We start from the raw sequence: 72,089 nt of genomic DNA on the forward strand, positions 1-72,089 counted from the left end.
GGAAACGACCCAACGTATCGAATTTTTTTTCTTAAAAATTATTTCTCTGCATTGTCTACCCTGTAAACAACTTACAAGCTTTACAGTCTGTTTCTCACCACACTGTTTATGTTATGTAAGGTGCTTTGCCTGAAATTGAGTATGGACTATTGTCAGTTTAACGTCAGTAGTTGATTGCTAGCGTCATCTCAAATTGTGGAGTCGAAAGTAAATGCCTTGAGAGTTGCCTTTTATCTATATTTTTCGAGATAAATCGGAATTTTATATAATAAGTATTTAAAGAGTTACAGGAACTGCATTGCCTGTTTCGTTATTTATTTGAGCGATATGGCAGGTACATAATCTGTTCTCTACAGTAATGCTCATTGGCTGAACGAGAACCATTGTTAAAGAACCCTTCTACGGCATTTTTTGCTGACTCAGTTAAATTCATCGAACAATAAATTTCTCTACCGATGTGACCTGCTTTGCGTTTACCAGCGATATTCTGACTTGTTGACCCCTGCCATCTATGAGCAAAACGAATAATCTTTGTTGTAATACTTATGCACTGATTTCATTTCTGAAGAGTGGCAGTGGTGTTTAATATTAAAACAATTTTTAGTTTATTCTGAAGTCGATGTAACACCGTAAAGATCTGTAGAAGGTTTTCCACGTGTTGTAAGCGAATGGCCAGGTAATGTACGAGTACTGCTGACGTTTTAGGGAAGGTATTTCTGATATTTAATTATGTGATTGTTTGAGCACGTCAGAAACTAAAAAAGTATGAGGCGTGGAGAATTTGTAGACATACTTGACCAAATGCAATACAATCAATTAGATTGAAAACTAAGCTCATTACGGTAACACCAGTGAAAGGGTGCCAATGTCTGGAGTTCCTACAAAAAATTTGGGATTGATCTGCTCGAATAAAAAGGCGAGGGTTGACAGCAGAGTTTGCTGCCACGACACGACACCCGGTGTGTGTAATGCTTGCCCCATTGAACTTGAGATGCTTCAAAAAAAGCCAATACACCTCGTTATAAACTCAAAGTATTTACTGGGTATTTATTAGTATCATTGTCATTGTCTTCCATTTTGTTTGATTATTTAAAAGTTAGTGCTTTATCCATCTTCAGCAAGCGTAATTGTGTTAATTGAAAAAATTAGCAACCGGTTGATCATAACAATGGTTTTTCGCGTATCGGTTTCGGTTACCGGTTGCCCTTCTTCAGAAAGTTAGAATTATCGCATTATTAACGTGATTAAAAAATAAGCAGGTGTATGCGGTAATATGCTGAATACTCAAGCTTATTTATGACGCTCGCTAATAATGCGTTAATTCTAATCTTCTGAAGAAGGGCACTATTTACCTGGAACCAGAAAAGAAATAAAATCTTGTTATTGCGACTGGGTGCTGATTTTTTCAACTAATTATTTAAAAGTAAAATAGCTATCCCCGACACCAGGGTAATCTACCGCTTATGGAATTTTATTCAACAAAACTTGTGTTTTGGTTCAAATGGTTCAAATGTCTCTGAGCACTATGGGACTTAACATCTGAGGTCATCAGTCCCCTAGAGCTTAGAACTACTTAACCCTAACTAACCTAAGGACAGCACACACATCCGTGCCCGAGGCAGGATTCGAACCTGCGACCGTAGTTGTCGCGCGGTTCCAGACTAAAGCGCCTAGAACCGCTCGGCCATGCGGCCGGCAAAACTTGTGTTTTCATTGCACTGAGGCTACGCAGGTAATTTCACAATGTGTATTGTTTATTAACACACGCAGACACACACTACCCAAGTGTAACATTACTGCCTATCTTGCCACATACACTTTAGTTTGCTGTTCGATTTGTATTTGAACATGATATGGATGAGCTGAAACAAATGCGAGTATGAATGAGTTGTAAAGCATTTTCTGATTTCTCCTGCTACGAGTTCGAATCAGCGTTTTCGCAGTTGTACGTTGCCAATACAGTGTTATTAATATTTATAAGATATCCTGAACGCCATTCGTAGTCATCATTTGCATAATTTCCCATTAAAACCAGTAAAGTGTTTTCTGTTTGGTACTTTGCCGATTTACATTTTTCCTTATGCATTTCCGGTAATAATATCTGGAGCGAAATCAATGTCGCCGTCCACGGTGACCGAGCGGTTCTTGGCGCTACAGTCTGGAACCGCGCGACCGCTACGGTCGCAGGTTCGAATCCTGCCTCGGGCATGGATGTGTATCATGTCCTTAGGTTAGTTAGGTTTAAGTAGTTCTAAGTTCTAGGGGACTGATGACCTTAGAAGTTAAGTCCCATACTGCTCATAGCCATTTGAACCATTTTCTTAATCAGTGTCCCATTAGGCCACACCATTGCTAGTGGTAACTGCTCTGAGTAAAGATAGTAAGCCATGGCAGTTTTTTGGCCTATTATTTATAAAATCAAAAATTAATCCGAGCCGCTGCGTTGCGCTATGAAGGCAAACAGACACGCTAGTGGCGAGAACTGCTACCGATGCGCCGACTGCATTACGAGGTGCTTTAGAAAGTGACACACATGGTTGCAATAGGTACACTGCCTGACAAGGAAAGTAAGCACCCCGAAGAGCAGGAATGGAACTGAAACTTCTCTGGTTGAAATGGTATGGGACGCGACTGCAGTGATTACAAACTCGAGTCAAATTTACAAAGAACTTGACAGTCTACTTATTAATATGACGTTGCGCCCTCTCTGACCTGGATGCATGCACCGATTAGGTTGGGAAGGATCTGATAAAGGAATGGAACCCTCTTCGGAGCAGGATGGGGCACAGGTGACGCAACTGGTCCATGATGTACTTGATACGGGCGCCAGAACATAGTTGGCTGATGACGTTAGCAGTTAAGTCCCATAAGATTTCACACACATTTCAACATTTAAAATATTTCGTGTAAATCTCTGCTGAAGACCTCATACTAAAGAATAACAACCTTAGGACTTAAGGGCAAGACCAGGATTATTAATTTTTAATTGAATATCAATTAAAGCTCGGCAGAGTCAGTCGAAGTTTTGAATAATATTGGTAGGTAGGTCATCACAGAGCAGACCCACTGTAGTCCTGGTGGAGAGTATGGTATTGGTGGGCCACCAGAGGTGCAGACCCACCGCCAGTCCTTGTAGAAATAATGGTATTGGTCGGTCGCCATATGAAACGTCCCCTTAGAACAATTATACATGACTGTGCTTAAACTGACACACAATATTTTTAGCGCAACGCAATATGACTTTGATAAATCCCTACAAAAGAATGGCCCTGACTAACATTAACCTATACGTTTCACAAATCACTTACCTCACAAAAATCTTGGTTACTCGAACTACTGCAATACAGCGAGAGCCACTACTGCCAGCTAAATAAAAGATTCAAACTACGGAAGGCACTAACTACTGATAGGCATAGTTAGCAAATGAAAGATTTTAATAGAGAACAAACAATGAATTCACCGTAATAGTCATCAAAAGTCATTATATATATAGCATTTCATGACATCCTGTTTTACAAATTTCAAAATTCCGCCATTTCTCTCCCCACATCCACCACTGCTGGCGGCTCACCTCCAACTGCTCAACGCTACGCGCTGTTCACATCCATCTGCCCAACACTACAATGGCAGACAACAATGCAAACTAGCCACAGACTGCACACAGCACAGCCAGTGATTTTTCATACAGAGCGCTACGTGGCGTTACCAATAAGAAAACCTAAACAGCCTACTTACAACCTAACTAACCTTAGGACATCACACACATCCATGCCCGAGGCAGGATTCGAATGTGCGACAGTAGCGATCGCACGGTTCCAGACTGAAGGGCCAAGAACCGCTCGGTCACCGCGGCCGGCTGCTGCAATACTAGCCGACTTCAATGCACACATGTTGTTGCTCACGAGAATCTCCCCAAAAGTGAGAACCACGATCGAATGAAGAGATGTGATGGCAGTTGGGGCTTAATAGTAGGTTAAGTGAGCACTCAAATTTAGTGTCCAGGATCGGTGGGCAACGAACTTCATAACCCTCGGAAGAAGCGCCTCACAACTGCAACCGCGCGTGTATGCCACCGGCGGCTCTGACCTGACAACGTGCCATAGAGACTTCCTCGCTGCTCTGCCCCAACCGACCGACTCCCCATCAACCGGAAACGGCCAAAAGATCAAATACACGTCGGCGGTGAGATGACCAACCGAACTACCAACCAACGGTCGTTGCCGCTCCAGTCTCCTTCAGTCGGACAGTACATGTGTGTCGCCAGCGGTCGCCAAGTACACTTCACTGGCGCTCCGTGGCCGACGCTCCTTCGTCCCTGACTCCTGCTCCGTGTCCTACTGCACTGCTGGTCCGTCTCCAACTGACCTCCCGACACACGACGACACGTAAATCCTATCGGTTGCTCTAGAGATGGTACGACAGTGCATTATAGATACGCGCTGCTGCTGCCACTCATGGTCAAGTAATGCAGGAAGTTAGTGACGCCAGTAAATGGAATAAGAAAACGAGGCGGCAGTACCGTAATCCAAGATGACAAACAAAAAATGGCATAAACACGAGCTCCGCACGGCTCACATATCTTATGGAAAACAATGACCAGGAGGGCAGTTGTTTCTTAATTTTTGTGACAATTATTTTATATCAGTTGGTGTGCCTCATTTATTGTTATATCCAAATGGTTTATAAACGTTAATCTACATTCAGATCCGATGATGGCACCTTTAGTGTGTTGAAACCGATTATCCAGTAAACAGTATGTAAGGGGCTCCGGAACGCCCTATACTTGCAATGTTAAAATAACGCTTATAAATTACATCTTTCCTCACAAAGTTTTTGAGATAGGAGGTTGAACTTTTTACAGATTATTTATTGGAATATGGGCTACAACTTAACACAGGGATTTTACAAAATTTTAGTTCAGTTATTAAAGATGATTTTTTTTTCAATTGTAATTAAAATTCACAACATTTTTTTGGCAATTTTTTATTTATATATTCAAAAATATATAGTTTTTTGGAAAAAGGCTGTGTTAAATTATGCAGAAGGTACTGTGTAACATTTACTGAAAGTTAGAAACAAATATGTCTGGAAGATCCTTAGAAAACATGTAATTAGTATGAGAAAATAAAAGTTTTGGGAATCGAGCGACAAAGATTGGATTAACTTTTTAGTGCATTCCAGGTCCATAGGATGGATTATCTTCATCCTCTGTAAAATCCTCCTCCAGCTTCCTCTTGTTCCTCCTCCTGTTTACTCTTGCTTGTATTTCTAGACTCTTTACAGCCCTGCCTGCAGCCCGAAGGCGTTCCTTGTCTAAAGCAAGCATCGCTCGTACCATGTTAGAACCTATCTTCATTCCCATATTTCTAAATACACTCCTGGAAATTGAAATAAGAACACCGTGAATTCATTGTCCCAGGAAGGGGAAACTTTATTGACACATTCCTGGAGTCAGATACATCACATGATCACACTGACAGAACCACAGGCACATAGACACAGGCAACAGAGCATGCACAATGTCGGCACTACTACAGTGTATATCCACCTTTCGCAGCAATGCAGGCTGCTATTCTCCCATGGAGACGATCGTAGAGATGTTGGATGTAGTCCTGTGGAACGGCTTGCCATGCCATTTCCACCTGGCGCCTCAGTTGGACCAGCGTTCGTGCTGGACGTGCAGACCGCGTGAGACGACGCTTCATCCAGTCCCAAACATGCTCAATGGGGGACAGATCCGGAGATCTTGCTGGCCAGGGTAGTTGACTTACACCTTCTAGAGCACGTTGGGTGGCACGGGATACATGCGGACGTGCATTGTCCCGTTGGAACAGCAAGTTCCCTTGCCGGTCTAGGAATGGTAGAACGATGGGTTCGATGACGGTTTGGATGTACCGTGCACTATTCAGTGTCCCCTCGACGATCACCAGTGGTGTACGGCCAGTGTAGGAGATCGCTCCCCACACCATGATGCCGGGTGTTGGCCCTGTGTGCCTCGGTCGTATGCAGTCCTGATTGTGGCGCTCACCTGCACGGCGCCAAACACGCATACGACCATCATTGGCACCAAGGCAGAAGCGACTCTCATCGCTGAAGACGACACGTCTCCATTCGTCCCTCCATTCACGCCTGTCGCGACACCACTGGAGGCGGGCTGCACGATGTTGGGGCGTGAGCGGAAGACGGCCTAACGGTGTGCGGGACCGTAGCCCAGCATCATGGAGACGGTTACGAATGGTCCTCGCCGATACCCCAGGAGAAAGAGTGTCCCTAATTTGCTGGGAAGTGGCGGTGCGGTCCCCTACGGCACTGCGTAGGATCCTACGGTCTTGGTGTGCATCCGTGCGTCGCTGCGGTCCGGTCCCAGGTCGACGGGCACGTGCACCTTCCGCCGACCACTGGCGACAACATCGATGTACTGTGAAGACCTCACGCCCCACGTGTTGAGCAATTCGGCGGTATGTCCACCCGGCCTCCCGCATGCCCACTATACGCCCTCGCTCAAAGTCCGTCAACTGCACATACGGTTCACGTCCACGCTGTCGCGGCATGCTACCAGTATTAAAGACTGCGATGGAGCTCCGTATGCCACGGCAAACTGGCTGACACTGACGGCGGCGGTGCACAAATGCTGCGCAGCTAGCGCCATTCGACGGCCAACACCGCGGTTCCTGGTGTGTCCGCTGTACCGTGCGTGCTTGTACAGCCCTCTCGCAGTGTCCGGAGCAAGTATGGTGGGTCTGACACACCGGTGTCAATGTGTTCTTTTTTCCATTTCCAGGAGTGTACCTTGCACCTTACAATGTTGCCATCATTGAAAGTCGCAACAGCATCATACACACCAAAGTGAAGTGTTTCTATTCCAACAAATATAGTCTTGGGGATTCTCGACCGTATAACACTATTTACACTTTCATTGGGGTTTTGAGTTTTTCCGTGGATACACTTTTTCAACAGTTCAGGTGCTGCTAAGTCTCTGAAAAGGCAGACTATGCTTATGTGTGTACACTTCACCAGTTAGCAATCCTTTGTTATATTTACACCAACTGTCTTCTTCTTTGGGACACAAGCTATGTTGGGGATTTTCGTCGGTTGAAAAGAGCCCAAACAGCCTTCTTCATTTCGTCGACACTTTGTGTATTTCTAATAACTTTACTTTCACTCATTACTATACTTCAACAAAACAGAGACTCAAGAAACAGAATCAATTACGGATATTTTCGAGATAACGACAGAGTAAATAACCATGAAACAATCGACAATCACACCAGCGATATCTATTGAACCATCACAAGTTAGCCACAACACATACTTTATCTCACATCACTAAAATGTACCTGATGAACACGGACGTTAATAATAACACTATTTGACAGCAGTTTAATAACGCCACAGTGGGTCACGCCCATGTAGAACACATTTAAAAAAAAATTAAAAATAATTGTAGTCTTCGGAATTGAATAAATTATATATCTATTAAAAGGTAATAGTCTGCAGATTCAGAAAACGCAAAAAAGTAAAAATTGAACTTTTCATGATTTTGAGCCTTTCCGGAGCCCCTTAAGCGATCTTGGCTTTTGAATTATTTCTAGAACAGAGTGATCGCCCCAATGCGCACTATGTGTTTACTGAAAAAAAAAGTATCTGTTTGTGTTATGGTGTTAACGGCAGCCAACGCATGGGACGCTGCTGCTAGTTACCGGCCAATGGTGTGGGAGGATACAGAACGTTGTAGGGAGCCCGTTTCTTGTTCTCGGCTGGCAGTTGCAGACGTGAAGGGGCTAGTATGTGTGTGGTGCATAATACAGCGATTCTCCCTCGTGGTATTCAGACATCGTCGACGAAAAGCTGACTTCGTGTACGCCTGCCCGTAACTTTCCAAGCGATCCAATGCTGGTGATAATTTTGAACACAACCTGTGACTGCCAATAGTCTCGTTTCTGGTCAGAATCCACATAACTAGTGTATGCTCTTGAGTTGTTGCTTAATGAGTGCTACCACAGGTATTGTACAAGCGTCGGTGTGGGAACTTTTTCTAGGCGCTCAGTCCGGAATCGCGCGACTGCTACAGTTGCAGGTTCGAATCCTGCCTCGGGCATGGATGTGTGTGACGTCCTTAGGTTGGTTAGGTTTAAGTAGTTATAAGTTCTAGGGGACTGATGACCACAGATGTTAAGTCCCATAGTGCTCAGAGCCATTTGAACCATTTGGGAAATTTTCAAAATATAATACCTCGCAATGGCCCATAAACCTGGATACAGAACGAGTCGATCTGCAGGTAAAATGGAGATCCAGTTAGGTCCCTTTCAAAATTTGTCATGACCTGATAAAGCTGTCTCACATGAGTACATGGCATCTCCATGTCCTTCACAGTGATCACTCAACATCTGATGCGCTTCACGCACCTTATTCCTAAAACTTATACTGCAAATATTACGGATAGGGCAAGCGCCATTGATGTGCGGTTTGTACAGAATGGATTGTTAGTCAGAGGCTCGTATTGTTAGCCAATAAACAGGTTGTAATAACACATAAAACGAGTACATTTTGAGAGAACACACACTTTATTTAAGTCAAATAATGGCTATTGACATTAACAAACTAAAAGTAGAGTAAATTAGAATGTTACTGCTGTTTGTTGCAGGATTCTTGTGCGAGTCGTGTATGAGATATCGTATTTTGAAACATTCGCACCCAAAACTTTTACAAAACCTGTGGCAACACACACTAAAGACCAACAGAAGTGCATACACTAGTTATGTGGATTCTGAGTATTAATGAGACAACTGACTATCACAGATTTCGTTCAAAATGATCACCAGCAGCGGAAATATACTCTTCCAGTCTCGTATGGAACAACTGCTGTATATGTGCTAGCATTTCGGCAGAGATGTCCGAGCAGGCTGCAGTAATGTGTCGTTGCATATCATTGGGTGTAGCTGGTATGTCCTTGTGGACAGCGTCTTTCAACTTTCCCTACAGAAAAATATCTCCAGGTGACAAATTTAAGGAACGGACCGGTCAGTACATGGGTCCTCTACGTCCGATCCAACGATTAGGAAGCAATTCGTGAAGACATAGCCGGCCGGTGTGGCCGAGCGGTTCTAGGCGCTTCAGTCTGGAACCGCGTGACCGCTAAGGTCGCAGGTTCGAATGCTGCCTAGGGCATGGATGTGTGTGACGTCCTTAGGTTAGTTACGTTTAAGTAGTTCTGAGTTCTAGGGGACTGATGACCTCAGATGTTAAGTCCCATAGTGCTCAGAGCCATTTGAACCATTTGTGAAGACATACAGTAGTATTTCATTCACTATGAGCAGGATAGCCATTATGCTGGTACCACAGGTTCCTCCTAACCTGCAGAGGAACGTCTTCTGTCATGTGTGGAAGACGGTCTGTTACGAGGCTGTGATACTTGTGTGTGTTCAGTACTCCATCTGTAAAACACTGGCCTCCGAGCTGATGGTTCGCTGTCCCGCATCACACGTTTACACTCAATGGACGCTGTCGTTCCACCTAAAGAAGCCAACGGTGATTGTTAGCAGACCAGTCGGCGGTTTATCTGGCCATGATTGGTAAATGTGGTATCATCAATAAACAACATTCGTGATATATCCAGAGTATCCTTTCTTAATGGCCACGTACAGAAGTCAACACGATTCTCATAATAGTTTCCATGCTGCGCTTGGTAGAGTGGTAGGGACTGAACCTTTGTCGATGGAGAACGTGTATAACACTTGCGTGACTCATGTCACTTTCCCGTCCGATTGCGCGGTAGCCAACGTGCAGATCAACTGCAACATCAAGAAGAATTTTAACTTCCCCCTATACTGTCGCCTTCGGTTACGTTGTCTAGGTGCTATTGTATAAGTTTCATGTACCTGGTTGAAGAGGTCGATAAATAATTGCCTAGGTGATTGACGTCCACTGGGATAACTTGCGGCAAACACCGTACAAGAACGAGCTGCATTCATCCTACACTGCCCATGTACCATGAGCATGGCAGCTTTTTCTGCATAGGTTAACCCCATTGTCCACTCACGACCTACTGCTTGAACTATCACATACTAACTGCCTAGCAAGTCGCAATTCCCTCAGGGAACACACAAGCTCCCAAGAACATTGTAAGCAAACATAATAATAACATGGCACCTTGCAACTACGCCAACAAGTGTTCGGTATGGAAACTTTTCAAAATACGATATCTCGTAAACGAATATCTCTAGAATCCTGCCGCAAACACCACTGACATTCTAATTTACAATATTTTTAGTCTGTTAATGTCAATAGGCATTGACATTTTTGAAAAGTATATGTTTGACCAAAAAGTACACTTTGTAATTATTGCTACGATCTGTTTATTGGCTAACAAACAAATCCATTTTGTGAAAGCAGAATGTCAATAGCGCTTTCCATTTCCACAGTATTTGCGCTGAGAATTTTAGGTGATTCAATTTGTATGAGCAGAGGCTGGCAACAACACGAAACACGACTATAATTAACGCGCTTTGGTGTCCGTTACATTTGTTACGGAGAAGTGCAATTCTATTCTTTTTAAGAATTCGTCGATGATTGTACGTCTACGAAGTTGAACTGAAGTCCGACCATGTCTTCTGGACACGTCACTTTTTCTTGTCAGACTATGTACTTACTGTAAGTTCGACAGACAGCAGTTACTGTTCACCATCAAATTGGAATGACCTGTGAAAGCTGAAATTTAACGCTATAGTGTATCTAAGACCCAGTGATTTGCAGTACAGCAGAAACCAGAATGTGGAAAACCGGCCTTACTGTGGAAAGAAAGCAAAACAATAACAAAAATACAGGCTATCATTTGGAAAGCACCCATCTCTTTTTGTGAGTTCAAAACCTACTTCCGTGTAACGTTCAGTACTGTGTTACTTCACCACATGCACACCCGACAACCTGTCATCGTGTCAAGATCTTTTAATTGTTTTCCAGTTATTTGACTTCTTTCGACATATTACCATTTGTTTTATTAGGTCTCCTTACTTTTTGTGTACAACGTGAATGTTCAGCTGTCAAATCTCCAATTCCGTCCCGGTTATGCTAGGACAGGGAGTCTTTTCTGCAACATTTTTGCTTTAAACCTTCATTTCAGTCTACCCTACGAAAATCACAAAGTTCCATTCTGGTAGTTTATAATTGCATGAAATTTATACATGATAGCAGTAGCGGAACCACAGCATGATAAATATAATCGTAATTACTTACTCTGTATCTATACTAGCAGTTAATACTTGGTGCAGTAAACGCTACTGTGACAATCGTTTAATATCCAATAGAGGAAGATTTTTGGCTATAATTTGAGTTGACACTTCGTCTTTCACGCCATTAAATCGGACATTCCTCAATAATAAAAAATACCTTGTGTTTAATGCACCTACGTACATAGTAGATACTCAAACGCATGCAACTACATGAACAAAAAAGTACCTAATCCTTAAATACACTGACGTTCACAAGGAAAACATCATAGCCATTTGCACTATGCAGCTAAATATGAAGGAAAATTGTATTTTTACCTAGTTTCCTACCTATGTGTTATTAAAACATCAAGTAAAATGCTAAACCATTCACTTGACTATGTCGACTGTTTTAAGGCATGAGAGTCACACCTAACGCCACCAGGTCAAGATGAAGTCACCCAATGTTTCCCAAATAGTCACCATTTGTCTGTCTGTACATAACGTCTCTCACTTTACGTCCAATTGGTTAATTGCTTCGTGGAGCGTCTGTTTGTTCTTTTAGAGTGTAATTTTGATGCAATGTTTACGGTAGAATAACTCAATATTTTCTGATTGCTTTTCCCTAATATCATGTCATGTCTTCGTCTCTTCATTGATTTCATCCTCCATTGAGCCCTGCAATTCATTTCAGCAAATTAAATTCAGTTGATATCTCAGTAAAAATTGCCTGCTTAGTAATGAGAAAGTGCAATGGTCTGGAGAGTTTAATACCCTTCTGTAACAAAACCTCTTTCAATTTGTAACATAGTTAAAATAACAGCTCTTTGTGGGAATCAAATCGATATCCACCGATACACTTTGATAATACATCAGTGGACACGTCTGATAGCAGCAAGAGGAACAAGATAACACTCTTCACAAAATTTTTGCAGCTGTGTTACAGCGCTGCTGAGTTAGCATTGTCATGCAAAATAGATGAGCCAGCTTCCGTCTCGAATAGTTGCTCTCATTTTTGAAGAGCTTGATAAATGGTTCATCTTTGAATATTTTAGGACTTCTTGGTCTTGTATATCCTTTTATTCTTCCATACCTCCACGGAAAGAAACATATCTCTGAGTATCTGCACTAGTGTTCACTGTAAAATCAATATAAATTGTGACATATGTTTATGCACAGTGAAAATCATACAAATTTCCCTCCCAGCTAACGTTAGCTAAAACCTACTGTGCAACATGTTACGAAAAGGACTCGCACCTTCCTCGAGTTCTCAACTGTAACTTACCTTAGCTGTGGTACTATTCTGCTAACATGGACGTTATTTGTAAAAGTATCACCATTTTAGCTGCCATGCAGTGTGATGCGAAAGCAGTAGAAAACGAGCAGGTTCGTTTTTTTCCCCTACAGGTTCATCGAACACTCAACGGTATTGCTACAGCAGTTGGCCATAAATTCGTATTGGTCCTTTTTTACCTAATGTTTGGAATGTAAAACATGTGGATTCAGGTGAAAGAAAACAATGGCTTAAAAACTCACGTATATTTATTAAAAATACAACAGATCACAAAACGATTTTTTGGGATGCGCGTGTCGATGGAGGGGGGATAGAATCGTATGGCACAGTGTTCGGATTGTCCAGCCGGAGTCCGTAGTCGGGCAGCGGTCGCGAGGCACAGCGGCGCGCTCAGACAATGATGCCGCTCTTGGCCCTGATGTGCGCCACGGCGTTGGCCACCTTGCCCGCGGCCACGGCAGGGGTGTCCAGAGGCACACCCTCGGGGGTCAGCAGCGTGCCGTCGTGGTGCACGCTGTAGGCGCCGGGAACCACGCCGTACGAGTAGACGCTGGGCACCACACCGTACAGGCCGTGGATGCCCACGGCCTCGGCGGCGTTGCGCACGTTGGCCTCCACGTGGGCGGCTGCGTGGGCCACCTTGGCGGCAGCCACCTCGGGAGTGTCAGCGGGGACCTGCAAACGAGCAACAAACCACCCAGCACCCTTAAACATCTGCACAGGTAACACCATCCGAACTGTTAGGTACTACGATCCTTAAAAATTCCTCATTCTCGTCTTTTTCTCATATTGTCTGGATCTATGGATATGAGACACAAATATTGAGATGGAGGAGAACTAATAATGATGCTGCCTAACAGCTCACAAGATTGTACTTTACTGCATATCACGAGGGCTTAGAAAGTCAGCAGCAAAATATAAAACTTTCAAACAGGATGAGTCTGGAAAATATGGCAACCAGTAGAGATAAAATTTATTGAAATAATTTCAAGACCCTGAAGCCTTATCATCTGACAGAGGTTATCTGAGATGTGACATTGAAAGAAACAGCACTATGCCTGCACCCAGTGTAGAACAGTGTAGATTAGCACACAGAACGCAAATTGGTGCCTCACAGCTTGTCAGCTTATCTACATTCTGATGAAACCAGTGTGAGAACTAGACCACAGGCGAATCCTGTCATGATGACAATGGAAGCACCACATTAAGAAAAATTGAGGCCTTTCATTTTAAAAGTCGCCATTAATCACACATACTTAAAATCTGGCTCTCCAGTAGAAGAGATGAGTAGTACAGCTTCAGTGGTAGTATAGGACACAAAGAGTTTCTAGGATCTGGCAATAAATGTTACCATGTGTGGTGCTTTGCAACAAGCTCCAGTCTCAGTATGCCACTAATTGGCTGCGGCCCATGTTCTGGAGCTGGTTATGTTGTGTTCACTTCACCTAGAAATTACCTTGACCTGATGACTGTAGTGAAACAGGTGGGAAATAAAGGGAGATAATTATACTAGTACTAACATAAGGTAGTTAAGTTTCGAATAATATTAAACAAACAAACATTTTCGTTTGTCTTGATGTGGTTTCTATGCAATATGTGAAGACCATGTTCAATGTACAGTTCTCTGTGTCAAACGCAGGAAGAACTATTTAACATTCGAGAATTGCTAGTACAAGAATTTAACCAACGCAGTTCAGTAGGATTCAGTAGAATCTTGGTTGATATATTATTCATCCAAGGCTACAGTTCCATAGAAACAAAGAAGTGCATCTCTTTCTACTGCACAAGAAACATCCATTAGTAAAAATGCAGGTGGCATTGTATATGGTGAGAGTTTTGAAGAGATATGGACAAAGTGTTGTCTTTATGAGGGTTGTATACATGAAGATGTGGACGAATTACTTTGCTGTTACTGTAAACATCTAAATGTTGTTTCGAAATTACGAAAAAGAATGCTATTTTGTTTAATATATTTCATCTCTGTTGTAGGCCATGTTATAGTGTGCATTGTGCCAGAAAGCACATATGTACACACAGAGAAAGCGATAGGAAGGTGTAGAGGGATAGTGACAGTTTGCATTTTTTCACGCGTTACAGGGTGTTATTGCTTCTGGATGTGGATACATCGCTGCTTGTAGGAGAGCAGTTGCCATCATCCAGCACTGACTAAATCACAGTTACCATATTTTGTTAGTAGAGTTGATTACAGAACACATGTAATCTTTCTAGCCATGTGACATGTACTGTTTACCAGCACCACAGTTTCAGTGTAGAACTAGCGGTAATTTTCCTGTGCTACTAGCTATAATTAATGCTTCCCTTTCTGCATATGCTATTTCCCCATATTATTCAAACTTTTCATTGTTACATTTCAGCATCTTATCAGCAGTGTTAATAAGTACACACAAATTTCTCTGAAGACAGCCATATTGCACTCAGTGGTAAAAGTAGTGAGAAGGCACTGGGGAGTGATGCCTTCAGTTAGCTGCTAAAGCCCATAAGGCACTTTTGCCTCTGTAGAGTCCTAATTCAAGTGGGTTCGTGACGCCCTACTTACAAATCGGCGACGATCTAGCTGGTCATTGACCGTCGATTGCCCCTAATAGAACCTTTCATCACACACTTGCTGTCTACTTCGGTGATAGTTTATGCATGTGAAAACATTGTTATTGCAACAGTGAAGAGCCAGTTGGCCTCAAAAACATAAATTGTTATTTAATCTCCTATATCCAGTGACACATATATCCTGCATTAGTTGTCATAGCACTTTCGAAGTAGTGATGAGCTGCCATTATCAGTACACATCCCTTTGTAAGAGAAAGCTGTTATGCATAGTCTCCACTCTTGGGCAACACCATATCTAGCCACAATATTTGCGCATCATATATGGCAAATTTTCAAATAGGACAACGTTTCTACATTTACAGTCTATTCACAAAAATTGTATGTAAACAAAAATTGTTTACATACTAGTACTGGTCAAAACTAACAGGAAGGTCGTATAAGCAAATATCTGTTGAAATATGTCTTCTCATTCCCGTTCGTCTGTTAAGCAGAAGTAGATACCATAGCCATTTCTGCATGTGGTCAACATGTATCCTGGCACATCCTTCGACTCCTTTTTCAAATACAGTGGGCTCCATTCGGAATGTGCCACATGCATTGGTCAGACGCTCCTGCAGTCTCAGAACATTCATGATGGGTTGCGCATACACGAATGCTGTCAAATGTCCCAGAAATCTAATGGTAAATAAGAAGCACATGCCACCAGACCTCCTTGGCCAATCCATCACGCACAAAATGTTGCGGTAAGGTACTATTGCACGAACGGTAGAAGATGGTGAGGTGCCGATCATGCACGAACCAAGTGTTTTTACGAGGATAACATTCTCCAGTACTGCTGTTAGTGCATCGCATATAAATCGGTGATGCAGAGCACCTGTTAATCAATTTGATAAAGTGTAAGAACCTACGAGTGTGTCACAGACAATTCCTGCCCATTCATTGAGACTGATGCAACCGTGATGTCTTACCTCCATAGCTGATCAAGGATTTGCATCTGCCCATATGTGTCTATTGTGTTAATTCACTACACCACATCTACATCTACATTTATACTCCACAAGCCACCCAACGGTGTGTGGCGGAGGGCACTTTACGTGCCACTGTCATTACCTCCCTTTCCTGTTCCAGTCGCGTATGGTTCGCGGGAAGAACGACTGTCTGAAAGCCTCCGTGCGCGCTCTAATCTCTCCAATTTTACATTCGTGATCTCCTCGGGAGGTATAAGTAGGGTGAAGCAATATAGTCGATACCTCATCCAGAAACGCACCCTCTCGAAACCTGGCGAGCAAGCTACACCGCGATGCAGAGCGCCTCTCCTGCAGAGTCTGCCACTTGAGTTTGTTAAACATCTCCGTAACGCTATCACGGTTACCAAATAACCCTGTGACGAAACGCGCCACTCTTCCTTGGATCCTCTCCATCTCCCCCGTCAACCCGATCCGGCACGGATCCCACACTGATGCGCAATAGTCAAGTATAGGTCGAACGAGTGTTTTGTAAGCCACCTCCCTTGTTGATGGACTACACTTTCTAAGGACTCTCCCAATGAATCTCAACCTGGTACCCGCCTTACCAACAATTAATTTTATATGATAAATCCACTTCAAATCGTTCCGCACGCATACTCCCAGATATTTTACAGAAGTAACTGCTACCAGTGTTTGTTCTGCTATCATATAGTCATACAACAAAGGATCCTTCTTTCTATGTATTCGCAATACATTACATTTGTCTATGTCAAGGGTCAGTTGCCACATCTTGCCTCAACTGTAGTTACAAAGCATTAGTGCTCACAATTGAAGCTGCCCAAACAAGTAGTGGTTCGATTTTACCAACCCTATCTCCTGTCGGAATATGTGACAAGTTTTATTATTTTCTTTGGCAACATGTATATTGTTAAGTACGTTGCAGGGCATACTTCCAAAACTACTACGAATTAAAGCTTCTTCCGCTCGTCTTATGACTTTTGACCATACATGTCATATGCCAATCCCTTTGTGCCACACTGTGATGCGTGAGGCATAAAAAGCAACCCCTGGTGCCTGGACAGAGAAAAGCTGTGAAGGTGGGTAATGAGGCGTACCTGGATACCTCAGTCGGTAAGAGCACTGACTACAAAAAGTAAAGTACCGGGTTTAAGTTCTGGTCTTCTGCACGGTCCTGGACACTGCAGTGAGACACTTACGGATCCGACGGCGGCGGGCACGACGGCGGCGGGCACGGGCACGGGCCCGACGGCGGGCAGCCCGGCGGCGGCGCGGGCGTGCGCCACGGCGTCGGCGGCCTTGCGGGCGGCCACCTCAGGGGTGTCCAGGGGGACGCCGTCGGCGCCGATCACGATGTTGGCGGGCCCGTAGGCGGCGTAGCCGTAGGAGGGCGCCACCGCCACCACGCCGGCCGAGCGCGCCGCGGCCTCGTGGTAGGCGGCGAAGTGCGCCACCTTGGCGGCGGCCACCTCGGGGGTGTCGGCGGGCAGCGACAGGTAGCCCGGCTTGGCCAGGCAGGCGGCGACAAGCGCGCTGACGACGATCTGCGCAACAGCGGAAGCCTCTCGTCACACTTTCTGCGCGCACCAGTGTTACAGCAAGCAAGGGCAGCATTCGAAATTCCGCCGAAATTAATGTCACTGGACGAAGATGGGGTGTCAAATGAAGAGTCGGCCGATGAACCCATTCTGGCACTCGCCTGAACTAACAACAGCTCACCCAATTGGTGATGGCAGAGAGTGTGCCGTGATTTGAAATTTTCTGCCAGATTGAAAATGTTTGCCAGACTGGAACACGAACCCAGAACCTTTTGTGGGCAATGGTTGGTTGGTTGTTTCGGAGAAGGAGACCAGACAGCGAGGTCATCGGTCTCATCGGATTAGGGAAGGACGGGGAAGGAAGTCGGCCGTGCCCTTTGAAAGGAACCATCCCGGCATTTGCCTGGAGCGATTTAGGGAAATCACGGGAAACCTAAATCAGGATGGCCGGACGCGGGATTGAACCGTCGTCCTGCCGAATGCGAGTGCAGTGTCTAACCACTGCGCCACCTCGCTCGGTTTGTGGGCAATGGCCTTGCTAAATTAGCTACCCAGACACGACTCACAGCCTTATCTACATCAGTAGCTCTCTCCTGCTTCCATAATTCCATAAATGATATTCTGCATGCATTACTAAACTAGTACTCATTCTGGAGGACGAAGGTTCAGTCCCATGTCCGGCCATACTGATTCAGGTTTTCCCTGATTTCCCTAAATCGCTCCAGGCAAATGCCGGGATGGTTCCTTAGAAAGGGCCATCAAATGAAGAGTCGGCTGATGAACCCATTCTGGCACTCGCCTGAACTAACAACAGCTCACCCAATTGGTGATGGCCGAGAGTGTGCCGTGATTTGAAATTTTCTGCCAGATTGAAAATGTTTGCCAGACTGGAACACGAACCCAGAACCTTTTGGGGGCAATGGTTGGTTGGTTGTTTCGGGGAAGGAGACCAGACAGCGAGGTCATCGGTCTCATCGGATTAGGGAAGGACGGGGAAGGAAGTCGGCCGTGCCCTTTGAAAGGAACCATCCTGGCATTTGCCTGGAGCGATTTAGGGAAATCACGGAAAACCTAAATCAGGATGGCCGGACGCGGGATTGAACCGTCGTCCTGCCGAATGCGAGTCCAGTGTCTAACCACTGCGCCACCTCGCTCGGTTTGTGGGCAATGGCCTTGCTAAATTAGCTACCCAGACGTGACTCACAGCCTTATCTACATCAGTAGCTCTCTCCTGCTTCCATAATTCCATAAATGATATTCTGCATGCATTACTAAACTAGTACTCATTCTGGAGGCCGAAGGTTCAGTCCCGTGTCCGGCCATACTGATTCAGGTTTTCCCTGATTTCCCTAAATCGCTCCAGGCAAATGCCGGGATGGTTCCTTAGAAAGGGCCGTCAAATGAATAGTCGGCCGATGAACCCATTCTGGCACTCGCCTGAACTAACAACAGCTCACCCAATTGGTGATGGCCAAGAGTGTGCCGTGATTTGAAATTTTCTGCCAGATTGGAAATGTTTGCCAGACTGGAACACGAACCCAGAACCTTTTGTGGGCAATGGCCTTGCTAAATTAGCTACCCAGACACGACTCACAGCCTTATCTACATCAGTAGCTCTCTCCTGCTTCCATAATTCCATAAATGATTTTCTGCATGCATTACTAAACTAGTACTCATTCTGGAGGACGAAGGTTCAGTCCCGTGTCCGGCCATACTGATTCAGGTTTTCCCTGATTTCCCTAAATCGCTCCTGGCAAATGCCGGGATGGTTCCTTAGAAAGGGCCTGGCAGACTTCCTTTCCTAATCCGATGGGACCGATGACCTCACTGTCTGGTCTCCTCCCACAAAACAACGCAATCAGCCCTAGCACTCATGGATAAAGTAAAGCTGTGAAGGTGGGTCATGAGTCGTACCTGAATACCTCAGTTGGTAAGAGCACTGACCACAGAAAGTAAACTACTGGGTTCAAGTCCTGGTCTACTACACAGTTTTAATCAGCTAAGAAGTTTGAGAACCTTGATTCTCCAACGCCTCAAAAATTACAATATTTTTTTCAGTGCAAAACAGGAGACACTTGACTTTCCAATGCCAATATTGATTTCAGGGAAGTATGACATTAGCTGGCCGGTGTGGCTGGGCGGTTCTAGGCATTACAGTCTGGAACCTCGCGACCGCTACGGTCGCAGGTTCGAATCCTGCCTCAGGCATGGATCTGTGTGATGTCCTTAGGTTAGTTAGGTTTAAGTAGTTGTAAGTTCTAGGAGACTGATGACCTCAGAAGTTAAGTCCCATAGTGCTCAGAGCCATTTGAAGTATGACATTAAGAGAAAAATGTTAGCGAACCCATACGCAGAAAATTTTATCCTTCACGAATCAATATTAACAACATCACAGTTTCATTAATGGCGACATTGTCTGAGTTTATGCAGTAACTGCATTTATTACAATACAATGTCCTTCAGATATGCATGCATTACGATATTAAAATTCTTATGCTTGGTTTGACTGTAATGAGGAGTTTGGATGTTGACTGAGTGACGTATGGATGCCTGGACAGGCACTGGGAGCTTGCTCAGGTAGCTGGAGTGGTTTAGGCGACAGCGGGAAATGCGGGTTCGAGTCCTGATTCAGCACAAATTTTTAATTTGTCACAAGTATCTGACGCTATTATGTACTTACAACATATGATTTCGTTTCTTACTGTTAAAGTTGTTGTCTCCAAAGTTGTTAAATGCTCTGTTGTTTCGAAAATACAATACGTAAGGCTTACCACATTATGAGGAAACCAATGGAAAAATTCCTGACGTATTACTAACGGGATGACCTACAGAGTTTGCTCAGCGGCGGGTTTCTGTATCAGGTTGTTTACATAGGGGAAAAAGTTTTTCTCAGGTGGATATGATGGAGAATTTGCAGAGGATTTTCAGGTTTTTTTTATCTGGTACATGATCAAGTTATTACCGAAAATTCTCAACGAACTTTAGAAAGAAACTTGAAACTGATAAGTCGAGCGCCTAATCGCAAGGTTGCTTAAACATTTTCACTTCCAGTGGAGGACGAAGGTTGCACTGTACTGGATCTCCATGCAAAATTCCTTGTAAGTTTATTAGTAAGGACAGGAATTTAATACCCTGAAAAAGAGGCAAGTAATAATACTAAAACTTTATCTGCACCGTGTCTCGCACGTAACGTTAGACTTCTAATATCTCTTGGCCCATCTAACTATAGCACCAAGTCTTCGATGATGATTGTTTTGTGGAGCGCTCAACTGTGCGGTCCTCAGCGCCCGTACGGAGTTCCAGTTTTTACACAGTCCAGTTTTTACACAGTCCAATCTCGCCACTGTCACCAGTGATGATGATGATGACAACACAAACACCTACTCCCTAGGCAGAGAAAATCCATAACCCGGCCGGGAATCGAACCCGGGACCTCGTGAGCGAGAGGTAGCAACGCTAGCCATTGGACCACGAGCTGCGGTCCCAAATCTTCGAGTAGTGTATGTCAGTAAAAGGGTAGCACCTTTCAGTACCGTGGAGCTCATGATTTCTATGTCATAATAAAGGAAATAATTCTCTAGGAAGATAGTCTTAGCTGTATCATTCTTAACAGCTACTGTCCTCATGTCACACAGACAGTACTCTGCTTGATTACCTCATAATGTAGTACAGGACTAGAAGAAAGAGAAAGGTGCTACAAATTAAATCCTAAACCAGTTACCATTCCTGTCCCATGCACCCACGAAATTTTGCTTCGATAAGCGCAGGTAACTTCATCTGCAATACATGTACGTTGCGCTACTAAACGGAAGTTGCTTATCGTCGACTCATAAGGTGAATACTGAAAGTTCAGATATACGAAGTCCCCCATTGCGTCTTCACTTATAAAATAAATATATCTGTTATGGTTTCACATTTAGAAGAAGTTTCTTCATTTAAATGTAATTGAAAACTGTAAACTTAAAACGACTTCTAATATGTTTTCAGGAGGTACTGTCCCACGGCTCTTATATATTTGAAAAATGTCGTATTACCGCCTTGAGCTGATGGTAAAATACTTTATTTCAGTCGTCTGGCCACCATCAGTTCCATAAAAATAAAAATCATGATGCAGCGAATAACAATATGAACGCGATGACAGTCAGACGACTGAAACTGTTGTGCTAATAAAGTATTATACCAGCAGTTCAAGGCAGTAATATGACATCTTTCAAATCTTAAAATGAATGCCTGACTGCTCACCCTTGCTTTCTTTCGAGTTAACGGTTTTGTCGTAACTTACGTATAATCCCATGTAAATTGATTCTGCATAAGGTCAGAAAACAAATCGCGTTCTTGTCGACGAAATAAATATGTTAATGGTTAATGGAGCCATTTCGTGCACGTATTATCTTATTAAACAATCACTGAAGCTTGTATATGTCAACTGTTTTCAAAAATACGTTCGCAGTGTGTCGTTAATCCGGTTTCAGAGTTACCGGGGCTTCAGAAAATAGTGAAGTGTTTATTATTGCATGTGCACCGAACTGGTGGCAGAGAACGGATCGTAGATAATGTCGTGCTGACAGGCTGTCGTTAAACCAAGGTCGAGACAACAACAGCGCCGCCACAAACTTGTCCGACAAGAATCGAACATTAATGACTGCGCCTAGCTTCACATGAGTTACGTCCCCGCTTTCTTTCTCTGGTTTTGATGAGTGTGGGGCTGTTATTATTCGCTGCCCTTCTGGGGAATATATACGCTTTTCATGGATAAAACAAAACAAAAAAAAAGCTTGTAAGACAACAATTTAAACGCCTCAGGGACAGAAATATGGACACTAAAAGAATGACACTCTTCAGATTTTTACAATTGTCGTTGAAATAATGACGAGGAAATGCTAATGTAAATAGTATCTGTCATTGCTACTAATCGAATGAGATAGTATTCACATGGAAAAGGATCTTCAAGTTCTCACGCCTGATACGCATATCGCTAAAGCATCTTAAAATCTTGTATCAGTTGTACGGATAATTCACATATGTTTTTTATGAATTAAGATACGCTGGTTGCCAAACTTTTCCCGTGAAAGTCGTACCTTAACTACTTTCGGTACCAAATCGTTCTTTCTCATGCTACGCAGAAATTGTGATGTGACCAAACACAGAGGTTATCGTCAATGTAACATTGTGTAGGTATAAACACCGCCATTTTTGACCTGTTTGTATGATTCTGAAGAGAGTATGGTATCTTTGATCTAAGTTCACCCGAGGTAGACATAGATAAGCAGTTGGAACTAGATAATTTTACGTTGTTTAATTTCGTATTTCATCACAAGAAAATCGATTTAATTTCAAGTATCTCCGAATCTGACAAATCTATTCATTTATTTATTTTTTATCTGAACTACACTGTACCCATCGGCCATTGTACGTGCACAGTAAGTCTTTACGTAAGTGCTGTCATACATTTTTCAAGTACTCTAGCTCTGGGCTGAAACTACAACGATCATAGCTTTTTCAAACTGTCACTACATTGGCCAAATATGATTTAGTGGAACTCACGGAATACTTCGATCTGGACTGAGGGACTACGAACAGACAGTTTGTACAGGGACGAAAAGATGCGCAGTTTCGTTTGTGTTTCTTTTTTTTCTGTTACAGAACAATCTGCAGCGCAAGCTCACATCGATCCGATGTAGGAAATACTGAAACTGACGCTGTGATAATTTATCTCCATTGGGAATCGGTCAGCAAATCATATTCTACCACCAGACATAGTATTTCGCCTGTGGATGCAAAATTCGCTCTTAGCTTTTGTATTAGGCATATTATTTACCTTTGAAGACTCAGCTGCCGAAAAAGAGGCTCAGAGTGTAGGAATGTGAAATTAAAACAGGTTTTAATTTATAATTTTTTTTCGCTTCCCCAGAAAATACGATGTTTCATTTCGTACATCAATATGTTCTGGTACACGAATAAATGTTGCAGAACTTGTGTATTAACAGGTAGTCCTCTTCGAAATTTTTTAAAAAGTTGACTTTTTTGCTTAAATTGTTCTGTGGGGCGTCTGTTTGATAGTAGTGTTCATCCTAAGTTTGCCAGGAACTCTGTTATCGAGTTACAAAGCGGTTTGTGAGAAAGTGTCTCCGGGAAGCATTCATAGCAGTAAAAAACAGTTGACATGGAGTTTCTATGACGACCTAGCAGGCGTTATGAAAATTATGAAAGTGCTCAAGTGCGAGACTGGACTAACCTGTTGAAATTTCTCCACAAAAGCGGACCAAAAGCGTTTCGAGTGAGCAGAGCAGTGGCTGTCTGAAGCTGCCAAACAGACCCGTATGACCACCGTGTCCACAGTGATATTATGTGACATATTTGCTATCTGGATGCTGCCAGTTGTTTGTTGTGGTTTCGTTTTGCAACAAACACAAATAACACGCACTAATCAGTCGTAATATGGCGCTAAGATTATAGCGCTGTTATTCGTTTTTGTAACAAAATGAAACCGCAACGAACAACTAGCTCCATCTAACAAGCAAATATGTAACATAATATCATTGTTCCACCTGAAGATGAGAGTGTAAACGCTCGAAACGCATCGTGGGATGAAATAAAAAGAATGGCTGACGCGGATATTTGTTTCATTTGAATTTTTATTTTCATAAGTAGTCTCAGTTCTTTACAACAGTCCAACATGGACGACATAAAGATAAAGATATTTGTTTAATCGCGTCGCCGTTGTGTTGGAACTTAATATTTGTGAACTATCCTACCTATGCTAGTAGAAAATATATTGAAAATGGTTAATATCATTTGCTTACAGGTCCGACAGCACAGCTTCGGGAATTTCCGCCACAGACCAGTGTTCCGACTGCAGGGGGTGCTTCTACCTGGTTCAGTGATACATGGAAAGTCCGATGTGGGCATAAAAATGATTTCTTAAAGATATGAGAGTTAGCATAAAGATTAATTTTACTTGAAAAAAGATTCACGAAAGTCACCTGCTTTTAAAGTGTTCAAGGGGGTCACCCTCTTAAGGGGAGGTTTACATCTTTTGGTTCAAAAAATCGATTGTTTTAAATTGCATTTTTGGATCCATAAAGTGTTTAGAATCCACCCCTGAAACGGTTTTTCCGAATACCGAAAGGAAATGTTTGTTTTTGGGGGTTGAACAAAAAAATGCACCTGCCTGAAATCGGCCTTTTTCACGCACCAGTTTTTTTTGTTTCGGAGGCCGAGTTATTGAACCGGTGCTTGGGAGGAAACGCACAAAATTCAAATGAAAGTTTGAACGCGTGTGTTTGGAAGTTAGCCCCCAAGCATTTGCATTCTGGTGCAAGGACTGTGGAGATTGCGACTTTCCTGGCAGTGAGCAGCTTCAACGAAGGGTATCTAGCAATTCTTAAGACCATAACAACGATGAAGGTCACCCTGGGATTCTGTTCGACGCAGTTCGGCAAGCATCCCGACTACCACCGGATTCAGGCGGCCGAAAACCGCCTGTCACCGGCCGTACGAGCGGCTCTGGAGCAGCGCAGGATAGCCGAGATCGAGCTGAACGCCCTCTATGAGGAAGAGGAAGGAATAGTTTATGGATCCGGAATAGCAGATTGTACGTACGATGCTTGATATTGTATTTATATGTAGTCAAAACTTCAAACGCGTTTTTCTCGAAACGACTTTTTTTATCGCGCGTTATGGTAACTTGAAATCTACTGACCCGATTGCCATGATTCTTTGTTTCCGACGAAGCTAACTAAATTGTCTATGAGGTGTACCACTTTTATTCCCTATACTGTGCACGTACAATGGCCGATGGGTACAGTGTGGTTCAGATAACAAATAAATAAATGAATAGATTTGTCAGATTCGGAGATACTTGAAATTAAATCGATTTTCTTGTGATGAAATACGAAAGTAAACAACGTAAAATTATCTAGACCAACTGCTTATCTATGTCTACCTCGGGTGAACTTAAATAAAAGATACCATACTCTCTTCAGAATCATACAAGCAGGCCAAAAATGGCGGGGTTTATACCTTCACAATGTTACATTGACGATAACCTCTGTCTTTGGTCATATCACCATTTCTGTGTAGCATAAGAAAGAACGATTTGGTACCGCAAGTAGTTAAGGTACGACTTTCACGGGAAAAGTTTGGCAACCAGCATATATTAATTCATAAAAAACATATGTGAATTATCCGTATAACTGATACAAGATTTTAAGATGCTTTAGCGATATGCGTATATGGCGTGAGAACTTGAGGATCCTTTTCCGTGTGAATACTATCTCATTCGATTAGTAGCAATGACAGGTACTATTTACGTTAGCAGCCGGCCGGAGTGGACAAGCGGTTAAAGGCGCTACAGTCTGGAACCGCGCGACCACTGCGGCCGCAGGTTCGAATCCTGCCTCGGGCATGGATGTGTGTGCTGTCCTTAGGTTAGTTAGGTTTAAGTAGTTCTAAGTTCTAGGGGACTGATGACCATAGAAGTTAAGTCCCACAGTGCTCAGAGCCATTTACGTTAGCATTTCCTCGTCATTATTTCAACGACAATTGTAAAAATCTGAAGAGTCGAAGTCGAAAAATCGATGAAGAAACCCTATTTTTTTCAAATGGCCGCCATTTTCTTCCTATGGCCCGAATAACTTAAGCGAGGTACAACTCCTAAGAAATCTTATATACTTCGCTAACGTCACTCAATTTTGATTTCAGACGAGCCGGCTGACTTGTGACATACCGCGCGTGGAGGTCTACATCGAAATTTTGTTTCGTTCCGACGGCACTTCCGCCTTTTGCTCTTCGACATGTCCGGTAGAAAAAATTTCAGTTTGTAGAGGAAATACCAATAAACATTTTGACCAAATTTGACATTGATATCGATAACACGTCCCGAAAAAACAATTTTCAAAGAACATGCTTTTTTCGGGCCAAAGATAGTAAACCTCTAATTAAATCTCCCTCCTTGTCTCTCCTGTTGCGAATTTCTAGTTATATTGTCCAGTAAGGACTAATGGACACGTCATCCAGTACCGGCGTCACGTAAAAGTTATTATGTGGGGACAGAGCACGTTTGGTCCGTCAGAAAACAAGAAGCTGTAAATACACGTTACAATTACCAAACTGGACCGGCCTGAATAGTGCGTAAGTGGCCACCAGGAGGAAAAATAAAACGTGATTGGAAACAGAAGGACCTGCAGGAGGCAGCAAACAAACGACCGCGCCTGTCGGGTCCCTGAAGGCCTGTGGCCACGCCTCGCAGTCCTGCGTACTGCGGCGGAGGCGGAGGTTGGGCCGCGCCGCCTCTGGCAAGGTCAGGGCCTGGTGGGCGATCGCAGACAGCCTGCCCACCTGCCCACCTGCCACGGCGCACCCAACGCTCTGCCCAACCCCGAAATCCGACTCTTAATGGCGGCGACTGGTTTAAGCACCTGCCTCTACTCGTCAGTCCCACTGGCAACGTGCTTTTGCACTGAGAAGAGCTAAATTCCAGAACGAGATTTTCACTCTGCAGCGGAGTGTGCGCTGATATGAATCTTCCTGGCAGATTTAAACTGTGTGCCGGACCGAGCCTCGAACTCGGGACCTTTGCCTTTCGCGGGCAAGTGCTCTGCCAGACGGTAGATTTCGAGTCTCGGTCCGGCACACAAGCAAAGGTCCCGAGTTCGAGTCTCGGTCCGGGACGCAGTCTTAATCTGCCATGAAGTTTCATATCAGCGCACACTCCGCTGCAGAGTGAAAATCTCATTCTGGAAACATCCCCTAGGCCGTGGCTAAGCCATGTCTCCGCAATACCCTTTCTTTCAGGAGTGCTAGTTATGCAAGTTTCGCAGGAGAGCTTCTGTAAAGTTTGGAAGGTAGGAGACGAGATACTGGCAGAAGTAAAGCTGTGAGGACGGGTCGTGAGTCGTGCTTGGGTAACTCAGCGTGTTTGGTCAGAACGTTAGCTTGCCCCCTGTAATAAAAAAAGTGAGTTAATGGATCAACGACGAACTTAAACGGGAGTTTTGCGACGTCCGCACCGAGCAGATGAAACGAACGGAAACGAACAAAATGAGATAAAAAAAGAAAAGAAGTGGTAGAGCACTTGCCCGGGAATGGCAAAGGTCCAGAGTTCGAGTCTCAGTCCGGCACACAGTTTTAATCTGCCAGGAAGTTTCAAGAGCTAAATTCATTACAAACCTTTTCCAAAATCTATAACAGCGAGGTTTTTTTCGACAACACCCTATTTGAGAATTTCCTCGGTCTTCTCGTCGAGCAGTATGTGGATGGAATTTCGATCCTTAATTACAGCATAGAGCTAACGAATATCGCCGCTACTACTGTATTCCTCTTCCATAACCACTCTCTACCTGTAATTGGCGGACTCTGATACGTCTTTAGTCAGTAGTGAGATTGTCAGTCACCATGTGCTGAGAAAAGTAATGGCGATCTCTTGGGTGAATTGTCGCCACTGAAACGTAAAACACTCGGACAGCTTATACAATCCACTAAATGTATTTTAACTATCTCGGTCCTCATTTTAACCGAGTTCCAATAATGGATGTTTGGAACAAGCTTCGTGTCCTCAAACATATTTTTTTCTTATTTATAAGATATGCTTTGCTTTCTGTTCAGCGCTTTGTGAGACAATTATATACTATGAAATGCGGCTGCTGCTTCCACATTCACAAAGCGTGTTAGAAGCGCAAGGTGAGGTCGACTTCATTGGCACAGCATCGGTCTCATTTTCTTGGCTGGTAGGAACACCGGCATAAACTCTTGTCCACCCAACACCTTGCCTATTTGTGATAAGCTGTATCGTCGTGTAAACGACGTAAGCGGATCGTTTCGTGATTACACTCTGTCTTCTTTCGTTCTCGCTACTGACGCTCTCTTTGGCCGCACTCTCCAGGTGTACTTCTTCAAATGAACATAACAATGTATCATAAGCAGGTACATAGACACATGTGACGTAGATGAAATTATGCTCAGTTGATCAATTTTCTGCCGGCCAGAGTGTCCGAGCGGTTCTAAGCGCTGCAGTCTGCAACCGCGCGACCGCTACGGTCGTAGGTTCGAATCCTGCCTGGGGCATGGATGTGTGTGATGTTCCTAGGTTAGTTAGGTTTAAGTAGTTATAAGTTCTATGGGACTGACGACCTCTGAAGTTAAGTCCCATAGTGCTCAGAGCCATTTGAACCATTTGATCAATTTTCTTTTCGTAAAGGACTATATTCGTGCTTCCGGAGCGAGTCACAACTGCCCTTTTTTCTGGTTTTCTGGAACCTGCGTAGGAAATATACTATGTTATTACTCGAATACTCATAAATTTGCCGTCGTGAAAGGATAACGTATACATCTCCGCACATGTGGACTTTCTGCAACGCTTCAGTCACTGTTACCCTGTAAGACAGAAACACAGTAATCTGTCGTAAGTGTACTGATATCATAGGAGTCTGAAGCTGTTCATGAGCAGCTGCTTCATTCGTATGTGTGCATATCTGTAACAGAAAGCCAAAATCCGGCAATCTAACAGATATTACATAGTATTAGTACTGAATTACGAAGAGACATAGCACGTGCCGTATCGCAGCCATATCGGCAGAAATTGATTATAGTATTCGAAAGTGGTACATGAACTAGACTGCAAAGATAGTAATTTCTTCATATTAATTGTAAGTAATTAGAACTTACATAGATTTAAAAACCTGTGATTGTAAATGCAATGGTATATACTCCCTGTTTTCCACAATGTCTCCGTGAACCTAAAGACTGCCGACTATTACTTTTAATATACCATTCGGCCAAAATTAAATGGCTTCTCGTATTACCTACGTTTGAGTTCGTAGAACAACATATTTAAAATAAAAATATAGCTAAGAAATTCTCATACATATTCTGGGTCCTGCTCGTAATGTTTCTTTCATATATCTGTTTAAAAGAAGACCAACAAGTAGTCGTCTTAAACATGACATCCTTACTTTACTACAGGAACGTATGTCATAGTCGATTTGGGCAATCTGAATACTTTATATTTAACGTGTGGAATGTACTGGCAAATGATTTTGAAGATATCACACAAGGGCAGCTGTTCCCGGTAGTTCCTGGAGCCCAGCACACAAAAGCTTTGGCTATTGTGCTTTGTGGGTGGGTACCTCCATTCGTTCCAGCCTGCCGGGGGCTCTCAGTTTATTGTATGATAATTTGCCATTGTTGCTTACCGAGGGCACCCGCCAAGCCGGGAATTTTTTGCATGAAGAATCATGTGTGATGATTACTACAAGCAGAGATATCTAAAAATATCGCATCATAGTGACCTCTTGTGCAGGAATGTGTATACAGTTTCTGCGCTGCTCCAACTGTCTGAAACACTTCCATTGTCCATGCAACTAGCCTAGCCTCCCTCTCGTCTGGAGAATTATGATATCATAAGAATTAGGAGATAATCCTTTCGGTGAAAGATGTTCACGTCCATTTTTAAATTGATATTTTGCACGAGTTGTTTCAAGCAATACTCAGATTTATTATTTTATGTTTTGTTTTGTAGTTTAGCTGCTTTTGGTGTTCTCTCTGGCCGGAAAGGAGTGGAAAGACACAAATGCTACTAGGAGACGGTATCACTTTCACTACTCGCCACATAGTATTTCGTACAGTCCAAACGTGCGTGTAGTTTCACATTTCGTCGATACTGAGGTAATCAGGGTATGAATCACGTTATGACTATCAAGTGTCGATACTTCAGGATGACTTGTTTAGTGCATCATTTGTACTACAGTTGGCGGACACAAATGAGGCAGAATTTTCTTGATTATTTTGTAAAGCAGAAATATCACTAGAGCCTCTACAATCTCTTGGAAAAACTCGTTCTTAACTTTCAGCAGCAGATAGTGTGGCTAAGAAAGATTATACTTAGAGCGTACCGAACCGTTCAGATATATTTCTGATCAAATAGCCACGAGGTGTCATTGTCATAGTTCAGAATTTCCTTACACTTGTTAACTGACTATGATGTGTAACTATTGTTTTCGTAACAACTGGTGTCATGTCTAAAGTTGTAAAGTCCGGTAATGCAGTTAAATATTTTACAGTATTAAAACTTCCCTTTTCCTATACTTATAACTTCACTTAATTCGCGTTTATTTTATTGTACCAGGTGATTTTATGATGATGTTACAAAATAGCATGGATGATGGAAAAGAATAAATGCACCAATTTGAGGTAAGTAACCCTGGTCCGGAAACAACCGAGTCGAAAGTTATGAGCAGAGGTCGTTCTGATACTTCTGCAAGCTCTTAGCCTCCAACATTTTTGTAACAACTAGTATGCACCAAAACAAGAAAAAAAATCCAATGAACGAGAACTTTTTGTTTTGGTCCATATCACTTTCACCCAAAATATGGAAAACAAAGAGATTATAGAAGACTCTTCGTCTCCGGACCAGGATCGCTTACCTCAAATCGATACATTTGCCTTTCTCCATCATTCCTGAAAGTATGCAACATCACCACGAAATCACCCTTTATGTCAGGCTTACCACGCTCTGCTTATAAAATTATGTGCTCTATATAAGTAAGATCACTATGATCTAAATAAGGGCATTTAACAGTTTTCTTTTCATTCCGTAGACAAAAACGACCAATGGTTTCTTCATGCTATGAATTTTAATCATACTATACGTGATACGTATTACAGACACTTGCTACACAGCCGAAACTGCATAGTAGAGAATAATACAAAATGTAAGGATAGTTTAACCCTAACATTATCAGTCAGTGAGACAACTGATATCAGCCCAGAATTATCATGGCTGTGTACCCCATTCCAACTAAAATATTAGCTGGTGTGGGCTATACTACTGCTATTGCCTACCTCAGACTTTGTGCAGAATTAATGTTTTCACAAGTTATCGTTACTCTTGTCCGTGGTAATATATGTGGGAAAATAAAGATTCTGTCGGACAGAATTTAGCAATGTACATCTTCAGAGTATTACTCATATACTGCAACAGCTCTGCTTTTAATTGTTTTACTGTGTATGAAATTTGTGGAATTATAGTTTGTTTTGGTCAGTATAAGTACATCCGAAGAGTACGGAAAACGGATTTCGAGCTGCATTTAGTCCTGTAATGGAACGCTAAATGGAAATACTGTTATAGTAAATAGCGATATGATAAAAACGTGTGTGCAGCCGTTAAAATCAGTTATTACGGTTTCTCAGTCTTAAAATTACAGAGGTTTAATTAAAGAGAATTTTTACACCAAACGCGTTTCGCTTTTATTGATAAAGCATCTTTTATTAAAAAAATGCTGTTTTTAATCTAAAACAATCGAAAATGTACAAACACGTGTATTCGATCTGAAGAATGACCAGAGGAGATGCTTTATATGTAAAAGCGAAACGTGTCTGATGAAAAATTTTCTTTTTTTAAATTGCAGCAATGTTAAGATGCAGAAACTAGAAACAAGTGATGTTGAGACTGTATTTATTTATCACCAACTACTACACTAGGATGAAGATGAAGCTCGAATTTACAGACATATTTCATTACATATTCAAGGTTAGAAAAACGACGGTGAAACGTATACAACGTTAACGTGATATTGTATGATCGCAGTTATTGTATCTCACAACTTAAGTGAAACCTGGGGCATAATCAGATCATGCTACTCTTGCATATTAGAATAGATCCTTACCAGTACGCTATAAAGCGAAGTCATAGTCAAAGTCGCCGGCGGGAGTGGCCGAGCGGTTCTAGGCGCTACAGTCTGGAACCGCGCGACCGCTACGGTCGCAGGTTCGAATCCTGCCTCGGGCATGGATGTGTGTGATATCCTTAGGTTAGTTGGGTTTCAGTAGTTCTAAGTTCTAGGGGACTGATGACCTTAGACGTTATGTCCCATAGTGCTCAGAGCCATTTGCACCATAGTCAAAGTCATACTCCCACTTGAGAAATACTTCGGATGCCTACATATCTCTATACGTGTCATAACAGTGCGTGAAAAAATTTGAAGGAAGGGCATGTCTTCTCAAGAATCTTTCAACAGAGAAAGAAGTGGCAGAATTGTACCGCAATCTTGACTCTCGCCTAGCGCCAAGCGCAGTTATCTGGTAGTTACATACGTCATCCTCTGACGACCGGAAAGAATTCTCGGCAGAGTCGGCAGTTTTTCCTCTTCGCGCTCGGATGACGGATGACTCGCGTCACCGCAGATGGGCATTCCTGCCAGATCAGCGCCGCCTAGCCGGCAGGTGACGTATTAATGCACGCACAGTGGCTGTCGCCCTGGAGACACCGCGCTCGTTTATCATCGGCGGCAGGCTTTGCCGCGCGGGGATAGAAGCACGATATACGACGCCCAGAAGCTGAGCCGGCGATACTCAGTAACCACTGTGCCTGTTTTGCATGGGAAAACAGTGATACCTGCGCCACTAGCGTGAGTAAAGGAACACTCTAACCGGTGGCTGAAAAGAACGAGGACGCATTGGATTCCTTATTTCCTCTCATATTTGCACTGGCCACCTAACATGGTCACTTTCGTAATCGATTTCATGATTCCTTAAATATATTAAAGTTCTTTCACTATCTTGCGGACATGGTCAGTAAAGTGCTGAAACGTCTGATCTGGCAGACACTTGCAGATATATGCCAACTATTTCGCGAAATCCTACTTGCAAAGTTTCAAACACCATTACTCAGTGAGGAATCAGGGAAACTAGTACACTCCCAAAGTGACGCTCCCACAAGGATATCGGAAACAAGATCAGGCTAAATAAACACGCCTGGAGCCGTTGAAGCAACGATTCTTCCTTGGCTCCAAACGCCAAATGAATGGAAAGAAACCATAATAATATTCAGGGGCAACTCAGCACTTAGGCAAAAGGTATTCACTGCTCAAAAGAAAGTAGTTAGAATAATGTGTGGGGTTCATAGTCGCACATCTTTTAGGCATCTGTTTAACAGGTTAGGAATTCTTACAACCGCTTCACAGTACATTTACTTAGTAATGAAATTTTTTCTCAACAACATGGACCAGTTTAAAATCAACAGCGACATTCATGATTACAAAACCAGAAAAAAGAAAGACCTACACTATCCTTTACTTAAACTATCTTTGGCACAGAAAGGGGTAAAATATGCTGCTATAAAACTTTTTGATAAATTACCAGATGAAATAAAATGTCTGACAGACAGCAGTGATAGTTTCAAAAACAAATTGAAATCATACCTCCTTGACAACTCCTTCTGTACCATAGATGAATTCTTGAATATGAGTAAATAAATGTGGAGATATAATATATGCATTTTGTGCCGTTTGAGGGAATGCGATAGATAATAGAAATATTTAGGTATAACACTATAATGTAAACAAAAAAAAGAAAAAAAAACCTGTTTCATGTGCGCATTTCTTGTGCATTTGACACGTTCCACATCATAACGGTTTTTCCGTGTTGATCAATGGAACACGTAACTAACTAAACTAATATGCGGTACACTGCAAACTACCCTCTGCTAGGCGTTACACAATGGTTTGCACAGTATAGATATAGACATCGACGTTTTTGCTTATCTTGTGTGAAAGTCTGTCGAGCAATGATAAAAGTGGTAAAAGACACCTACAGAAAGCCCCTAGCAGATCAGTCATGTCATTGCGACACTGCATCTAAGTTTGTTGGTGAGCCGAAGAAAACAGTGCATGCTGGAAATTGTAGGAGGAGATAGAGCATGTGATCTAGGAAACAGACTGCGCAAGATACTGAATGTGGCAGGTGTATAGGAATGGAAAACCAGTGCCAGAAAGGAAGAGTTGGAAAAAAGAGAATTAAGCCAACTAATGTAAGTGAAAAAGGAAAAATATGTTGCTTCGGCAATAAGTATTATAGAGTGTAAGGTTGGTTTTTGAACGAATTTCGAAGTCGTTTGAATATAGTATGAGCCATTGCGGAAGGTACTCACTGGAAGGCCTTTACGGCTGCCACATGTACTAATTCATGAGCGTCGATGGAGAACTGCAATTCTTCTCCAACAAAGTAAGAGCTCTGCGCCGCAGGGCTGGGTTCTAGAATGTTCTTGATCTGCTCTCGAAGCAGCGTAAAAGTTAAATCACGTCTGACTACAGTTATGAAGAGTGGCTAGCGAGCTAATGAAGAACTGAAGACTGACAATATCTTTGGAAGACGTCGAGTGTCCGACCATCTATTAGATTTCCTATGTCTACCCTAAATGTTTTTCTGTGAATGCCATGATGCTTAGTTAAATCATTTATGGTTGCTGCCATCTTTTACAGACTGAGTTAGTACTTCGTGGTGAAAGACCTTAACGTGGCAAATCATTAAACTGTTTGCTAGGTTCCTATGTATTTTACTAATGCTCATCCACTACGCCTCACGGCATTTGCTACGACATCGTTGGCTATGATCGCAAGTGCAGTTCCCTGCTCGCCGCTCCATTGCGACATTTGTGGTTTCTGGATGGCAATAGCACACATTAACACGAGTTTCGTTATTTTACAACATTTCTGATAATCGACTTGAGTACTGTGTGAATGTTTGCGTTAGATACGTGACAGATTACGTACGTTTCTAATATTACGTCAGCATTTAGTGTGTTCGTAGCTCTCCATGAGTCCTGTCAAGCACTAATAGGCCGACAGTGTGTTAACTAGGTACATGAAACTAATTTAATAAGGTGTCCCTAGCTGCTTCAACTCCAATATTCGCACAGTAGTTATTGGCTCATTCACGTACCTCGTAAATTAATGAAAAATGGTTGATCAACCCCTTTACCCTGAAGAGTGCAAAAACCGACAAATTCGTATGACACTTTGGATAGGACATTTCCTAGAGTTTATTCAGCCGCGTAACCTGAAACGTTTTCCATCTATGCTCACATCCTTCAAGAAGGGTTGACGTTGTGTCTCGAACATGTCTTCCCATCGTAAGTGAGTGCGATGATTAAGTGTAGAGTTTAATGTCTAGCCATGTTGCAAATAACATTGAGGGAGAGGGGAAAGAGGTTCAAACCCAGTGGATGTACCGGTCGGACATCTCCAAAAAAAAAAAAAAAAAATGGTTCAGTTGGCTCTTAGCACTAGGAGGCAACGGCCTTGCCGCAGTGGCTACACCGGTTCCCGTGGGATCACCGAAGTTAAGCGCTGTCCGGCGTGTTCGGTACTTGGATGGGTGACCATCCAGGCCGCCGTGCGCTGTTGTCATTTTTCGGGGTGCACTCAGCCTTGTGATGCCAATTGAGGAGCTACCCTACTGAATAGTAGCGGCTTCGGTCAAGAATACCATCACAACGACCGGGAGAGCGGCGTGCTGACCTCACGCCTCTCCTATCGGCATCCTCCTCTGAGGATGACACGGCGGTCGGATGGCCCCGGTAGGCCACTCGTGGCCTGAAGACGGAGTGCTAAGCACTATGGGACTTAACATCAGAGGTCATCAGTTAAACCTAACTAACCTAAGGACATCACACACATCCATACCCGAGGCAGGATTCGAAGCTGCGACCGTAACAGCAGCGCGGTTCCGGATTAAAGCACCTAGAACGGCTCGGCCACAGCGGCCGGCTGGGAAACTCCAAATAGTATGAAGAGGGCTACCGAGCATGAAGTCCTCTTCCAACGGACGGATCACCACCATCAGAAGCCCTCATTCTACTGGACAATCTGGAGAGGTTTGAAGTTTAATCTAACGTACTTTGGTAACTAATCCATCGCCTCCCCTCTTCTAGGTGGCTAAATGCGATGAAGAATCCGTCTACCACCATGTCCGGAGTAAACAAATTGGTTCAAATGGCTCTGAGCACTATGGGACTTAACTTCTGAGGTCATCAGTCCCCTAGAACTTAGAACTACTTAAACCTAACTAACCTAAGGATATCACACACATCCATGCCAGAGGCAGGATTCGAACCTGCGACCGTAGTGGTCACACGGCTCCAGACTGTAGTGCCTAGAACCGCTCGGCCACTCCGGCCGGCGGAGTAAGCAAAGTCCGTGTCGAGCGCTACCGAACAATCGAGTGCTAGCAATCTCTATTACAGAGTCCTAGATGATGTAGAAATGCGTCCACAATATTATTCTGACTCATATCCATACCATTGAATGTTACCCCATTTAAGAACTGTGTCGTAAAAATTACTGGAGACCTTCTAAAACCAACGGTTATAGCACATATCCTATCCCACGATGAAGAAAGTCAAGTCCTGGAGTTTCCATGGCAAGAATTGAACGGACCCCGCAATAACTCTGGAAATCAGTGCAGCCTGTGACAAAGGAAGATGTTGAGCGGTTGGCGTGAATGCGAAGCCGATGCGACAGCGATGGCTACTCACCAGGACCTTCATGGCTTCTGGAGTCTGAACTGTACCTGGAGAGGCGCCCGGCGGACGCTCTTATATACTGGTCGCGGCCGGTGCCGTCGTCCTTCGTCCTCCAGGCGTGTCTTCCTTGCCCTACCCTGCCCTGCCCTGGCACGGCGTGGCGTGGCCAGACCGCGGCGCGTCGCTGATGCAATCACGCCCAATTACCAGAGCTGGGAGCCCGCCAAGCCCCGCCTGCGGGGTCCCCGGCCCAGGTTCGACATTCTTCGATGAATGTGTCTTTTTAATAGTCCGCCGCTAGCGTCATGAATATCAATAACGTCTCCATCGGAGGACAACATAGCTGGCGAGGACCCTGTCCACAGAATTAAGCTGCACCATTAATTTAAACGGAAATTTTTCCCCACCAAAAGTAGCTTCCAGATGTGTGATGAATGGTAGATATTTCGCCATGAGAAGTGTATGAGGAGGGACAACGCATGTTTGACACTGAAGATCGAAAAGACATGGATGCTTTTTCTTTCGTTTCACCCTCTTTGGGGTACGCTGGGTCAATCATTTCTTTGTGCGTTGATCTTTTCTTAGGGCCCAGTATTTCTTCATTTTTTCTGATCTTTTCCTCTCTTCTTCGGAGATGAAGGGTTCGGACTTTTGTGTAGTTTTGTCATGGAGCCTTATGTTTTCAAATGTTCAAATGTGTGTGAAATCTTATGGGACTTAACTGCTAAGGTCATCAGTCCCTAAGCTTACACACTACTTAACCTAAATTATCCTAAGGACAAACACACACATCCATGCCCGAGGGAGGACTCGAACCTCTGCCGGGACCAGCCGGACAGTCCATGACTGCAGCGCCCAAGACCGCTCGGCTAATCCCGCGCTGCCCTTATGTTTTCATCTTCAGTAATTAATTTAGCTGTTCGATCAATAAGTGAATTTTCTGAAATCTTTAATTCTACTAGGTCTTTCTCAGATTGTTTAAACCAGTTGGGTTTCGTTTTGCGGTTACGGAAAAATTCAAAGATTTGTTTAGTTAATCTGTTGAAATTCATTCTAAGAACATGACCATAAAAATTTATCCTCCTTTTTCGCATAGTATCTGAAAGTTTTTCAATTTTCTTGTAGAGAGTTTCATTTCTTATTTATATAAACTATTGTCTTCAAATTTTGGTCCTATGATAATAACGTCTCCATCGGAGGAAAACATCGCTGGCGAGGACCCTGTCCACAGAATTCAGCTGCTCAATTAATTCAGACCGAAATTTTGCCCACCGAAACTTAGTTTGAAAATGTATGATGAATGGTAGATATTTCGCCATGAGAAGTGCATGAGGAGGGACAACGCATGTTTGACACTGAAGATCGAAGAGACATGGAGGCTTCTTCTCTCGTTTCACCCTCTTTGGGGTACGCTGTGAGGCGTAGCGCCGTATAACGATCCTGCTTTGGAGGCGGTTAAGTGGGAGATATGTCTCAGAGCTGGAGAGTGACAGATGGTGACGCGAGACTGGACGCGCACGTAGTTTATGTATCAGCCGATAGAGGACAATATTGGATAGGGGCCCTGTGATTTTAGTTTCGACTGTGCCCACTAGAGTGCACTAAAGTAATAGAACGTTTTTCTTAAACTGTTCTAGTATTTTCATAAAGTGTTATTTTGTCTTTTTGTGTATGTAAAATGTTATAAATGTGTTTTAGCAGTATGAATGATGCATGAGTGTGGTTTAAGGTTAATATGAAGATAATTCTTGAACGAGTTTTGTAGTAAGATTTAGTGTGGGAACATTTCGAAGAAGTATGAATATAGACAAAGGGGATTTTCGTAGAATAGATTAGTAAAGTAAGTTTATGGTAAAGGAAAAGTTAATTCAGTTCTAAGTTCTAGGGGACTGATGACCTCAGAAGTTAAGTTCCATAGTGCTCAGAGCCATTTGAACCATTTTTGAACATAATTTTGCCTATCACCTGTATAGTCATATGTATACAAAATAAGAAGTTATCTCAGCGTATTTTGTCGGAAAATTATGACTCTTTGATAGCTTGACTAGTTTTTTGAACCTCTCACTTCCAAACAATCGTGCGATGCTTGATCATTGTTGTATGGAAGAAATTCATTGTGTCATCATCTGACATGTAGAACATCAATGATTCAGTGGATTTGTGTTTGTGTAAAATCTCTATTAACAATGACGTTTTTTTCCAAATATCTGAAGCAGTAGAAACGGGGTAATTCGAGAATTACTTTTCCGTTAACATATATTTCATCAGGGAATTTTACACCTGTTTCAGGATGTCAGAAAATTGTGATTTAATCCGTGTTAGATTATAACGATTATTGTCTGCTTTATTCGTGAGCGTATCTCACATTCTAAGAAGCTCAAAATATTTCAGGTTGTTAATTTGTAAGCTCACAGAGAAGGCTTGAGATTCTCTTATCTGTTATTTATTTTTCGTTGTTGTATTCCCATATTTCTCACTCGGAATCTTCATAGGAAATCAAATGTGCGAAACGTTACTGAAGACGTCATGATTTGACATTTCCGCATGTTATATTAATAGTGGGATATGGTATTAAGATATTTTTTATTCGCTAGCTCAATAATGACAAATACTGGATTTTACGATATTCCTTTTTTTACATGAAGAGGTAGTGTTAATTAAAAAGCTTTGACGTATGCGTTTTGCAAATAAAACAGTTTTCTGCGTTGTCCACTTAAATAATTTGTCCTAGGCATTTCTACCGTTCACACCATTTGCTTTAGATGAAATTAATCGTGTGAACCATCGAAACGGGTAGTGGAAACATGAATGACTGACGCAGAAAATTGTTTTATTTGCCTGTATCAATAGTCGCAACTCTCATGATGTTGTCTTTTATGGGCGAAGTATACATATACATATACATATACCTTGCACAAACCAATACGCATTCAAAGCGACGAATAACATTAGATTCAATCCCCACTGGTCTTATAAGTCTTTTTTTACTGTAACTGCTTTCGTAGCTTTGGATCTAATACAAGTAGACCTCATTAAAAAGGCAATAAAGGAATTTGTCATATATATATTTCCACAACCTTGTAATTAAGATTTGTATGGAAGAAAGTATCACTAATTATTGGAACATAGGTATCGTACGTCGAATACACAAGAAAGGCGATACTATGATGTGCTCTACCACAGGGGAATTTGCCTATGTCCCACAGCATATAAAATATCATCGAACATTATTTTTAATAGTCTTACACCCTATGTTTAAAATGGTGTTGATGACAATCAATGGGGTTTTCGTCAGGGATGAGCTACTGCGTATAAGATCTTCACAATGCGGCAAATACTGAAAAACTACAGGGAATTTGGGATAGATACCCATCACATTTTTATAAAATTCAGATCACCCTTAGACAGCATTATCAGAAGGGAGCTGTATACAGCAATAGAAGTTTTAGACATTCCTAATGAACCGACTGCCTTAAAGGAAGCTACTATGGAAAACACCTAAAATCAAGTTAAAATACAGAATATTTTATCACGTGCTGTGTCCAAGAAAAATGGTACAAGACAAGGTGACGCATTATCCTACCATCCGTTTAATATAGCCCTGGAAAAGGTATTAAGAGATGCGGGCATCGATAGAGGAGATACTATCTTGTATTAATGAGTTCAGGTGGTGGCATATGCAGATGATATTGATATAATTGCAAGGACGCCAAGAGTAATTAAAGAAGCCCTTACAAGTCTTGAAAGAGCTGCTAGAAAGCTGAACCTAAAGATAAATGAAGGAAAAACAAAATATATGTTAGTGACTAAGAAGACTATGCAAATGAGTTCCCATCCGTAGAAATTGGTTCAAATAAGTTTGATGTCGTGCGTAGTTTCACTTACCTTAGACCAGAAGTAAACTATAAGGACAACGTCAGCTCTGAAATCCAGAAACGAATATTGTCCGCCAACAAGTACTACCACGACCTCACATTTAGTGGTCTGGGAGTGAAGACTACTACTATACTTTTTTTTGCATGGCTATCTTCCACAGTTACTTTAGGTTATCCGTCTTGAGCTAACTCAGTTTAATTAAAGAGAATTACACCAGATGCGTTTTGCCTTTATTTATAAAGCATCTTCCACGGTTATTTTGCAAATTGGATACATACGTTTGTACAATAACCAAATATGTACAAATGTATGCATCCATTTGGCAGAACAAACAAGGACGATGCTTCATAAATAAAAGGCAAACGCCTCTGGTGTAATTGTCTTTAATTAAATTGTAGTAGCCTCAAGGCGGATAACCAATAGTAACTGAAGACTACTATTATTCGTGGTTCCATGAATCGATTGTTGGTCGCTGGTGGCCTAGCACAGTCGTATCAGTGCCACTAAAATCACAGGTTGTTCAGGTACAATACGAACCACGTAACGCACTGAATTCACAAGAAAAGAAAAAATGGCTGCAGCGGCACAAAGAAGATTTTCGTCAACTTCATAGTAACTTAGTCATATCATAGACCTTGGGGACAGAACGGTAGGGTGGGAACGGGAAATTTTAAGGGGAAGGGATGCGAAGGAGATGATGCATTAAACCTAGGAGGGTCGCACAGAATGAAATTCGCCGAATTTTTTCTTCAACTATTCTTTATTGAACATAATGAGAATTACTGGTACTAAAATATGGTGTTTTATCTACACAAGTTATTTTTCCACTAAATCTCCATAACGTTCAATGGCCCTCCTCCAGAGCGAAAAAAGGGCGTGTATGCCCTGTCGGTACCAACCCTTGCCTGGTGCTTCAGTGAGTGAACTTCCTTTGGTGATTGACAGATACAGCACCAACTGCCGAGTCGTAATGTGCCTGTCCTCGCCGATGACAACATCAAATTGCTGCAACATGTAAGGTGTGACAGACGTGAATGGTCTCTTCGACCGCTGCAAATCGTGGAGCCCCGCCGAACCATCCTTTGATGGCCTCACCCTCCGTGCCCAGTGACTAACTGTACTTCTGTCGACAGCAGACGCTCCATAGACTTTGCACAAGCGTTTGTGAATATTCCCCACATTTTCTTTCTCTACAGCGAGAAATTCAATGACGCAGTTTGTTTGTAACGTGCATCAGCTACAGACGCCATTTTGAAACTGTCCTGCACCTACGCTACAGGAACTAGGCGCGCCCACTCAGAAGACTTCAAGTAATACGTACATAACGTTTCTCATTCGTAGCATTATTTTTGGCTGATAAAAAAAATGAATGCAGTGCATTATTTTCTGGGCAACTGTCGTGGAATGCCTTCGGAGAACATACTACGGGAGACTGTTTGCGTTACGTAACTTCAACTTGTTATGAAATGCAAAGTGTATGTAAGAATCATGTGGATAATATTCACGAGCACTTGTACAGAGCCCGCATCTCGTGGTCGTGCGGTAGCGTTCTCGCTTCCCACGCCCGGGTTCCCGGGTTCGATTCCCGGCGGGGTCAGGGATTTTCTCTGCCTCGTGTTGGCTGGGTGTTGTGTGCTGTCCTTAGGTTAGTTAGGTTTAAGTAGTTCTAAGTTCTAGGGGACTGATGACCATAGATGTTAAGTCCCATAGTGCTCAGAGCCATTTTTGAACTTGTACAGAGTTGTGTTCAGTTTATGTAGTTTATTTTGCACAAACAGACCAAATGTCTTATGGGATAACAGCAATAAGTGATTTTATAATGTTACTTAAAATCCGTCTTGACTGCAAATTTTTTATTATTCATATGACCAGTTTCGGTTCATTCAGAACCATCTTCAGATCTGATATTTCAGTTACAGGAGTAACCCGTCCAAACAACTTTCACATGCTACGTGTGATGTAGCATGTGAAAGTTGCTGGATTTGGACGGGTTACTCCTGTAACTGAAATATCAGATGTGACGTAGCATGTGAAAGTTGCTGGATCTGGACGGGTTACTCCTGTAACTGAAATATCAGATGTGACGTAGCATGTGAAAGTTGCTGGATTTGGACGGGTTACTCCTGTAACTGAAATATCAGATGTGACGTAGCATGTGAAAGTTGCTGGATTTGGACGGGTTACTCCTGTAACTGAAATATCAGATCTGAAGATGGTTCTGAATGACCCGAAACCGGTCATATGAATAATAAAAAATTTGCAATCAAGACGGATTTTAAGTAACATTATGTTATTTATGATGAAAGGAAGTGAGGAGGAGTTCCAACGGAGCCGTCAAGCTTATTGTGAGTACCCGATTACTATTCGAGGTGCCGCAATGCACTTTAAAGAAGTGTGTTTGAAGTCTCTCTCGTAATTTAGCATAAAGTTTTTCACACTTGTCCGAGACCACTTAACGCAAATTTTGGGACTCTTCGTACGAAACAGATTCCCTCCGCGACCTGTCCCCAGGGCGACTGTGTGCTCGGTCTGAACATTCACTCTAGGCAAGAGACACTGAGGATATGTTTGGAATTTAATCCAGGACATTAGCTCACAGAACTGATCAAAAATTATACCCTACGACCTGTCCTTCCCTTACTGGCAAAAAACAGACAATGAAATTTCATTCCGCCATCACCCGGAGTCTCACTGATACACCAAAATGCACAAGACTGCATCTGTGGCAAGAAAGAAGCGCTTACCTCACTGAGTGGCAAACACTCTCAGGATAGTTCATCCAGGGACACACCGAAGACTGTCCCACCTGGAAGTCTCTGAGCAGACGACGCTCTGAATTTGGGATATCTAAAGAAAGCATGTGGAGATGGGCCTTTTGGACGAACAGATATCCGTGATTGTGGACACCTGCTGTCTGCCATCCACTTCCTGCAGTGAGAGCTTTATCCAAGCACCTGACGTATGGAGGATCTGCATAAGGCTAAACTAAACACACTGGACGCGGCCACCATTTGGTCCGAGCTAATATTGTCTGAAACAATGAAATATGGAGCATGTTTGACTATTATAGACAGAAACGAAAGGTGCGAGTAGAGAACAAAGAAAGAAGCGAATAATCCTAAAAAGCACAGATCCGGAAACCAGTACATATACGTACAACTGAATTCACGCCAGTGTCACAGCACGGTTAATGCCTATGACTATGCATTTATTTGTGTGGGGACGCTCGAGGGCTTAGACATACTCCAGACGTATGATCAGTTCTGGAAGTGAATCATGGGTGGCTATCAGTGCATTCGGAACACCCTGGCATCGATAGGAAGAGCCGCTGAAGTCTGCCGTCACATAAACAGTGGCCATGCGGAACTCTTGTTAGCAAATGGTTGTCCTCAAGTGTGTATCCCGAGTTCGGATTCTTGTGGACTCCGCTATAAAATGTTCATCCACTTAGACGTAATACGAAGACACAGGCGGAAAAATGGGCTAACCCTCAAATGCAAAAATTTGGAGATAAGTGTTACCATCCGTTTCTGGGTATGGGAACTATCAAACTTGACATTGGTCTCACCCCTAAGTATCCTAAGGTGACATCGTATTTTGTGTAAGTTCATTTCTGCAGAGTAATCACAGGAAGCAGGTACTTCCACAAAATATCTAGGAGTATGCATATGTAGACATGTGAAGACCTGAAGTGGATCAACCACATAAAATTAATGGTGGAAGCCAGATTGAGATCCACTGGATGATTGGCAGCAACTCTAGGCCACCACCAAAGATGGCAGTTTCCGAAATGGAAGACTGGATTCTACGACATGTTGTCGAAACTCCATCTACAAGTAGACGACGTACTGCACATATCCATAGCGTCTGACATAGCCTTTTGTGGATTGTGTTAAACGAGCAGCAGCTTCATCCTTTCCGTCTTCAGCGTGTGGCAATACTAGCACCTGAAAGTTTTCCCCAAAGCTTACATTTCGCACAACGGTTTTTACAGAAGAGTGCAGTGCACCCCTTATTTCCGGCCAAGGTCCTGTACGCAGACGAGGCTTTGTTTACTCTTCAAGGCTGTTTTAGTAAGCTTAATTATCATGCTTGGGCACATGTGAATCCACGAGGTACTCGACAGCGAATCGGTGTTAATGTGTGGTGATACTTTAAATGCGAACATTTTAGTTTAGGCTCTACCGTGACTGTTATTGACATTAAATGAAACAACAAGTTCACTGTAATCAGTCACCGTTTTATTTACCTCCACGACGCGTTTCAAAGGTTTAAACCTCCATCATCCGGTGGATTTACATTAGTTAGTATGACATTTGTGTGTGTGTTGTGTTACGATTTTCTGGAGGAACTTGTGGCACTGTCTGCAGTGCTCACAGGTTCCTTTGCTGTCATAACACATCAACCTGAATATTAACAAGGGTAACGAAACACGAATTAAAACCAGTTCTCCAACAGCAGTTGACTAGCATGAGGACTGTTGAAGAACATGAGCCCCTATTGTGACAGAGCAGGGCGGCAACTGCTCATGACAACTGCTAAATGACATATTTTTAAGGCAATGGTGGAGCTTCTCAGCAGTATTGTAGTGTTCCATGAAACATTTTCGTTCCTGACCAGCGTTTTACACCTTCTGAGACGCTCCTGGTTCCCCTGAGTCTCACCTACTCAGCCGGAACCTCTGAAGGTGTCCAACGGAGCTCTGGACGAAACGTCAAGAACGAAAACGTTTCATGGACGACAATCGGTTGTGAAAGCTATAACGTTTCCTGGTAAAACATGCTTTATAACTATGCAATTACAATTTTATTTATATATATAGGCACTGATTAATACGTCTGTGGACTCCGAATAATAATAGAATACAGACAATTATGTTATATTTTGTATTTGTAAAGGATTACGTTCTGGATTCGTGAAATAATATCTGTGTTAGCGAGTTCTGAAACCGCCACAGAAAAGAATGAGTAAAGAAAAACACAGAGATTTCATGACAATCAGCCATTGTATAAATAGTAGTGTAAGAATAATAATATCGTTGCCGTCTTCTTAGAGTAACGTAGAGAGGAGAAACCTGTGACGCTATCTTTAACGCATAGGTAGCTTTCATTTGTCGAGATTGTAAGCAGGACGCCATTAGGCGCTGATTATAAAGAAAGGTGTGTGAACTTGTTATTATTCGTGTTTTAAATATAGTTATTTAATGAGAATTCGTATGGTATTATTAGAAAGCTTGCCTGGTATTTTACCCATTTATTTAAGACATTTTCAGCTTTTTAAGTAGTGTTCGTGGTGCAGAGCTGCGACATGGCCGAGCGAGCCGCCGCCGCGGCAGATTCCAATCTGATAATAAGGGCAATCAAACCGCAATAAGCGGTCAGGTAAAAAGTGAATTTAAAATTGTTTCTTACAGCAGTTCGAGATCGGAGTACAAAGCATCAGATTTTACGTTGTGTTTCACAGCCGGAAGCGGGCTGCTAATATTGTAAACTTTAACAGTGTCAGAGTTAAAATACTTTCATGTTTCGAAAAGAAATCTTGCTAGGCACAAATCCTAGACCGGTAAAAGTTATAGCAAAATCGTTTCCTGGTTAATAATGATCGCCTCACGCTCTCTAGTGTTAGCCGTGGTGCTGATTAATAATTAATGTTGACGAAAAATCCACTGCAAGGTTTGAGGTTCTTTAAGCAATGCGTACGGTAACTTCATTATTTTTTATAACAGAGATAATTTAAGAACATTCTTACGATAGTTAAAGTAGAGATCGATATGTTGTGCATTCTGTTGAGTTACAGTAACAAAACAGTGTTCATTTAATAAGAAGCCAGTTCCAGTACAATAACATTTGATCTCATTTGTTCGCAACAACATATTTTAGCACATACAACTAACCAAAGTAAACCAGTGTACAGAAAAAATATTGGGGCGCGAAAAAGCCTTCATTGTATGGTTAAGACAAGTTTTTCATCAAAGTAATTTAGGTCCGATCTATACAAATCGCTCATAGTGCTCCTCTTTAAAAAAATTTACAAACAATGTTCCTCCATTGGCACTATCAAACACACAATGAGCAGTATTAATTTGCGCTGACTCCATGCGAACACTGCAAAACCGAAATTGGCAATATCTGTCGAAACAACGGACAAAATGTGCCGGACTATTCCTGGGAAAGACACCCGGCTGGTATTCAATTGCAACAGATATGTATCGATAATTCTCAGTTAATTTACAATTAAGAGGTAGATGTCGAAAAGTATCAGGTTGCACCTCACTTCCATTGCTAGGTAGGTATGTTTCTAGAGCTGTAGAGTCTCACCTGGTGGTCAGTCAGTCTCTTCAGAAGTAGCGGAAAATGAGGACCACGGCAGAGTGAGAGACTGCGAACACGATAGTGCAGCTACCCTTTCATGATTAATACTCATTTTACACGTATTTGTAAAATAAAAGGTCAAAACCTGTCTTCTGCTACGATCAATACTGCAATTTCAGTAACAAAATTATTTTAAGTTGACCATTTTTTTTTTAATCGGTGGAGTGGTGTATATGTGTCCTACGAACCCACCTAGGTCCATCATATCATTTGAGACTAAGATTTTCAAAGTAAAATTTTTGTTTTTAGAGGGATTTTAACAGAATTTCAAATCAATACCAAAACAAATTTACTCTCACTGTAAGATGTTTTTTTGGGAATTTTTATGTGAAATACTGAACATTCTTTCTCAAAAACTTTCTCCTCACGTACCATGTTCTTAAGCGATAGCATTCAACTGCCGAGGAATACTGACTGTTGGTAGGCCTCGTAATGCGCTTGTGAACAGTGTCGTGAAACAGAACTTTGATCTTAATGAAATGCTAAATCTGAAATAATGAAAATGAGTCAAATTAAATTCCAAAAGAAACTAATAATGTACTCAGTGCAAACTAGTTAACTGAAATTCAATACTGAACTATTTTATGAAAGTTACGTAACATGAAGTGCAATGTCTGACTTGAAATATACACAAAATAAAACACTGCTGAACTCGGAAGAAAATAACTGTTTAAGTTCAACTTACAATGATCAGTGAAGCTAATCTGCTTATCTAGCACAATTTCTGACTAAGTACTGTTTGCTCGTAAGAATGCAAGTGAGATCTGCCCTGAAAGAAAAGTAACTTACCTCCCGCTCATCAAGCTCATTTTGTGTCTGGTGTACTGACGTTCTCTAAAGCAGATTGAAATCAGCAAATGCAGCAGCTAAAGAAAAATAATCTATTCATTACTAAATTTTTTTTTGCTTGCCAGAATAATCTAATCTGTGGCAGCGTGTGGGGTAAGATGCAATGTACACTGTGCAAAATATTTAAAACTACAATGATTGATGAAAGAGTGCGTCTTTGTTCCTGCACTAAAGATTAAATATTTACAGCAGTCGAAAACGGGTGAAAACCTTACATTATGATAATGAAAATAACAAAGTACGATAGAAAACTTTTCATCATAAAATTCAGAGGTCGCTTTAACATACTAATTACTAATCTTTCTTACTCTGATTGTAATTTGATGGGGCGTATGTATCTTACGAATTACAAATTATGCACAAACCAGCATAATTACTGAGGAACGAATTAATGTTTCTAAACAATATGACGTACTACGAAACACTATTAGTCACTTCAGACATTCTCGAAACGGAGAATATCGTAATTTGATTTAATCTTTAGAAACAGACACTTTAGGCTAGCTACAAACAAATGCTGCCTCCTTTGATAACCTAAAGCTCAGTGGTCCGAGTTTTTTCACCAAGCTACGAAACCTTCTCGCTAGATCAGAGAACTGGACAGATATGGGACAGTGACATTTTTGTTCTATCTACCACGAATGGGTTAACGAATCGTATGTATTATATGAGATATATTGTGAACTGTGCAGGTCATTAGTGAATTTAGCGTTGTGGTTACTGGTTATGCATATGACAACCACTAATACTGTTGTGTTCCAAACGACGTAAATCATGTGTTCTACGTCTGCTGTGTACAATGGATGGGTTTAAGTAGAGTGATCAGTGTACTAGATTATGCAAGACCATTAATATGGATAGTTGTTAAACGTCAGTCGAGCAATTAACAACAAATATAGGTCCATATTTCGTCATTTAACTCTAACTACACTCCGTGACTGTAGGTATTAACGTTTTATTTGGCAAGTTATAGCGTCTGTCAAGAGACGCAGATCCCAACCAGTACATAACCGGTTCCACATTACAAAAGTGTCTTTCCAAAACCTGTCTTCCCACGTTGTTGCTGAATTCGTCTTGTGGATGTTTTTAAGTATCCACTTTATCATACCGGTGACACATCACTTTTTTTTTCCTTCTTTACGGTTTGCCGTCTCAACTGGTCGACAACGTGACAACGAATTAGAACGCAGATAAGTAAGATTTTATCCTCTCGTAACCCGCGGAAACAATAGAAACGAAGCACAAACTGAATTGGTCAAGATTGAGTAACGAAATTCTCCATGACTATGTATCAAATACCATCCAAACAATCACGTGATGTGATTAATGTGCCATTTCATGATATTTGACATGTAAGATGTTTTGGAGCTAGTTCCATTGCTAAATCTTTCTAAAGGATTTAGTTCTATTTAATGACGCTGATTACCATCAAAAAATTCAAACCATAGAATTAGGTGATTGGGAGAGCATTCGTAACACACCTTGCTCATGACACCATACACAAAAATTGATTTTACTAGGTCAATCCTCGATGGACTTTAGATGAGTGTGCTTTTGAAAACCAGCTCCACCTTTTTTGACTCCTTTTTATGATGTTTACTGTGGTCACTGCGGAAGACTCTGTTCCAATATTATAATACTCAGAAGCACCAGAGCACTTCTCAGTGAAGTACTGAGCAATTACAAATACCATCCGCATCATAGCTAAAACAGTTACTAAAACGTGTTGTTCTATGATCTCCTTATTTAAGGTATTGAATTATGTACTGCTCAATAATTCAGTTTTAGCTAAGGATTGCATGAAACACCAGAATTTACGTATAACCAGTAACAGAACACGAAATAAGTTTCTCGTGGCTAATGTACAAAGGAAAAAGAGTTCATTTTGACTCTGTATTTGCATCTACTGTAAGTGCACACTGTCATGGCAATATTTTTGTGTATCTGGTTAATACATCTTACATATAGTTTTGATAGAGCAGTATTAAAATCAGCCAGTAGATTCATATCCGATTAATTTACTGAAGAATTGTAGCACTGGATGGCCTGTTTTGCCTTTGAAAAATGTCATCTGTTCGTAACGAATGAGTGTCGCCTTCTTGAATTCACGTCATTGACACAGCTGCAGAAATAGATTTTACAGATGAACTGGTAGAAATTTTCCCTTACACACATGAGTCGTTATGTACCAATGCATGCTCTCGCGGCGATATCTATTAATAAAATATTCTTGGATTTCAAGCCACGTCAAGTTGTTAACTGTCCATGAGCTTTCGGCAGAGATCTCCTCTGCCCTTATCAGGTGGGTGATAGTGGCAGAGCATAACTCTGCCGAAAGCTCATGGGCAGTTAACAACTTCATGCCGTTTGATACCCCAGAATATTTTATTAATTATATGACAGGTTAACATGTTGCTTCTGCTAGAAACGGGTGAGCCTCAGGCAAATCTACATCTACATCTACTTACATAATCCGCAAACCACTGTATGGTACAAGGTGGAGAGTATCTTGTATCATCTTAGTTCATTCGTTTGCTGGTCCACTCGTAAGTAGGGCAAGGAGAAAACGACTGTCTATATGCCTCCACACAATTCCTAATTTGTCTCGTCTCATCGATAGCAGAATCATGTTCGATTCCATGGGAATCATTGTGCCCCACGACCGTGATGTAATCCAGTACAGGAAGAAGGACAGCGTAAGTCGAAATATCATCTGTGTTTTTTATTTCAGATCTAGAATTCAGTGATAGTGCAGCTATCATCAGTTCATTACAGAACGTCAGGTAGACAAAACAAAGTTATAAGAAACATAATTATAACAATATATTGAGCCGTGCGCGGCTCGTGTTCGTTCCGTTTGTTGTTTGTCATCTTCTCTTACCGTACTGCCGCCTCATTTTCTTATTCCATTTAGAGGCGTAGCTAACTTCCTGCCTTACCTGCCCGTGAGTGGCATCAGCAGCGCGTATTTCCGGGTCGTCGTGTGTCTGGAAGTCTGGTGGTCACCGGGCAGCAGTCGGGGACGGAGCAGCGGTCGGCGACGAAGGAGCCCCAGTGAGGTGCGGACAGCCAGTACTTGCCGACCGCTTGCGACACACATGTCCTGTCCGACTGAAGAAGACTGGAGCGGGAACGACCTTTGCTTGGTCGTTCGGGCAGTCTGTCTCACCTACACTGTGGTTAGAATTTCCTCCCCAGGCCGACCCTTGGAACACTTCTGAGCACCATTGTTTGTTGTTTGTGATTGTCATTTTATTTGGTCGCAGGCACTGTGCCGGGCCTTCAGCCGTGTATTAATATTGTCTGTTTTATGGTTAGTATATGGCCTTCAGCAGAACTTGATAACAACTTTAAGATTAGGCCTTCAGCCCTGTTTGATTTAAAATTCTTGTTTCCCTGTGTTTAATCCTTCAGCTGCGTTTATTTCAGAATCTGTGCCTTTAATATGTAAATCCTTGTCTGTAAAGTTTCTCTTTAATTAGTTTGAATTCTTGAAACGGCCTTCAGACGTGTTCTGTAAATGTTTATCTTAAGGTTGTCTTTAATTATTCTTGAGTAATTGCTTGGGCCTTCAGCCTACGAGATACTTCAAGTTTTCTTAAGATGTTTTTCTGTTGTACTGTTAAAGGTTTTTCTTTAAAGTCTCTCTTTTATTATGTAAAGAAGTTTTTTTAAATGATCTTTCAGCCGAAGAATTACCTTGACTTTTCCTTAATATGCCTTTAGCCAGAATTTGTAAATGCTTGGCTTTTTAAAGAATCTCTTTAGCTAATCTCAAATATTATTTCGGCCTTAGCCGACAAGATATTGTAATTTTACTTATGTAAGGCCTTCAGCCGTTACTCTAAATCCTGGTGTTTTAAAATCAATCATTTAAACTTATTTTGGATAAGTTACTTGGGCCCTCAGCCGTGAATTGATCTTTGTTGTTTGAAAGAGAAAACTGTGCATTGGTTTGAGGAATAAATTTGTGTGTGTTCTTGTATAAGAAACAGTAATTGACGTTGGCTCCTTTCCACATCCTGATCCGCTCTGTCCTGTGAAACCGGATTTCACACATATTTCAATGTAACATAGGTGTGTACCAGCATCAGTTGGGTTAATGGTTGTACATGCCTAAGCTATATTGAAATTTGTGTTGTTATAATTACCTTGATTCTATATGACTACCTATAATACAGGGTTATTACAAATGATTGAAGCGATTTCACAGCTCTACAATTATTTTATTATTTGAGATATTTTCACAATGCTTTGCACACACATACAAAAACTCAGAAAGTTTTTTTAGGCATTCACAAATGTCCGATATGTGCCCCTTTAGTGATTCGGCAGACATGAAGCCGATAATGAAGTTCCTCCCACACTCGGCGCAGCATGTCCCCATCAATGAGTTCGAAAGCATCGTTGATGCGAGCTCGCAGTTCTGGCACGTTTCTTTGTAGAGGAGGTTTAAACACTGAATCTTTCACATAACCCCATAGAAAGAAATCACATGGGGTTAAGTCGGGAGAGCGTGGAGGCCATGACATGCATTGCTGATCATGATCTCCACCACGACCGATCCATCGGTTTTCCAGTCTCCTGTTTAAGAAATGCAGAACATCATGATGGAAGTGCGGTGGAGCACCATCCTGTTGAAAGATGAAGTCGGCGCTGTCGGTGTCCAGTTGTGGCATGAGCCAATTTTACAGCATGTCCAGATACACGTGTCCTGTAACGTTTTCTTCGCAGAAGAAAAAGGGGCCGTAAACTTTAAACCGTGAGATTGCACAAAACACGTTAACTTTTGGTGAATTGCGAATTTGCTGCACGAATGCGTGAGGATTCTCTACCGCCCAGATTCGCACATTGTGTCTGTCCACTTCACCATTAAGAAAAAATGTTGCTTCATCACTGAAAACAAGTATCGCACTGAACGCATCCTCGTCCATGAGCTGTTGCAACCGCGCCGAAAATTCAAAGCGTTTGACTTTGTCATCGGGTGTCAGGGCTTGTAGCAATTGTAAACGGTAAGGCTTCTGCTTTAGCCTTTTCCGTAAGATTTTCCAAACCGTCGTCTGTGGTACGTTTAGCTCCCTGCTTGCTTTATTCGTCGACTTCCGCGGGCTACGCGTGAAACTTGCCCGCACGCGTTCAACCATTTCTTCGCTCACTGCAGGCCGACCCGTTGATTTACCCTTACAGAGGCATCCAGAAGCTTTAAACTGCGCATACCATCGCCGAATGGAGTTAGCAGTTGGTGGATCTTTGTTGAAATTCGTCCTGAAGTCTGACTGATGTGAGTGCATTTCAAGTATGACATACGCTTTCTCGGCTCCTGTCGCCATTTTGTCTCACTGCGCTCTCGATCGCTCTGGCGGTAGAAACCTGAAGTGCGGCTTCAGCCGAACAAAACTTTACGGGTTTTTCTACATATCTGTAGTGCGTCGTGACCATATGTCTACATCTACATCTACATTTATACTCCGCAAGCCACCCAACGGTGTGTGGCGGAGGGCACTTTACGTGCCACTGTCATTACCTCCCTTTCCTGTTCCAGTCGCGTATGGTTCGCGGGAAGAACGACTGTCTGAAAGCCTCTGTGCGCGCTCTAATCTCTCTAATTTTACATTCGTGATCTCCTCGGCAGGTATGAGTAGGGGGAAGCAATATATTCGATACCTCATCCAGAAACGCACCCTCTCGAAACCTGGCGAGCAAGCTACACCGCGATGCAGAGCGCCTCTCTTGCAGAGTCCGCCACTGTCAATGAATGGAGCTACAGTGAATTTATGAAATCGCTTCAATCATTTGTAATAGCCCCGTACGTTGATGATAGCTGCGCTGACATTACGACCGATCCTGATCTCCTTTCTCTACGGGCAGCAGGATCATTCTGCAGTCAGCTTCAGATGTGAGTTCTCTAGATTATCTCAACAGTGTTTCGCAAAAAGAGCATTGTCTTCCTCCACAGGTTTTCATTTGCGTTCTGGAAGCGTGTCTATAATACTAGCGTGTTGATCGGACCTGCCGGTTGTTCTGGCGGCGTAACCACAGGCGCCGGAACGAAGAGCAAGAACGCAAGACCATAGAAGGCGGTGAGGCGACTTGAGCCAGTAGCACGCTGATGAGGACCGCGCTACGATAGGAGCGACCTCTGCGTGAAGTGAACATAAGCGCCGCTCCTGCCAGCCTCCAGCAGACATTAGTGGACAGTACTCGCAGAGTATTAGCACGGCCCAGGAGACAGTGCTACGAAAAGCAGTTAGTAGTGATCCACAAACTGTGTGTCAAACCTGCATGAACATTATATATAGAAAAGGACTCCGCTTCATATTGCATGTCGCCCACTGCTTGCGACATATTCTTATAAATACAAGTTAAGTACTGTCAAACTTCTTTATTGAATTAAAACCACTAATATTACTTGCTTGAATTATTGTATAGCATTCCGAGAACGCAGCGTACATTAGGCACGCTATACAAGACGAGTGGGCAAGACCCCACATTTGGCGACAAGGACTTATCACTGGTAACGAATCCAGCAGGTAGTTGTGAAATTTAAATTCGTCCAGCTGCCATCACCCATCGCAAACAATGAGTGTACTTAAAACACTTGTACACCGAGCTCATGTAGTGTCAGATGCAGATAGTTTGCCTGAAGAGCTCGCCCATCTGAAGGGGGTTTTCAAAGAGAATGGATATTCTAACTGGCAAATTAGCAAGGCACTTGCAATTAAGCCAAAGAAACAGTGAGTGGAGAAAGAAGAGAGCACGTCTACTAAATCTTTAGTTTTTCTTCCCTTTGTTGGCACCATTTCCTTCAAAATTGCAAGAATCCTCCACGGTATCGAAGTGAAAGTAATTTTCCGTCCACCATCGAAGATTTCCGACCTGCTGGCATCACTGAAAGACGATCTGGTATTGCGGAAGGCGGGAATTTATAAAATACCTTGTCAGTGTGGCATGTCATATACAGGATAAACATTGCCAACAGTAGAAGAACGTTGCGCTGAACATCAGCGCTGTACTCGCCTTTTGCAACCTAGCAAGTCTGCAATTGCTGAGCACTGCATTTCCACTGGACACTCAATGGAGTATGACAAGACAACAATTTTGGCCACAGCAACATCCTTTTGGGACGCCGTCATAAAAGAATCAGTAGAAATTCGCATGACAGACAATCTTATGAACAGTGACAATGGCTACCAGCTAGATAATGCGTGGAACCCCGTCATCTCTAAGATCTGCTCCAGACGAAGACGTCAGAGTACTCCGATGCCCGCGGCACTTGACAACGCCGAAGACAGCTGAGTTCTGCAGTTACACCAGCGAGGGCGCTGCTGGCGGGCGGTGTGGTTCGTCTCTCCATATGATTTTGACGCATGCGCGAAATACTCGCTGCACGCTATATATTACGGAACGGAGGCCGTCTGCGTCTCTACACCTCCCACCGTCTTGAACCCCCTCACCCCCTGGTTGCTCCTCTCCTCTCCCATCCCCGCCCCCCTGCCACGTCATCACCGTTGTGTCCCCCTACCCTCCATCTCTACACCCTTCATTTCCTTTCCCAAGGTGGCTTCCATCAACTCCCCCTCCCGGACGATGGCCTCTCTCCCTCCATTTATCCCTCCTATCAACTCTGATCCTCACTCCCCCTCCTTTCCTCTGTCCTTTCCCTGGGCTCCCTCTTCCCCCCTTCCGTCCTGTTTTCTCCCCACTAACCCTCTCCCTACCTCCCTTCTCCCCCCCAAGTCCTTTTGTATTCCCCTCCTCTGCCTATCCCACTCCCTGTCGCGTCTGCCCCCCCACCCCTCTTATGGGTCCTCATCCTCCATCAGCTCCTTTCCCGGTTCCCCCCTTCGCTTTTACTCTCCTTTCCTCCCTTTTTTGTTTTCCCATCATCTGTCCAGTTTCCCCCCACCTGCTCTCGGCTGTGGTATGTCACATTTGCCAACTTTTTAGTGCAGTGTTCCAGTGACTATTCAGTGTTGTTCGTCTTTCTCGTGTTGCGAACAGAAACCATGCTGTCACTAGGTGTGAATTGTATGTCTTTTGCGAACAGAATCCAGACTGTCACCGTGTTTTTTTTAATTGTCTGTCTATTGTTTTACCTGTCTGCTTCGTATGTATTTTATTAGCATCATCATCCCTCTGTTCTTTGTTTTAAGTTCCAGGATTTCTTTTCGCCATGTTACTCTTTAAGTCTCCGATTTTATCGCCTGTTTTTATTATTTATTCTCTTCATCTTTCTCACAAAGTCTGTAGGCTGAAGAGCGGCATACTAAGCTGCTGCCAGCCCGCCCCCTTCGGGGGGGGGAATTGAAATTCAACAAAGAAAAAAAAACCGTCTGCGTCACCTGAGGATGGCTGGCAGTTGTCCAGTCGAAATATCCTGGATGGAAGCTAGCGACGACCGGCTGCAAGCCCGAAATCTTTCTGGATAACCAGCAGGTAGTTATCTGAATTATTTCGATGTTCTCCTTTACCCAACCTGGTGAGGATCCAGATGATTGGGGAAGTGTTCAGGAAAGGGTCACAGTATTAGGCTGTACACGGTCTCCTTCATAGATCTACCCTTTCTTAAAATACTCCCAATAAAGCAAAGTCAACCATTCGCCTTCGCTGCTGCCGCCCTTATGTGTTCGTTACATTTCAGATGTCTTTGCAGCTTACACCTAGATATTTAACGGACGTGGCTGTGTCAAGTCGCACACTACCAATTCTGTATTCGAACACTACGCTACTGTTTTTCCCGCTCATTTGTATTGGTATACACAAGTCACAACAAACTTTCAGTAAAAGATTCAGAAATGAGAATTCCGGGAAGTCAGGACAGAGAAAGAAAGTTTTGTTGTTAGGTAGTATAACCGAGATTTTCCCCACTGCTAATAAACACCATGTAACTTAGTAATGTACATTGTATGTAAGGTTGATCCAGTGTAACCTGTATCTTAGTGATTTTTTTCTCTGTATTTATCTGCGTATCAACTCCAATATTAAGAAAATGTATGATTTCTATGTAATGTATATGCAAAAATAGCGAAACCTTGTAGTCAAGGCAAGTAGGATTCGGTTACGATGGTGGATGGGACCATAATCAGTTACTATTGATTGACTTTTTTTTATCACACACAATTTTTTTAAATCCACAATAAATTAAAATAATGGCAATAATTTAAGTATTGTTTCATGGGTGAAAGCCTTAATGGGATAAATTAAGAGTTGTTTAAACTTGTTGTACCTTACAATTACAGTTATTAAAATATAAAGACAAATCAAAAACAATCTTTAAGCTCAGTGCTAAAACGCAATTACCAAATTATAATTTTAAAACAAGTAACCATGCTCACGGCTGAGGGCCTCAATGGAAATAAATTAAGAATTGCTTCACGGATGAAGGCCTTACTGGCAATAAATTAAGAATTGTTTTACGGCTGAAGGCCTTAAACGCCAAGAATGGCAATTATTAAAAAAATTTAACAAACTTGCTGTCAAACAGCAATGCAGTAACGAAAGTCAGTTTAAAAGACAGGCAACTATCACCAAACAGGTGAGACAAAATAATAGTAAACTTGGTAGCACAACCGTTTAACTTGCTGTAACGCTAAGAGTGGCAATTATATTTTAAAAAATTTTGTTATACAAGAAAATAACATATATAATGAGAAGGTTAATTCAAAAGAACGAGCAACTGATCCCGAAACAGGTGAGAGAAATAATGGTAACTTGGTAATACAATAATAAAATAATAACACATAATAAAACACAAGGGCTAGTCACAGACGATGCTTCAGGAATCGACCTCTGAGTAGATCAGGCCAAAAAAACTTTCACGTGCAGTGAGAAAGGGAACCAAGAGTTGCATTCACATCACAAGATGGTAACTCGGACTAGTGGCAGTCTAACGAATGACTAATGATAATCTGCTGAAAGTACCTAACGTCTGATAACCAAAGCAACGATGGAACAACACGCCAAGGCCGGGACCGACGGTCAGCACTATGTCTTCAGAACGCTGTGTTTAGAGCATCCGAAAGGAGAAAGGAACCACTACTACCAGAGCAGAAGAAACACCACCTGACCTCCAGGGCTGGTCACTGGGGCGTCAGCGGCCACCAGGCAGGAAAAATACCGCTGGTTGAACTTAACAAACATTAACACTTAGAAAGCAGCAATTAGTGACAGGAAGTCGAGGCAAGCTAATTAGATTCGCCTTCCCGAAGCACTCCACTCGCTGCTCTTCACCTCAGTGACACTGCGAGCAGCAACACGAACTCAAGTCACTGGAGAATCGCGAGATCTCACAATGGTGGACGTTTCACTACTCGGATTAAAATCGACTCAACTTAAGGGTTGGATCCGGTTGACGACTAGGTCGTGTACCGTCGCGACCACAGCCCTTCCATTCGACAGTGTATGCATGCCGGCAGCAGTCCAGGCGTGTCCACGCACTGCACTCGTAGCTCCTCCAGATTCCCCAAGCGAACTGCTCACTCACACTACCCGGCGGAAGAACAACCACGTCACCCCAAAGATAGAGCCACAGTTACTACACATCGATAACACCGTTGTTCCCACTAGCGGACAGGCAATGCTTGCGAAATCAAGTGGCGCCAGTCAACACAAGCAGAAGACAAACAACCTCAACCATGTGAACTAAACGATACACACTGGCCTCCAACAGAGGATGGAGCCTAGAACAGCAGCACGCGTCACAGAGATTGTTTGGTCCGCGAGGGGAAACGTAATCTATGCAAATTTTTATTAAGAGGAAAGTGACGAATGAAAACGAACAGATGAAGCTAAAAAAATGGTTCAGATGGCTCTGAGCATCATGGGACTTAACTTCTGAGGTCATGAGTCCTCGAGAACTTAGAACTACTTAAACGTAATCAACCTGAGAACATCACACACATCCATGTCCCAGGCAGGATTCGAACCTGCGGTTCCAGACTGTAGCGCCTAGAACCGCTCGCCCCCCCCCCCCCCGGCTGGCAGATGAAGCTAAAAAATTGTAGTTTAAAGACGGATAGAAGCAACGTGTCATTTTATTTGTGAAAAATAGTGATAACTTATTATAGCACAGAGGCAGTGGTGGTAGTCTAAAAGGACAGAGAGTAGAGGAATGAAAAATCTGCGAGCATATTAACATGGCAGCATTGTTCCATTGTATTACTCGGTTTAATGAAGAGTCATCAATTTACCAATCATCAACGATGAAGAGGAGGCCAAGAGATAATATAGTTAGAGTCAAGACTCAAGACTGAAAAATCAGCACGAGTTCAGCGCAGAAGACAACTGGCGAGTTAATATATGGTATATCAGCAGAGACTGTGTATGAAGAAGGCGACGAGATTATCTTGTCTGAGATACAGAGGCGACTGATCTACAATGGTGGTGCGGACTCTTGTTATAAAAATTGCTATTTATCAGTTTGGTGTTTGAGAAGGAGGACTGAGAACAGATTAATAGTTGTTAAAACAACTTACTGTCAGGACCAAAGCACGTGTTCAGTTTGAGTGTCAAATACCATTAAATTTAGGACATGCTAATCAATTATCTGTAACGGAAGAGACTTTATTTCGGTGATTATAAAATCGGTTCTAATTTCTAAAAACGTAGCAGTGTCAATCCAGTTTTCAGTACGACCCTCCAACCCCTCTGGCCTGTGTGTACACACTACCTCGGTTGGTAATAGTTTTATGAAGTCGTTGTATCCTTTCTTGAGGCAAGCCTGTCTACAACGGCTGTAACTGGTCATTCTTATCGTGGATACTGGCTCTGGGACGTGTCTGATGTCCGGTCTAGTCCCATATACACTGATCAGGCAGAACATTATGATCACCTACCAGCTATCAATATAAACCCGTCCAGGACATGGCAGCGTCACCTGGCGAGGAGCATGCAGTATCAGTGAGCGTGCTGTCCATGTGTAGGACGAGGAAGGTGTGCAGTCTATCAGATAGACGGAGGGCAGACTGTGATGGCCCATAGGCTCGTGACGACCTTTCCGGAAGCTGTACGACTTGTCGGGTGCTAGAGGAGTGCTGTGGTGAGTGTCTTCAACACTTGGCGAAACCAATGTGAAACCACGCCCAGACATCGTGGACTTTGGAGGCCACCCCACATCACAGATGTCGTACTCGAAGACTGTGTAGACTGGCAAACCAGGACAGGTTGTGGTGTCGCAACTAGTGCCCGATCGCCCATTTGTCTGTTAAGAGATTTACTTCAGAATGTATGTGGGCTGCAATGTAAGCCGGTAGAGTATTATACGGTCAGTAACGGACGAGTTGTGTCCTGCAGACTGACGTCACGACCATCTGTTGCAGCTGCGCGTGTGAAAGCAGTGGAGTAGTGCTGGCAGGCCACTTACATTGTACGAAACTAAAAATATTAATAACTAATAAGGGAATAACCCGAGGAACGTCATTTGATGTGCAACTTTCTGTTGTGAAAAGAAACAATATGTCGAAGTCTGAGATCAAAAATTGTTGTATTTTGGAAGTTAGTAAAATTCCATAAACAACGTAATTTTCCGACAGTCAAGAATTTAAATAAATACAGTGATGTAATAGTTCACCTTCAGTGACCATGTACGATGATCTGATAACACTTTCAGTGTTCATATATAAATTTGGAAAGTTTTTAGTTTCAGAAAACCTCTGTGACTTTTCTATAATAATAATTTCAAGAATTCTAAGTAAATATGTGTATTGTGTGTTAGGGTGCGTGTGAATGAGAATGCTTGCGTGAGAGTATGTGGGACGTTCGGCATTATTAAAAATCATTCATGTAATTGTCTACAGGAACTGGCAAGTGTTCCAACTCGTTAACGTGGGAACGAATCCACTAGTGGTTCCCCTACTGGTGAATGTCGGATGTCCAAGTATGTATGCTTATGTATAAGACAGCCAGAACATTCGCGACTACATAATAAATTTCCAGATGTAGAGTAAATATTATAGTTCATTTTGTTTTGTTTATTTAATTAGAGAGTTTTGTGTTACTTAATTTGATGATGTCAATGGGCCTAGAAAAAGTGGCTGGTGCTTGCTAGATTTTGGCGCGAGCCGCGCCCTAGAAGTGAGTTCTCATTGGTCGTAAGTGCTGACAGCCAATGAGAAGCGAGATGGTTGCCCGCCTAGCGGGGAGATATATAGTTTTGAGTGTGGGAGAGAAAAAAGGGGAGTCGCGAACTAGCTTTGATTGGAGGTGGTTATGCTGGATGTGAGTTTTCGCATTATGTGTAAGATGAAGTCTTGGGATGACTTCCGCGTTATGGTCCAGTGTTAATGGTATCTGGTAGTGACCAGAAACTGTTTATGAAAAACTTTAGAGTGTTATGATAATTCGTTCTGACGAAAATCGCGAGTGAACTTTGAATTATATAGCGTGGCGGCACTGAGTATATTCTTACTGAGTATATTATGGCGAGCATAAACTTTTCCTAAAGACAACCACTGAATATCGTGTGCATAAGGAATTGGCCGATCATTGACTGTGTTACAAGTAATTGGTTTCGGAATTTGGGAAGGTAAAAGTTCTGGCTGTTTTAGGTGTGGTGATAACTGTGAGCAGGAACTTTAGTAATTTTCGTAAATGTGGGCTGATGATCTTGCTTAACGGCAATAAAGATCTATTGAAGGTTTAAATTTGATCTTCATGTTTAAAGTACGAGTGACATCCCCATTCCGAATCATTTCTTTAAAGTATATAGACAATTTTCAACAAATTTTACTTATAGCGGCCTCCGGCGTGTAGCTATGAGGTTACGGTTTCCTCAAAATTGCTTTTCTGTGATCTCATAAGTAGCTGCAGTCAGGATTTTACGAGCGAAGATCTACCGCTGTATAGAGGTAGGTGAAAAAAAATTATAAATGAAATTGCATTGCATCAGCAACGTATAATCCGTCGCAATTGGTGCATCACAAGCACGCACGTAAAAAAAAAAATCCGTCGCAAGGTGGCGAACTGTTGCAGAACTAACATCAGGCATGAATGCTGGGCAACGTGTCTGAACACACAGTGCACCTGACACTCCCAATGATGGGCCTCCACAGCTGAAGACGGTGCATGTGTCACTGGTAACACCACGACATCGGCTATTAAGACTGAAATGAGCACGTGGGCCATCGGCCCTCCACGTGTGAGCGGTGGCAGATCGTTGCACGGACTGATGAATGTCGATGCCTTCTTCATCCTGCCGATAGGAGTGCGCGAATCCGTCGTCTTCCAGGGGAACAGCTCCTTGACACCTACACAGATGGCCAGAGACAAGATGGCGGCGGCCCCATTATCCTCTGAGGAACATTCCCGCGGGCATCCATGGGTCCAGTGGAGCTCGCTTCACGACGGCAGTGGCATTTTTCAACGACATAATGCGCCTCAGACTTCAAGAAGAATATAATAATTCCAATCCCAAAGAAAGCAGGTGTTGACAGATGTGAAAATTACCGAACAATCAGTTTAATAAGCCACAGCTGCAAAATACTAACACGAATTCTTTACAGACGAATGGAAAAACTAGTAGAAGCCGACCTCGGGGAAGATCAGTTTGGATTCCGTAGAAATACTGGAACACGTGAGGCAATACTGACCTTACGACTTATCTTAGAAGAAAGATTAAGGAAAGGCAAACCTACGTTTCTAGCATTTGTAGACTTAGAGAAAGCTTTTGACAATGTTGACTGGAATACTCTCTTTCAAATTCTAAAGGTGGAAGGGGTAAAATACAGGGAGCGAAAGGTTATTTACAATTTGTACAGAAACCAGATGGCAGTTATAAGAGTCGAGGGACATGAAAGGGAAGCAATGGTTGGGAAGGGAGTAAGACAGGGTTGTAGCCTCTACCCGATGTTATTCAATCTGTATATTGAGCAAGCAGTAAAGGAAACAAAAGAAAAATTCGGAGTAGGTATTAAAATCCATGGAGAAGAAATAAAAACTTTGAGGTTCGCCGATGACATTGTAATTCTGTCAGAGACAGCAAAGGACTTGGAAGAACAGTTGAACGGAATGGACAGTGTCTTGAAAGGAGGATATAAGATGAACATCAACAAAAGCAAAACGAGGATAATGGAATGTAGTCGAATTAAGTCGGGTGATGTTGAGGGTATTAGATTAGGAAATGAGACACTTAAAGTAGTAAAGGAGTTTTGCTATTTGGGGAGCAAAATAACTGATGATGGTCGAAGTAGAGAGGATATAAAATGTAGACTGGCAGTGGCAAGGAAAGCGTTTCTGAAGAAGAGAAATTTGTTAACATCGAGTATAGATTTAAGTGTCAGGAAGTCATTTCTGAAAGTATTTGTATGGAGTGTAGCCATGTATGGAAGCGAAACATGGAAGATAAATAGTTTGGACAAGAAGAGAATAGAAGCATTCGAAATGTGGTGCTACAGAAGAATGCTGATGACTAGATGGGTAGATCACGTAACTAATGAGGAAGTATTGAATAGGATTGGGGCAACAGAAGTTTGTGGCACAACTTGACCAGAAGAAGGGATCGGTTGGTAGGACATGTTCTGAGGCATCAAGGGATCACCAATTTAGTATTGGAGGGCAGCGTGGAGGGTAAAAATCGTAGGGGGAGACCAAGAGATGAATACACTAAGCAGATTCAGAAGGATGTAGGATTCAGTAGGTACTGGGAGATGAAGAAGCTTGCACAGGATAGAGTAGCATGGAGAGCTGCATCAAACCAGCCTCATGACTGAAGACCGCAACAACAACAACAAGGATGGATGTCATGAACTGCTATATATATTATGACTTTTGAACACTTTTAAGGTAATTGTTTGTTCTCTATCAAAATCTTTCATATGCTAACTATGCCTATCAGTAGTTAGTGCCTTCAGTAGTTGAAATCTTTTATTTAGCTGGCAGTAGTGGCTCTCGCTGTATTGCTGTAGTTCGAGTAACGAAGATTTTTGGTGAGGTAAGTGATTTGTGAAAGGTATAGTTTATTGTTAGTCAGGGCCATTGTAGGGATTTTTAAAAGTCAGATTCTGTTGCGCTAAAAATATTGTGTGTCAGTTTAAGCTCAGTCATGTATAATTTTTCTAAGGGGACGTTTCAACACTAAAGAATTGGTACAAGATTTAAAAATGCTTAGTTCTAAGTTAATTCTTGACATTTTGTACGAGGTAATAGACGCTTTCCTGTGACTTCAGTCAGTTCATATTGTATGACATTTCTGGCAGACTTACACCAAACTGTGGCCCATAATAAAAAACTACGAGGGTTGTTCAATAAGTAAGGAAACAAGAGCTCTCGCGGGTCTACTGATACCCCGCGTTGATTAAATTCCACGTATAGATGAAAGAGGCATTTTCTAAATGTAGTCGTTGACGGATTTGGGTAGGCGACTGAATTGCTAACTAGGAGGACGTGCTGAGAAATAACGCCTCATAATTTTTTATGTGAAAAATCTTTAAGCTTTTTAGATAAAGAAAACGTTATTGACAATATACATACTTATTCTTCAGGTTAATATCGTTATTTATCATCACGGTAATTCTGTGCTGGACACGTTTCTCCCAAAGGGAGACCAGTTTGTTGATATCGACACTGTGGTAGGCGTGTTTGACCTTGTTGGTGGAGGCACAACCTTACCTCAGCCAGTACCGTTCCAGCACTATCAAAGTAAATTCCTCGAAAGTATTATTTAAGTTTTCGAAACAGATGAAAATCGGATCATGTCAACTCGGGACCGTATGGAGGACGATGATCTACGACAGTGAACCCAAGGCGTCGGATTGTTGCAGATCTCGCAGCGCTAGTGTGTGGTTTGGCATTGTCATGCTGAAGAAGAGGGTACTCCATGTGGAGGCACGATATCTGCACTGTCATAGTTTCGTTACACACAATGTTGTTCCACGTTACCATGCGGAGCCCTCTAGCGGCCGAAGGTTGTAACTTGTGTCAGCGTAGCGGGAAAGTTGACCGAGTAGTAAGCATGACATGCAATAACAAAATGGTTCAAATGGCTCTAAGCACTATGGGACTTAACATCTGAGGTCATCAGTCCCCTAGAACTTACAACGAATTAAACCTAACTAACCTAAGGACATCACACACATCCATGCCCGAGGCAGGATTCGAACCTGCGACCGTAGCGGTCGCGCGGTTGACTGTAGCAGCAACGCGATTCCGGACTGAAGCGCCTAGAACCGCTCGCCCACAACTGCAGGCCCATGCAATACCTCCATCGATACTGAGCACAGAATACAAAAAATTCAGAGGCATTACTTTTCAGTACGGTCTCGTATGATAAGTTTTCTGTGAGGAAGAAACACGTGTCCGCTGCATTTTATCGCTGACTTCTGAGCGTTTATGGAGCGAATTTAATTTTGTGGCAACATATGTGAGTTTATTTCAGAGACTTGATAAACATGGAACAGACGTAGGAGGCAAGAAAAGGTGAGACCAACTTGGTAACGGGTGCTGTAATGATCGGTTGATTCTGGACGATCGTTGCATTCATGTAAAGCAGACTGCACACAGAACTTGACTTCTCCATTGTAATTGGAGTAGATATCGTGCGCAACAGATCACATTAACCCAAAGTCGTACTCACGCAGGGTACCGCGCGACGCTCAGATAAGAATAAAGCCAAGCGAATGGTATTGTCTCTCTAGCACTTGTGCATGTTGCCCATTACTGTACCACCCTGGAACGGTTTCAGAAAGCGATTCTGAGGAAACAATCGGTATTTATGTCAAACCGTGTCACGTTACAGCTCGTCAACGACAGATCGAATACGGTATTTAGTCTTTAGATTTAATGTTTTGAAAGACTCAAACCACAGCGCGCACAGGACGATCTTTTCAGGCGATTTTTTTCTTATTTTACGAGAGTAATAGAATCACGGTAGATACACTGCAACACTAACAGCATTCGATAAAATTATTTTGATATCTTCTGACCGTTAAAGAAACACCGATCGTCACTTTGAGATCGATTCTGAAATTCAGGTGGCTGTTGATTTGTCGCTCCTAACCTTGGACATCGATTTCTTTCATGTCGGTTTCACCAATTTTGTTAACCGATGAAACAAATGCTGTCACCTGTAGTGACTATGGTTCAAATGGTTCTGATCACTAGTGGGACTTAGATTCTGAGGTCATCAGTTCCCAAGAACGTAGAACTACTTGAACCTAACTGACCTAAGGACATCACAAACATCCATTCCCAAGACAGGATTCGAACCTGCGAACGTAGCAGTCGCGCGGTTCCGGACTGAAGGCCCTAGAACCGCTCGGCTACCGCGGACGGCCCGTAGTGACTATGAGGAAAGATAATATGTAGCACTGTGTAAGTAACTTTGCGATGTGTTTGATATTAAAATGAAATGAACACCCTTAGCTGCTTACAGGCGTTGACATACGTCAACAGGGACAGATGAAAATGTGTGCCCCGACCGGGACTCGAGCCCGGGATCTCCTGCTTACGTGGCAGACGCTCTATCCATCTGAGCCACCGAGGACACAAAGGATAGCGTGACTGCAGGGATTTATCTCTGGCACACCTGCCGCGAAACCCACATTCTCAACGTATTGTTCCGCACTACATTCGTATTGCCCTCGCCCATTATACTCATTACTCGCGGTGCCTTGCCGATTCTCGGAAGAGTTTGGGCACAGAAGAAGAAGATGGTCAAGTAACCAGTGAGCCTTAACTATATATAGGGTGAGTCACCTAACGTTACCGCTGGATATATTTCGTAAACCACATCAAATACTGACGAACCGATTCCACAGACCGAACGTGAGGAGAGGGGCTAGTGTAATTGTTTAATACAAACCATACAAAAATGCACGGAAGTATGTTTTTTAACACAAACCTACGTTTTTTTAATGGAACCCCGTTAGTTTTGTTTGCACATCTGAACATATAAGCAAATACGTAATCAGTGCCGTTTGTTGCATTGTAAAATGTTAATTACATCCGGAGATATTGTAACCTAAAGTTGACGCTTGAGTACCACTCCTCCATTGTTCGATCGTGTGTATCGGAGAGCACCGAATTACGTAGGGATCCAAAGGGAACGGTGATGGACCTTAGGTACAGAAGAGACTGGAACAGCATATTACGTCCACATGCTAACACCTTTTTATTGGTCTTTTTCACTGACGCACATGTACATTACCATGAGGGGTGAGGTACACGTACACACGTGGTTTCCGTTTTCAGTTACGGAGTGGAATAGAGAGTGTCCCGACATGTCAGGCCAATAGATGTTCAATGTGGTGGCCATCATTTGCTGCACACAATTGCAATCTCTGGCGTAATGAATGTCGTACACGCCACAGTACATCTGGTGTAATGTCGCCGCAGGCTGCCACAATACGTTGTTTCATATCCTTTGGGGTTCTAGGCACATCTCGGTACACATTCTCCTTTAACGTACCCCACAGAAAGAAGTCCAGAGGTGTAAGATCAGGAGAACGGGCTGGCCCCAGAGGATATGAAACAACGTATTGTGGCAGCCTGCGGCGACATTACACCAGATGTGCTGCGGCGTGTACGACATTCATTACGCCAGAGATTGCAATTGTGTGCAGCAAATGATGGCCACCACATTGAACATCTATTGGCCTGACATGTCCTTACACACTCTTTTACACTCCGTAATTGAAAACGGAAACCACCTGTGTAGGTGTACCTCACCCCTCATGGTAATGCACATGTGGGTCAGTGAAAAAGACGAATAAAAAGGTGTTTGCATTTGGACGTAATGTGCTGTTCCAGTCTCTTCTGTACCTAAGGTCCATCACCGTTCCCTTTGGATCCCTACGTAATTCGGTGCTCTCCGCTAAACACGATCGAATAGTGGAGGAGTGGTACTCAAGCGTCAACTTTAGGTTACAATATCTCCGGATCTAATTAACATTTTACAATGCAACAAACGGCACTGATTACGTATTTGTTTATATGTTCAGATGTGCTAACATAACTAACGGGGTTCCATTTAAAAAACGTAGGTTTGTGTTAAAAAACATACTTTCGTGCATTTTTGTATGGTTTGTATTAACCAATTACACTAGCCCCTCTCCTCACGTCCGGTCTGTGGAATCGATTCGTCAGTATTTGATGTGGTTTACGAAATATATCCAGCGGTAATGTTAGGTGACTCACCATGTATATATAATATATACTAAGATGGTGTCTGTTCTTTCGGAACATGAATGAACCTTTTTTATTGAGAATTTGTTACCTTACTTGTTTGAATGGTCCTCATACTGTTTGATGTATGTAACATGAACCTGTAATTAAAAATCATTGGTTGCGGGTTGTCAGTGTAGTTGATCGGTTACTAAAAATCCGTTAGATCTCTAAAGGGTTTGCCGTATATAGAGGGAGACAACGTGGCATGAATCCAGGATCGAATTATTGGGGAATTTTCCACCTGCGCTCCCTGGAGCCGCTCTGTGGAATGCTGCTATGCTGAGGAGGACTTGGAAAACCATTTATCTTCGCTGCGAGTATTTGCGGCTTCTGCAAATTAGTGAGCTCGCCGCTGCTATCTTTGGGGCTGTCACGTTCCTCGGTAATTTGCATATCGAGCAGCCAGTACTCGCTGTGGGCAGTGGATACGGTGGGCCGGGTGGGGGGGAGCGCGCGACTGGTTCGGCGCTGCCACTGTGTGCGTTGTTGACTGCCCACAGCAGCGGTGGTGCGGCGGGAGGCCGCGGCGGCTCTCCGCCGGTGGTACCGGTCCATCTCGCCCGACAGCGACCAGCCTCTTGGCACGCCCGCGCCCCACGTTCAGGCGCTCGCCTGGTCTGCCTTATAATTTCCGCTGATTAAAACTCGCCTCAACGTAATTAACTTCATTTTTAAATTATAGAGAGCTGTCGGATTACATATAATAGTGACACCATCAATCAATCAGTAACAAGAAAAACACGCCTCGGACACATGAATAATAACGCCACATGTGAACGTCACACTACCACTTGTTAATTTGGCCCTGCCTGTTGTTTTACTGCCAATGTGTTAGCCCCACCACCGACATAGTTTATCACACCGTGATTGTAACATTGTCGAAATAATAAACAAGGGTAGCTCCATGCGTTATCTCATGTTCGAGTGAAAACAGTGGCGGTTCCTCACATCCCTGTCTATTTATGATAGGCTTTTACGACCTGTTATAGCGTCCCCAGTGCTATATTACGAAAAGACTTAAAAAACAGTATTTATAAAGAAGAGACAATACAAAATTGAATAATATATTTTAATCATGTAGCCGTAAAATAATAATTTCTCTGTGTAGGTTTAGCTAGCAAAGAAATAATTTATGACAAAATGATCTAAAGAGACGACAAGATACGCTCTTTTGTTAATTTTTTAGTCGACTTCACTTCCTGTTTTGTCTTGAGTGTGCATAGACGGACATCTTTCGAGGGCTGACAAGTGTAAGCATATTTGTATGAGTTAAGCAGATAATATATTAATTGAATATTATTGTGCACTTTTAATTTGTAAGAGGTGATCCCGATTTCATGTCAGCCTTCCTTGAATTAACCTGCATTCAAGTAATTTACAGCTCAACAATCGCAGCGGCCGATGCAGCCAACGACGCCATTACGTGGCGATATTAACTTATGAAAATTAGCGGAAGCGAAATACTCGCCCGCTATTAACATAATATTAATTTTTCTCCACAGCCACACGAAGTTGCAGAAATACGTAGCTTTAAAATTTGTATTTTCAGTACCGTAGCCGACAGCTAGAGCCAGGACTCCGACTACAATACAATGGTTAACGGAGGTAAGAAAAATACTCTCGCGCGTGTGTGGGCCGCAATTATAATTAATAACTAAAGATCTTTTGCTTTAAAGTGAACTGACTAGCCGAGGAAATTAATATGGAAAGTTTATTACATTTTTCGGCTTGTATGCTCATGTTTCAAGATGCAGCAAGTCCAACATTCATTAACGTAACAAATAATTTGAGATTAATATTGTTAAAAAGGAGAACTTCAGGAAAGCATTAAACCGTAAAATCAAAATTAAATGGAATATCATTTTTATTAACGCCCACCACATAAGTCGGCAACAATCAAAAAATAATAATAATAACAATAATAATATATTAAATTACGACGGCCGACGGACGCGAGACTGTTTATAATCAAAATGGTTCAAATGGCTCTGAGCACTATGGGACTTAACATATAAGGTCATCAGTCCCCTAGAACTTAGAACTACTTAAACCTAACTAACTTAAGGATATCACACACATCCATGCCCGAGGCAGGATTCGAAACTGCGACTGTAGCGGTCACGCGGTTCCGGACTGACGCGCCTAGAACCGCTCGGCCACTTCGGTCGGCTGTGTATAATCCTATATAGCGAAGGACAATATGAAAAGTACCGACCGACGTGGCACAGTGGTTAGCACACTGCACTATCATTCGGGAGGACGATGGTTCCATCCCACGTCCGGCCATCCTGATTTAGGTCCAGGCAAATTCCGGGATGGTTCCTTTGAAAGGGCACGGCCGACTTCCTTCCCCATCCTTCCCTAATCCGATGGGACCGACGACGTCGCTGTTTGGTCTCTTCCCCCACATCAACTCAACATAAAATGTCAGTGCCGGCGGGAGTGGCCGAGCGGTTCTAGGCGCTACAGTCTGGAACCGAGCGACCGCTACGGTCGCAGGTTCGAACCCTGCCTCGGGCATGGATGTGTCTGATGTCCTTAGGTTGGTTAGGTATAATTAGTTCTAAGTTCTAGGCGACTGATGACCTTTGAAGTTAAGTCCAACAGTGCTCAGAGCCATTTTCTTTAATTGTCAGTCACTTTCCATACATTATCGATAAACATCATTTTCGTTTTAGGAAGGGAAGTTACGCTGGAGATGCAATTTCAATATGGCTCTTGATGTAAGGCAGATCGAAACAGTACACACGAATTGAACACTTTTATTTTCTTCTACGAAGCGTTTCGAGGGTTACACCCACATCTTAAGGTCGATTACTGGTTTATTGTTTCATTGATGAAGGCAGTTGTCAGACTGAATCTTCGTTTCGCTACACTGATGTAAAACATACAACCGGCTGCATTCAGGAAAATAAAATAATGAATCAGTAATCCGCCGGAAGATGAAGGACTAAGCACTCGAAAAGCGTCCTAGAAGAAACTATTAAGTGACTAACAAAGATAACAGTTTCAGTTTGTGTTTTGTATCATACAGAGACGCAGTTTCCAAATCGCAGTCCATCATGGAAGAAATGTACGAAGAAAAATCAAGATACGTTCCTATCACGCTCTGACTCAGCGAGAGCCGGCCGCTGTGGCCGAGCGGTTCTAAGCGCTTCAGCCCGGACCTGCGCTGCTGCTACGGTCGCAGGTTCGAATCCTGCCTCGGTCATGGATGTGTATGATGTCCTTAGGTTAGTTAGGTTTAAGTAGTTCTATGTCTAGGGGACTGATTACCTCAGATGTTAAGTCTCATAGTGCTTAGAGCCATTTGAACCAACCCAGTAAGAGCGTTCATCAGTATAACTTGGAAGAAGTTGCCACTATCTTTAAAAGATGGGGTTTAAATACAAGGCAGATGAATAATCTAAAATAGTTACAAAAACCCAAGTAAAAGTAATAAAAGTGGAACGGGATCAAACTAATTACGTATGTCTAGATATCCAGAAGGCTTTTGACACTGTTCCTCACAAACGCCTTCTTATCAAATTGCCAGTCTGTGGGTTCTCGACTCAGTTGTGCGATTGGATTCGTGATTTGAAGCGAGAAAGTTCACAGATCGTACTAACTGATGTACAGTCATAGAGTAAAACAGAACTGATTTCTGGCGTTTCCAAGGAATAGTTATTGGCAGCAGTGCTGTTCCTAGATTACATGTATATAAACGGTTTAAGAGACAATGTCAGCAGCCTTTATAGATTGTTTGCAAATTATGCTGTTGTTTACAGTCCCGTAAAGTTATGAAAACTAATTCAGGGGCAAAGCAGACGAAACATAGGCCATCGTGAATTCCGAGAAGAAGAAACTGGAAGCGTTTGAGCTGTGATGCTGTCGAAAAATGTTAAATATCAGTTAGACAAGTTATGTACGGAATGAGGAAGTACTAAGAAGTATAGGTGTGTAAACAAGTGAA

At 42.6% G+C, this 72,089-nt stretch overlaps 1 protein-coding gene and 1 long non-coding RNA gene across 2 annotated transcripts; one reads left to right on the top strand and one right to left on the bottom strand.

Annotated features, from left to right (window-relative positions):
• Positions 1 to 12,728: 12,728 nt before the first annotated feature.
• On the bottom strand, positions 12,729 to 37,003 carry LOC126177015 (cuticle protein 18.7). Its single transcript, XM_049924235.1, has 3 exons — positions 36,897 to 37,003; positions 17,249 to 17,593; positions 12,729 to 13,173 (listed from the first exon to the last, which is right to left on the bottom strand). Exons 1-3 carry the CDS (start codon positions 36,906 to 36,908, stop codon positions 12,889 to 12,891), a joined length of 642 nt encoding a protein of 213 aa, XP_049780192.1. The 5' UTR covers positions 36,909 to 37,003; the 3' UTR covers positions 12,729 to 12,888.
• On the top strand, positions 17,600 to 19,296 carry LOC126177016 (uncharacterized). Its single transcript, XR_007535737.1, has 2 exons — positions 17,600 to 18,250; positions 18,889 to 19,296. It is a non-coding gene; the product is annotated as an uncharacterized LOC126177016 (long non-coding RNA).
• Positions 37,004 to 72,089: the final 35,086 nt, after the last annotated feature.

The sequence above is a fragment of the Schistocerca cancellata genome, chromosome 3 (assembly GCF_023864275.1).
Source record: "Schistocerca cancellata isolate TAMUIC-IGC-003103 chromosome 3, iqSchCanc2.1, whole genome shotgun sequence".
Lineage (NCBI taxonomy): Eukaryota > Metazoa > Arthropoda > Insecta > Orthoptera > Acrididae > Schistocerca > Schistocerca cancellata.

Coding starts and splice junctions, on each gene's coding strand:
- LOC126177015 (XM_049924235.1), bottom strand. Junction 13,174..17,248: donor TGCCCGCCGCCGTCGGATCC/GTAAGTGTCTCA, acceptor GCTCGTTTGCAG/GTCCCCGCTGACACTCCCGA.